The sequence below is a fragment of the Pelophylax lessonae genome (genome assembly GCF_965119305.1).
Source record: "Pelophylax lessonae genome assembly, chromosome: 7".
In the NCBI taxonomy this organism is placed as follows: Eukaryota; Metazoa; Chordata; class Amphibia; order Anura; family Ranidae; genus Pelophylax; species Pelophylax lessonae.
In genome coordinates, this window is record NC_138774.1 from 785,588 (window position 1) to 857,676 (window position 72,089).

General features: G+C 50.7%; 1 protein-coding gene across 1 annotated transcript; it reads left to right on the top strand.

Moving 5' to 3' along the window:
• The first annotated feature begins 33,297 nt into the window (after nucleotides 1-33,297).
• SLC1A5 (solute carrier family 1 member 5) lies at nucleotides 33,298-54,820 on the top strand. Its single transcript, XM_082263799.1, has 8 exons — nucleotides 33,298-33,800; nucleotides 37,325-37,367; nucleotides 38,956-39,045; nucleotides 39,504-39,670; nucleotides 39,783-40,016; nucleotides 40,144-40,338; nucleotides 41,180-41,314; nucleotides 54,211-54,820. The coding sequence occupies exons 1-8, from the start codon at nucleotides 33,307-33,309 to the stop codon at nucleotides 54,431-54,433; spliced, it is 1,581 nt and encodes a 526-aa protein (XP_082119925.1). The 5' UTR covers nucleotides 33,298-33,306; the 3' UTR covers nucleotides 54,434-54,820.
• Nucleotides 54,821-72,089: the final 17,269 nt, after the last annotated feature.

Consider the following 72,089-nt stretch of genomic DNA (forward strand, 5'->3'; position numbering starts at 1 on the left):
GGCTGGTATCTTCAGGGCGACCCCAGGTTAGTGTCTGTGAAATAGAGAGTCCATCAGAGACATTCTTCCAGTGGCTGGAATCTTCAGGGTGACCCCAGGTTAGTGTCCGTGAAATAGAGAGTCCATCAGAGGCATTCTTCCAGTGGCTGGTATCTTCAGGGTGACCCCAGGTTAGTGTCCATGAAATAGAGAGTCCATCAGAGACATTCTTCCAGTGGCTGGTATCTTCAGGGCGACCCCAAGTTAGTGTCTGTGAAATAGAGAGTCCTTCAGAGACATTCTTCCAGTGGCTGGTATCTTCAGGGCGACCCCAGATTAGTGTCCGTGAAATAGAGAGTTCATCAGAGGCATTCTTCTAGTGGCTGGTATCTTCAGGGCGACCCCAGGTTAGTGTCCGTGAAATAGAGAGTCCATCAGAGACATTCTTCCAGTGGCTGGTATCTTCAGGGCGACCCCAGATTAGTGTCCGTGAAATAGAGAGTCCATCAGAGATATTCTTCCAGTGGCTGGTATCTTCAGGGCGACCCCAGATTAGTGTCCGTGAAATAGTGAGTCCTTCAGAGGCATTCTTCCAGTGGCTGGTATCTTCAGGGCGACCCCAGGTTAGTGTCCGTGAAATAGAGAGTCCATCAGAGACATTCTTCCAGTGGCTGGTATCTTCAGGGCGACCCCAGGTTAGTGTCCGTGAAATAGTGAGTCCTTCAGAGGCATTCTTCCAGTGGCTGGTATTTTCAGGGTGACCCCAGGTTAGTGTCTGTGAAATAGAGAGTCCATCAGAGACATTCTTCCAGTGGCTGGTATCTTCAGGGCGACCCCAGGTTAGTGTCCATATAATAGAGAGTCCATCAGAGACATTCTTCCAGTGGCTGGTATCTTCAGGGTGACCCCAGGTTAGTGTCCATGAAATAGAGAGTCCATCAGAGACATTCTTCCAGTGGCTGGTATCTTCAGGGCGACCCCAGGTTAGTGTCTGTGGAATAGAGAGTCCATCAGAGCAATTCTTCCAGTGGCTGGTATCTTCAGGGCGACCCCAGGTTAGTGTCCGTGAAATAGAGAGTCCATCAGAGACATTCTTCCAGTGGCTGGTATCTTCAGGGCGACCCCAGGTTAGTGTCTGTGAAATAGAGAGTCCATCAGAGACATTCTTCCAGTGGCTGGAATCTTCAGGGTGACCCCAGGTTAGTGTCCGTGAAATAGAGAGTCCATCAGAGGCATTCTTCCAGTGGCTGGTATCTTCAGGGTGACCCCAGGTTAGTGTCCATGAAATAGAGAGTCCATCAGAGACATTCTTCCAGTGGCTGGTATCTTCAGGGCGACCCCAAGTTAGTGTCTGTGAAATAGAGAGTCCTTCAGAGACATTCTTCCAGTGGCTGGTATCTTCAGGGCGACCCCAGATTAGTGTCCGTGAAATAGAGAGTTCATCAGAGGCATTCTTCTAGTGGCTGGTATCTTCAGGGCGACCCCAGGTTAGTGTCCGTGAAATAGAGAGTCCATCAGAGACATTCTTCCAGTGGCTGGTATCTTCAGGGCGACCCCAGATTAGTGTCCGTGAAATAGAGAGTCCATCAGAGATATTCTTCCAGTGGCTGGTATCTTCAGGGCGACCCCAGATTAGTGTCCGTGAAATAGTGAGTCCTTCAGAGGCATTCTTCCAGTGGCTGGTATCTTCAGGGCGACCCCAGGTTAGTGTCCGTGAAATAGAGAGTCCATCAGAGACATTCTTCCAGTGGCTGGTATCTTCAGGGCGACCCCAGAGAGTCTATCAGAGACATTCTTCCAGTGGCTGGCCTGGTATCTTCAGGGCGACCCCAGGTTAGTGTCCGTGATATAGAGAGTCCATCAGAGACATTCTTCCAGTGGCTGGAATCTTCAGGGTGACCCCAGGTTAGTGTCCGTGAAATAGAGAGTCCATCAGAGACATTCTTCCAGTGGCTGGTATCTTCGGGGCGACCCCAGGTTAGTGTCCGTGAAATAGAGAGTCCATCAGAGACATTCTTCCAGTGGCTGGAATCTTCAGCGTGATCCCAGGTTAGTGTCCATGAAAAAGAGAGTCCATCAGAGGCATTCTTCCAGTGGCTGGAATCTTCAGGGCGACCCCGAGTTAGTGTCCGTGAAATAGAGAGTCCATCAGAGACATTCTTCCAGTGGCTGGTATCTTCAGGGCGACCCCAGGTTAGTGTCCGTGAAATAGAGAGTCCATCAGAGGCATTCTTCCAGTGGCTGGTATCTTCAGGGCGACCCCAGAGAGTCTATCAGAGACATTCTTCCAGTGGCTGGAATCTTCAGCGTGACCCCAGGTTAGTGTCCATGAAAAAGAGAGTCCATCAGAGGCATTCTTCCAGTGGCTGGAATCTTCAGGGCGACCCCAAGTTAGTGTCCGTGAAATAGAGAGTCCATCAGAGACATTCTTCCAGTGGCTGGTATCTTCAGGGCGACCCCAGGTTAGTGTCTGTGAAATAGAGAGTCCATCAGAGGCATTCTTCCAGTGGCTGGTATCTTCAGGGCGACCCCAGAGAGTCTATCAGAGACATTCTTCCAGTGGCTGGTATCTTCGGGGCGACCCCAGGTTAGTGTCCGTGAAATAGAGAGTCCATCAGAGACATTCTTCCAGTGGCTGGTATCTTCAGGGCGACCCCAGAGAGTCTATCAGAGACATTCTTCCAGTGGCTGGCCTGGTATCTTCAGGGCGACCCCAGGTTAGTGTCCGTGATATAGAGAGTCCATCAGAGACATTCTTCCAGTGGCTGGAATCTTCAGGGTGACCCCAGGTTAGTGTCCGTGAAATAGAGAGTCCATCAGAGACATTCTTCCAGTGGCTGGTATTTTCGGGGCGACCCCAGGTTAGTGTCCGTGAAACAGAGAGTCCATCAGAGACATTCTTCCAGTGGCTGGTATCTTCAGGGCGACCCCAGGTTAGTGTCCGTGAAATAGAGAGTCCATCAGAGGCATTCTTCCAGTGGCTGGTATCTTCAGGGCGACCCCAGGTTAGTGTCCATGAAATAGAGAGTCCATCAGAGACATTCTTCCAGTGGCTGGTATCTTCAGGGCGACCCCAGGTTAGTGTCCGTGAAATAGAGAGTCCATCAGAGGCATTCTTCCAGTGGCTGGTATCTTCAGGGCGACCCCAGAGAGTCTATCAGAGACATTCTTCCAGTGGCTGGAATTTTCAGCGTGACCCCAGGTTAGTGTCCATGAAAAAGAGAGTCCATCAGAGGCATTCTTCCAGTGGCTGGAATCTTCAGGGCGACCCCAAGTTAGTGTCCGTGAAATAGAGAGTCCATCAGAGACATTCTTCCAGTGGCTGGTATCTTCAGGGCGACCCCAGGTTAGTGTCTGTGAAATAGAGAGTCCATCAGAGGCATTCTTCCAGTGGCTGGAATCTTCAGGGTGACCCCAGGTTAGTGTCTGTGAAATAGAGAGTCCATCAGAGGCATTCTTGCAGTGGCTGGTATCTTTGGGGAGACCCCAGGTTCTGATGACTTTACCCTCAGGTAGTGATGAGCGACATCCTTCTGTTCCTCACGGTGTTGTTCCCCATCTCATTCCCATATGGGCACCAGACCTGACGCGTGCCCTGGACCTCGAGGTTCTCTCAGCTTTCCAATCCGGGGCTCTACCAGGGACTTTCCTTAGCCTCTTTACTGGGCCTCTCTCGGGGGACTCCTCATACCGGACCACTGTCCCAAATTTTTATCACAGGATTAGTGGGCGGGACCCAAGGAAGAACCCACAAAAAAGACCAAAGAACAAGGAAAGGGATTAACTCCTATCCTCCCGGCGAGGCACCTCGCTACCTATTTTAACCTTCTTAGGTGTGGATGATTCCACTGCAATGGCCCACATGTGGATCCCCATTAGATGATTATCCCATCTGTATATACAAGGGTCTTCAGGTGGTGGTGGTGGTAAAATAGATATCTATCTATTTGTTTTTTGTTTTTTTGTTTTTTTTTCTGGCTTTGATGAGTTAAAATTCGAGTACATTCAGATGAAATAAAAAAGCATTTTTATATCTAATATATATATTTATTGTGTCCTAATCCTTATACTGTTTATTCTGTAGATTTTCTATATATATTAAGAATATTTTGAAACAGCTGGAGCCTGATGAAGCTTTCAGGGCGAAACGCGTAGTTCCAGCAACTCCCCGTTTTTCATGTAGTCCCACTTATTTTGGGCTCATCCATATCTAAGCATCCGTTGATCTTCTTTACAATATATGTATATGAATCTGCAATACTATGTATGTTTGTCTGTTTTGAATAAAAATTTTCTCTATCAATTTTTAAACAAGTCTCCAACTTGCTAAGATTTTTTGCGTGAGTGGCACATTTAAATCCCCTTTGGTTCTATCTCTGCCCAATTGGACAGTGCTAGAAAACCCCCCCCCCCCCTCCTTTTCTACACAATCTTACTTTGGGGAAGGTGCCAATTTTTTATTGACATACAAGTTAAAGCCAATTTCTCCCCCTCCGCAATCCACGAATATATCGGGAAGATTCCCGAAACCTTCGCCCCTGGTGCTCCTTCCTAGACATGGTATTTATTGGCCATTATTGGGGGGGGGGTATCTGGGCACATATCTCTTCCTTTGCCCTGGAATGTGGTCCCCCCCCCGCCATGTTTTCCCATAGATAATGATATGAGAGAAGAAGGAGTCATCTCTCTCCGGTGTCCTTGGTTCAGCGCCATGTCTGGACGGGTGTCATCCACGTCTGGTGTAAACTATCATCAATGTATGGATGTGAGATACGGATGCTGTTTCCATGGAGACGGTTACATCTCATACTTACTATGCGGTCACCATGGAAATGGCATATGATGTACAGAGGATTCCTGCTGGGGGGCACAGAACTCGGGGTCTCTGTATGGTAATGAGGAGATTTCACCGTTTGTAGGCCGGGACTCCGATAAAAGAGAGAATGTTCTGTCTGGGGTCAGAGGTGGGGGTGGGGGGGGGGTCAGAGGTGGGGGGGGGCATCAGTCTGATACCAACACAGGGGCATGGGGCAGATGTAAAGGAAGTTGGCAGAGAACCCCCCCCCAAGGAACAGAATTTCATCTCCGTTATCTTCATTTTTGAAATTTGCCTGGGAGTGATTAGACGTTGCAGTGCCGGCGCCCTGGAGCTCACACTACACACAGCAGCTGAGGAACCGGAATATCAGGACAGAGCTGTGTGTCCGAAATACACAGCCAGGAATCCGGAGACTCTACCTACAGGCGAGGTGTGATCTGTGCCCAACCTGAGGAGTACAACCCCCAACATCCATATCTGAGGAATACAACCCCCAATATCCGTGTCTGAGGAATACAACCCCCAACATCCATATCTGAGGAATACAACCCCCAATATCCGTATCTGAGGGATACAACCCCCAACATCCATATCTGAGGGATACAACCCCCAACATCCATGTCTGAGGAATACAACCCCCCACATCCATATCTGAGGAATACAACCCCCTCATCCATATCTGAGGAATACAACCCCCAACATTCATGTCTGAGGAATACAGCCCCCCACATCCATAGCTAAGGAATACAACCCCCCTCATCCATAACTGAGGAATACAACCCCCAACATTCATGTCTGAGGAATACAGCCCCCCACATCCATAGCTAAGGAATAAACCCCCCCCCCACATCCATATCTGAGGAATACAGCCCCCCACATCCATAGCTAAGGAATACAACCCCCCTCATCCATATCTGAGGAATACAACCCCCAACATTCATGTCTGAGGAATACAGCCCCCCACATCCATAGCTAATGAATAAACCCCCCCACATCCATATCTGAGGAATACAGCCCCCCACATTCATGTCTGAGGGATACAACCCCCCACATTCATGTCTGAGGGATACAACCCCCAACATTCATGTCTGAGGAATACAACCCCCACATCCATATCTGAGGAATACAACCCCCTCATCCATATCTGAGGAATACAACCCCCTCATCCATATCTGAGGAATACAACCCCCAACATTCATGTCTGAGGAATACAGCCCCCCACATCCATAGCTAAGGAATACAACCCCCCTCATCCATATCTGAGGAATACAACCCCCAACATTCATGTCTGAGGAATACAGCCCCCCACATTCATGTCTGAGGGATACAACCCCCAACATTCATGTCTGAGGAATACAACCCCCACATCCATATCTGAGGAATACAACTCCTAACATTCATGATGTCTGAGGAATACAGCCCCCCACATCCATAGCTAAGGAATAAACCCCCCCCCCCAACATCCATATCTGAGGAATACAACCCCCAACATCCATATCTGAGGGATACAACCCCCAACATCCATATCTGAGGGATACAACCCCCAACATCCATGTCTGAGGAATACAGCCCCCCACATCCATAGCTAAGGAATAAACCCCCCCCCCCCATATCTGAGGAATACAACCCCCAACATTTATGCCTGAGGAATACAGCCCCCCACATTCATGTCTGAGGGATACAACCCCCCACATTCATGTCTGAGGGATACAACCCCCAACATTCATGTCTGAGGAATACAACCCCCCAACATTCATGTTTGAGGAATGCAACCCTCAACATCCATAGCAAAGGAATACAACCTCCTCACATCCATATCTGAGGAATACAACCCCCCACATCCATATCTGAGGAATACAACCCCCAACATTTATGCCTGAGGAATATAAGTATATACACCTATTATTATATATCCCTATTATTATATACCCTTATATACCCCTATTATTATATACCCCCTATTATTATATACCCTTATATACCCCTATTATTATATACCCCCTATTATTATATACCCTTATATACCCCTATCATTATATACCCCTATTATTATATACACAGGAGGAGCTCTGACCACCAGAGACCAGACCATGACAAGTCTACAGGAGGAGCTCTGACCACCAGAGGCCAGACTATGACAAGTCTTCAGGAGGAGCTCTGACCACCAGAGACCAGACCATGACAAGTCTACAGGAGGAGCTCTGACCACCAGAGGCCAGACTATGACAAGTCTTCAGGAGGAGCTCTGACCACCAGAGACCAGACCATGACAAGTCTATAGGAAGAGCTCTGACCACCAGAGATCAAACCATGACAAGTCTACAGGAGGAGCTCTGACCACCAGAGACCAGACCATGACAAGTCTACAGGGGGAGCTCTGACCACCAGAGACCAAACCATGACAAGTCTGCAGGAGGAGCTCTGACCACCAGAGACCAAACCATGACAAGTCTACAGGAGTCTACAGGAGGAGCTCTGACCACCAGAGACCAGACCATGACAAGTCTACAGGAGGAGCTCTGACCACCAGAGACCAGACCATGACAAGTCTACAGGAGGAGCTCTGAGCACCAGAGACCAGACTATGACAAGTCTACAGGAGGAGCTCTGACCACCAGAGGCCAAACCATGACAAGTCTACAGGAGGGGCTCTGACCACCAGAGATCAAACCATGACAAGTCTACAGGAGGAGCTCTGACCCCTAGAGACCAGACCATGACAAGTCTACAGGGGGAGCTCTGACCACCAGAGACCAAACCATGACAAGTCTGCAGGAGGAGCTCTGACCACCAGAGACCAAACCATGACAAGTCTACAGGAGTCTACAGGAGGAGCTCTGACCACCAGAGACCAGACCATGACAAGTCTACAGGAGGAGCTCTGACCACCAGAGACCAGACCATGACAAGTCTACAGGAGGAGCTCTGAGCACCAGAGACCAGACTATGACAAGTCTACAGGAGGAGCTCTGACCACCAGAGGCCAGACCATGACAAGTCTACAGGAGGAGCTCTGACCACCAGAGACCAGACTATGACAAGTCTACAGGAGGAGCTCTGACCACCAGAGACCAGACCATGACAAGTCTACAGGAGGAGCTGTGACCACCAGAATCCAGACCATGACAAGTCTACAGGAGGAGCTCTGACCACCAGAGACCAGACCATGACAAGTCTACAGGAGGAGCTCTGACCACCAGAGAGCAGACAATGACAGGTCTACAGGAGGAGCTCTGACCACCAGAGATCAAACCATGACAAGTCTACAGGAGGAGCTCTGACCACCAGAGACCAGACCATGACAAGTCCACAGGAGGAGCTTTGACCACCAGAGACCAGTCTATGACAAGTCTTCAGGAGGAGCTCTGACCACCAGAATCAGGACCATGACAAGTCTACAGGTGGAGCTCTGACCACCAGAGACCAGACCATGACAAGTCTACAGGAGGAGCTCTGACCACCAGAAACCAGACCATGACATGTCTACAGGAGGAGCTCTGACCACCAGAGACCAGACCATGACAAGTCTACAGGAGGAGCTCTGACCACCAGAGACCAGACCATGACATGTCTACAGGAGGAGCTCTGACCACCAGAGACCAGACCATGACAAGTCTACAGGAGGAGCTCTGACCACCAGAGACCAGACCATGACAAGTCTACAGGAGGAGCTCTGACCACCAGAGACCAAACCATGACAAGTCTACAGGAGTCTACAGGAGGAGCTCTGACCACCAGAGACTAGACCATGACAAGTCTACAGGAGGAGCTCTGACCACCAGAGACCAGACCATGACAAGTCTACAGGAGGAGCTCTGACCACCAGAGACCAGACCATGACAAGTCTACAGGAGGAGCTCTGAGCACCAGAATCCAGACCATGACAAGTCTACAGGAGGATCTCTGACCACCAGAGACCAGACTATGACACGTCTACAGGAGGAGCTCTGACCACCAGAGACCAGACTATGACAAGTCTACAGGAGGAGCTCTGACCACCAGAGACCAGACTATGACAAGTCTACAGGAGGAGCTCTGACCACCAGAGACCAGACTATGACAAGTCTACAGGAGGAGCTCTGACCACCAGAGACCAGACTATGACAAGTCTACAGGAGGAGCTCTGACCACCAGAGACCAGACTATGACAAGTCTACAGGAGGAGCTCTGACCACCAGAGACCAGACTATGACAAGTCTACAGGAGGAGCTCTGACCACCAGAGACCAGACTATGACAAGTCTACAGGAGGAGCTCTGACCACCAGAGGCCAGACCATGACAAGTCTACAGGAGGAGCTCTGAGCACCAGAATCCAGACCATGACAAGTCTACAGGAGGAGCTCTGACCACCAGAGGCCAGACTATGACAAGTCTATAGGAGGAGCTCTGACCACCAGAGATCAAACCATGACAAGTCTACAGGAGGAGCTGTGACCACCAGAATCCAGACCATGACAAGTCTACAGGAGGAGCTCTGACCACCAGAGAGCAAACCATGACAAGTCTACAGGAGGAGCTCTGACCACCAGAGACCAGACCATGACAGGTCTACAGGAGGAGCTCTGACCACCAGAGGCCAGACTATGACAAGTCTATAGGAGGAGCTCTGACCACCAGAGATCAAACCATGACAAGTCTACAGGAGGAGCTCTGACCACCAGAGACCAGACCATGACAAGTCCACAGGAGGAGCTTTGACCACCAGAGACCAGACCATGACAAGTCTACAGGAGGAGCTCTGACCACCAGAGACCAGACCATGACATGTCTACAGGAGGAGCTCTGACCACCAGAGACCAGACCATGACAAGTCTACAGGAGGAGCTCTGACCACCAGATACCAGACCATGACATGTCTACAGGAGGAGCTCTGACCACCAGAGACCAGACCATGACAAGTCTACAGGAGGAGCTCTGACCACCAGAGACCAGACCATGACAAGTCTACAGGAGGAGCTCTGACCACCAGAGACCAGACCATGACAAGTCTGCAGGAGGAGCTCTGACCACCAGAGACCAAACCATGACAAGTCTACAGGAGTCTACAGGAGGAGCTCTGACCACCAGAGACCAGACCATGACAAGTCTACAGGAGGAGCTCTGACCACCAGAGACCAGACCATGACAAGTCTACAGGAGGAGCTCTGAGCACCAGAGACCAGACTATGACAAGTCTACAGGAGGAGCTCTGACCACCAGAGGCCAAACCATGACAAGTCTACAGGAGGGGCTCTGACCACCAGAGATCAAACCATGACAAGTCTACAGGAGGAGCTCTGACCCCTAGAGACCAGACCATGACAAGTCTACAGGGGGAGCTCTGACCACCAGAGACCAAACCATGACAAGTCTGCAGGAGGAGCTCTGACCACCAGAGACCAAACCATGACAAGTCTACAGGAGTCTACAGGAGGAGCTCTGACCACCAGAGACCAGACCATGACAAGTCTACAGGAGGAGCTCTGACCACCAGAGACCAGACCATGACAAGTCTACAGGAGGAGCTCTGAGCACCAGAGACCAGACTATGACAAGTCTACAGGAGGAGCTCTGACCACCAGAGGCCAGACCATGACAAGTCTACAGGAGGAGCTCTGACCACCAGAGACCAGACTATGACAAGTCTACAGGAGGAGCTCTGACCACCAGAGACCAGACCATGACAAGTCTACAGGAGGAGCTGTGACCACCAGAATCCAGACCATGACAAGTCTACAGGAGGAGCTCTGACCACCAGAGACCAGACCATGACAAGTCTACAGGAGGAGCTCTGACCACCAGAGAGCAGACAATGACAGGTCTACAGGAGGAGCTCTGACCACCAGAGATCAAACCATGACAAGTCTACAGGAGGAGCTCTGACCACCAGAGACCAGACCATGACAAGTCCACAGGAGGAGCTTTGACCACCAGAGACCAGTCTATGACAAGTCTTCAGGAGGAGCTCTGACCACCAGAATCAGGACCATGACAAGTCTACAGGTGGAGCTCTGACCACCAGAGACCAGACCATGACAAGTCTACAGGAGGAGCTCTGACCACCAGAAACCAGACCATGACATGTCTACAGGAGGAGCTCTGACCACCAGAGACCAGACCATGACAAGTCTACAGGAGGAGCTCTGACCACCAGAGACCAGACCATGACATGTCTACAGGAGGAGCTCTGACCACCAGAGACCAGACCATGACAAGTCTACAGGAGGAGCTCTGACCACCAGAGACCAGACCATGACAAGTCTACAGGAGGAGCTCTGACCACCAGAGACCAAACCATGACAAGTCTACAGGAGTCTACAGGAGGAGCTCTGACCACCAGAGACTAGACCATGACAAGTCTACAGGAGGAGCTCTGACCACCAGAGACCAGACCATGACAAGTCTACAGGAGGAGCTCTGACCACCAGAGACCAGACCATGACAAGTCTACAGGAGGAGCTCTGAGCACCAGAATCCAGACCATGACAAGTCTACAGGAGGATCTCTGACCACCAGAGACCAGACTATGACACGTCTACAGGAGGAGCTCTGACCACCAGAGACCAGACTATGACAAGTCTACAGGAGGAGCTCTGACCACCAGAGACCAGACTATGACAAGTCTACAGGAGGAGCTCTGACCACCAGAGACCAGACTATGACAAGTCTACAGGAGGAGCTCTGACCACCAGAGACCAGACTATGACAAGTCTACAGGAGGAGCTCTGACCACCAGAGACCAGACTATGACAAGTCTACAGGAGGAGCTCTGACCACCAGAGACCAGACTATGACAAGTCTACAGGAGGAGCTCTGACCACCAGAGACCAGACTATGACAAGTCTACAGGAGGAGCTCTGACCACCAGAGGCCAGACCATGACAAGTCTACAGGAGGAGCTCTGAGCACCAGAATCCAGACCATGACAAGTCTACAGGAGGAGCTCTGACCACCAGAGGCCAGACTATGACAAGTCTATAGGAGGAGCTCTGACCACCAGAGATCAAACCATGACAAGTCTACAGGAGGAGCTGTGACCACCAGAATCCAGACCATGACAAGTCTACAGGAGGAGCTCTGACCACCAGAGAGCAAACCATGACAAGTCTACAGGAGGAGCTCTGACCACCAGAGACCAGACCATGACAGGTCTACAGGAGGAGCTCTGACCACCAGAGGCCAGACTATGACAAGTCTATAGGAGGAGCTCTGACCACCAGAGATCAAACCATGACAAGTCTACAGGAGGAGCTCTGACCACCAGAGACCAGACCATGACAAGTCCACAGGAGGAGCTTTGACCACCAGAGACCAGACCATGACAAGTCTACAGGAGGAGCTCTGACCACCAGAGACCAGACCATGACATGTCTACAGGAGGAGCTCTGACCACCAGAGACCAGACCATGACAAGTCTACAGGAGGAGCTCTGACCACCAGATACCAGACCATGACATGTCTACAGGAGGAGCTCTGACCACCAGAGACCAGACCATGACAAGTCTACAGGAGGAGCTCTGACCACCAGAGACCAGACCATGACAAGTCTACAGGAGGAGCTCTGACCACCAGAGACCAGACCATGACAAGTCTACAGGAGGAGCTTTGACCACCAGAATCCAGACCATGACAAGTCTACAGGAAGAGCTCTAACCACCAGAGGCCAGTTGTAGCGGAGTGTGGTTTGTGTTGAGAGAGTGAGAACTCTTTCACTTGGGACCATCATATTTCTGAGCAGTGTCCCTCAGGAGATGTGTGGGGATGTATTGCAGATGGCTACAAAATGGTAGAAGTGTTTCATAGACCCATGCTAGTGGGGTGGGGTTTGTTATTGTGAATACCTGCATTCCATTGTACTATTGTTCCTGTCTGCCTTGTAAGCTTATTATGGGATGTGTGTTTGTGTGGGGGATGGCTCAAAGAGGGAGGGGTTTTCGCAGAGTGTAGATCTCTGGTGTTTTCAATAAACGATCTATTCTAGTTGACTCCCAGCTTATGTGTCGTCTAGTTCTTGGGATTGAAGGATGGTATAACGCTACCTGGATTGTTGCATGCTGTACCTGCCTATTTGGATTATTACCTGTTTTCCTGTCTACCAGCGGAGACCCTGTAGATTAAACTACTTCTCCGCTACACCAGACTATGACAAGTTTACAGGAGGAGCTCTGACCACCAGAGACCAGACCATGATGAGTCTACAGGAGGAGATGTGACTACCAGAGACCAGAATATAACAAGTGTACAGGAGGAGCTCTGACCACCAGAATCCAGACCATAACAAGTCTACAGGAGGAGCTCTGACCACCAGAATCCAGACCATGACAAGTCTACATAGGGAGCTCTGAGATTGGGAGTCTCCTGTTGGCCTCACTATAGGAGGGACTCCCCTGATGCTTGATGGGCAGCTATGACCTTTGTCAGATCGGCCCCCCCGCAGATTCTATGTATTGTAGGACATATTTTACCTGCAAAATATAATTTATATTCTCCAATCATGGAAAATGGGACTCCAAAATGTCTCTATAACTGGGAAGGCGACCAATCACAGAGCAGCCTGGGCGTCTTATGTAATATTTCATAGATCTGAGTGTCTTCTGTGTTTGTCACATTATATATCTTCCGAACAAGATCCGTCAGGGTGAGACGAGGACACAATCTAGGAAATCAGAGATCACATCTTGTACTTGGCAGGGTGAAGACGGAGGGCGTGAGCGGGCAATGTGATCGGAGATAGGGACACACAGGGGGCACATGCCAAGGCTGGGAGGACACACACTGCTAATGTCTGTACATGTATAGATATACACACAGTATACAGCGTATATACTGTATGCTCGTCTGTGTCCATGTGTGCCCACATACAAAGTATACAGAAAATGGCAGCCCCTCCCAGTAAGTTCATCGCTGTCTGTGGAGGGGTACATGGGTGGAGTAGTTCAGACGTACAACAAATCCCAGCAGTCTGAGGCGGGCCGGATTCAATTCTGTTTGTACCTTGGTAATAAATCTGGTCTCTGTTACACACATTGTCAGCTATATCCTGGACATTGCTGCCCTTCTATACAAAACCTAAATAACCAGGAGCGGTGTATCTGGAGATAACCAGGAGCGGTGTATCTGGAGATAACCAGGAGCGCTATACCTGGAGATAACCAGGAGCGGTGTATCTGGAGATAACCAGGAGCGCTATACCTGGAGATAACCAGGAGCGGTGTATCTGGAGATAACCAGGAGCGGTGTATCTGGAGATAACCAGGAGCGGTGTATCTGGAGATGACCAGGAGCGGGGTATCTGGAGATGACCAGGAGCGGTGTATCTGGAGATAACCAGGAGCAGTGTACCTAGAGATAACCAGGAGTGGTGTATCTGGAGATAACCAGGAGCGGTGTACCTGGAGATAACCAGGAGCAGTGTACCTGGATATGAGCAGGAGCAATGTATCTGGAGATAACCAGGAGCGGTGTACCTGGAGATAACCAGGAGCAATGTATCTGGAGATAACCAGGAGCGGTGTACCTAGAGATGACCAGGAGCGGTGTACCTGGAGATGACCAGGAGCGGTGTATCTGGAGATAACCAGGAGCGGTGTACCTGGAGATAACCAGGAGCAGTGTATCTGGAGATAACCAGGAGCGGTGTACCTGGAGATGACCAGGAGCGCTATACCTGGAGTTGACCAGGAGCGGTGTATCTGGAGATAACCAGGAGTGGTGTATCTGGAGATAACCAGGAGCGGTGTATCCGGAGACAACCAGGAGCGGTGTATCCGGAGACAACAAGGAGCGGTGTACCTGGAGATAACCAGGAGCGGTGTATCTGGAGACAACCAGGAGCGGTGTATCCGGAGACAACAAGGAGCGGTGTACCTGGAGATAACCAGGAGCGGGGTATCTGGAGATAACCAGGAGCGGTGTATCCGGAGATAACCAGGAGCTGTGTATCTGGAGATTACCAGGAGCGGGGTACCTGGATATGACCAGGAGCGGTGTACCTGGAGATAACCAGGAGCGGTGTATCTGGAGATGACCAGGAGCGGTGTACCTGGAGATGACCAGGAGCGGTGTATCTGGAGATAACCAGGAGCGGTGTATCTGGAGATAACCAGGAGCTGTGTATCTGGAGATTACCAGGAGCGGGGTACCTGGATATGACCAGGAGCGGTGTACCTGGAGATGACCAGGAGCGGTGTACCTGGAGATGACCAGGAGCGCTATACCTGTAGATGACCAGGAGCGGTGTACCTGGATATGACCAGGAGCGGTTTATCTGGAGATAACCAGAAGCAGTGTATCCGGAGACAACCAGGAGCGGTGTATCCGGAGATAACCAGGAGCGGTGTACCTGGAGATAACCAGGAGTGGTGTATCTGGAGATAACCAGGAGCGGTGTATCTGCATATAACCAGGAGCGGTGTATCTGGATATAACCAGGAGCGATGTATCCGGAGATAACCAGGAGCGGTGTATCTGGAGATGACCAGGAGCGATGTACCTGGAGATGACCAGGAGCGGTGTATCTGGAGATAACCAGGAGCGGTGTATCTGGAGATGACCAGGAGCGATGTACCTGGAGATGACCAGGAGCGGTGTATCTGGAGATAACCAGGAGCGATGTACCTGGAGATGACCAGGAGCGGTGTATCTGGAGATAACCAGGAGCTTTGTATCCGGAGATAACCAGGAGCGGTGTATCTGGAGATGACCAGGAGCGATGTACCTGGAGATGACCAGGAGCGGGGTATCCAGAGATAACCAGGAGCGGTGTATCTGGAGATAACCAGGAGCGGTGTATCTGGAGATAACCAGGAGCGGTGTATCTGGAGATTACCAGGAGCGGTGTATCTGGAGATAACTAGAAGTGGGGTATCTGGAGATAACCAGGAGCGGTGTATCTGGAGATAACCAGGAGCGGTGTACCTGGAGATAACCAGGAGCGGTGTATCCGGAGATAACCAGGAGCGGTGTATCTGGAGATAACCAGGAGCGGTGTACCTGGAGATAACCAGGAGTGGTGTATCTGGAGATAACCAGGAGCGGTGTATCTGGAGATAACTAGAAGTGGGGTATCTGGAGATAACCAGAAGCGGTGTATCTGGAGATAACCAGGAGCGGTGTACCTGGAGATAACCAGGAGTGGTGTATCTGGAGATAACCAGGAGCGGTGTATCTGGAGATAACTAGAAGTGGGGTATCTGGAGATAACCAGGAGCGGTGTACCTGGAGATAACCAGCAGCGGTGTACCTGGAGATAACCAGGAGCGGTGTACCTGGAGATAACCAGGAGCGGTGTATCCGGAGATAACCAGGAGCGGTGTATCTGGAGATAACTAGAAGTGGGGTATCTGGAGATAACCAGGAGCGGTGTACCTGGAGATAACCAGCAGCGGTGTATCTGGAGATAACTAGAAGTGGGGTATCCGGAGATAACCAGGAGCGGTGTATCTGGAGATAACTAGAAGTGGGGTATCTGGAGATAACCAGGAGCGATGTACCTGGAGATAACCAGGAGCGGTGTATCTGGAGATAACCAGGAGCGGTGTATCTGGAGATAACCAGGAGCGGTGTATCTGGAGATAACCAGGAGCGGTGTATCTGGAGATAACCAGGAGCGGTGTATCTGGAGATAACCAGGAGCGATGTACCTGGAGATGACCAGGAGCGGTGTATCCGGAGATAACCAGGAGCGGTGTATGCGGAGATAACCAGGAGCGGTGTACCTGGAGATAACCAGGAGCGGTGTACCTGGAGATAACCAGGAGCTGTGTATCTGGAGATAACTAGAAGTGGGGTATCCGGAGATAACCAGGAGCGGTGTATCTGGAGATAACCAGGAGCGGTGTATCTGGAGATAACCAGGAGCGGTGTATGCGGAGATAACCAGGAGCGGTGTATGCGGAGATAACCAGGAGCGGTGTACCTGGAGATAACCAGGAGCGGTGTACCTGGAGATAACCAGGAGCGGTGTATCTGGAGATAACCAGGAGCGGTGTATCTGGAGATAACTAGAAGTGGGGTATCTGGAGATAACCAGGAGCGGTGTATCTGGAGATAACAAGGAGCGGTGTATCTGGAGATAACTAGAAGTGGGGTATCCGGAGATAACCAGGAGCGGTGTATCTGGAGATAACCAGGAGCGGTGTATCTGGAGATAACCAGGAGCGGTGTACCTGGAGATAACCAGGAGCGGGGTATCTGGAGATAACCAGGAGCGGTGTATCTGGAGATAACCAGGAGCTGTGTATCTGGAGATAACCAGGAGCGGTGTATGCGGAGATAACCAGGAGCGGTGTACCTGGAGATAACCAGGAGCGGTGTATCTGGAGATAACCAGGAGCGGTGTATCTGGAGATAACTAGAAGTGGGGTATCTGGAGATAACCAGGAGCGGTGTATCTGGAGATAACCAGGAGCGGTGTATCTGGAGATAACCAGGAGCTGTGTATCTGGAGATAACCAGGAGCGGTGTATGCGGAGATAACCAGGAGCGGTGTACCTGGAGATAACCAGGAGCGGTGTATCTGGAGATAACCAGGAGCGGTGTATCTGGAGATAACTAGAAGTGGGGTATCTGGAGATAACCAGGAGCGGTGTATCTGGAGATAACCAGGAGCGGTGTATCTGGAGATAACTAGAAGTGGGGTACCTGGAGATAACCAGGAGCGGTGTATCTGGAGATAACCAGGAGCGGTGTATCTGGAGATAACTAGAAGTGGGGTATCTGGAGATAACCAGGAGCGGTGTACCTGGAGATAACCAGGAGCGGTGTATCTGGAGATAACTAGAAGTGGGGTATCTGGAGATAACCAGGAGCGGGGTATCTGGAGATAACCAGGAGCGGGGTATCTGGAGCTAACTAGAAGCGGGGTATCTGGAGATAACAGGGGACCTCAGGGTCTCATTGATTGCTGTGATCACAGAGTTGGTACTCTCATAGACTGGAGTACGGCTGTATTGTACAGAGGCCCCTCAGCCGGTTTATATAAGTTCACATGAAGGGAACGGAGCCCTTTTATTATAATATTATATTCTGCATGCAGACACGCCCTCTTTTTCAGTAGGGAATATTTCAAATCCAGAATCTATAGGATGCACAAACTCCCGTAAGAGCAGCGACTAGAAGTCCCTGGACTAAGGAAAATGAAAAGTGTATGTGCTAGTGCGCTCCCTTTTATGTGTAAAGAAGGTATAATATATGGCATTATATCTGATCTCCTGCTTCCTCATAAAGCAGAATATAGTGACAAAGTGCTAAAGGGTACTTAATACCCAAAAATAATGACAAATAAGTGCCCCTGCTCTCTTACCAAAAAATGTTACCAGGTTTATAATAACTGATACCGGATATACTGTATGAGGTGCATATGATAGACAAAACATATTGATTTATGATAATGAACCCCTTGACGATGCCAGTTTATGACGAAACGCGTCGGATGGAGCTTACGGCGACGCACGCCAACACGCAGAGGAGACACGGCGGCCATCTTCTTGGTGGTTTAGCGGCAGTTACAGACTGCATGGAGAGGAAAACACACAACGCTATCCACTACCTGGTACTATGTAAGTTTTTATGACCGTGTTCGCTGAATAAACACATTTTAAGCGGTATACACTATGAGGGGTGTTTTGCTTTGTGTTTTATGAGCCCACATACGGTTGGAGAGTGTACCCTGTGACATTTCAAGAGAGAGGAGGACCGTACCTGCATTTTGGATCATCTTGCTGTTTATGGCCTTTGTAATGAGGGTCTGGTAAGAGGCGGTGTGACCTGCATGTTAGGTGGGGGTTCTCCGGGCCTGTGGTTCTATACACCCCTGTCTGGAGTGGACACATATGGACTGTTGATTTCCTCTGTGATTCATGGACTTTTTATGAAATCTATGTTCAGATTAGCGCCACATTACCATTATCATTTTTCTGATCTGTTTTTTAATTCAAGATTTGTGTTGGCTGCTTTTCGCTTTTTATCAATAAATGGTTTATGATTTTTTAGTGCAGCAATATTGTTATATATGATAAAGAATATATAGAGTGCACGGTGCTAAGTGCCTGAACAGTGATAGCAGTGAATCAAAAATGAATAAAAATGAATCAATCTTAGAACACAGTCCTAAAGCGCATATGATGAACAAAACGTGACAAATAATGACAATGGTTACAGGAAATGATGTAAACTGTGTAGACTGGCAGTGACAACAATGGATCACAGGCAGCCAAGCCAGACCAAGGAGCAGTGGGGTGTTTGGGTTTTGTGCTGCCCTAGGCAAGACTAAAATTGGGCACCCCTCCTATGTAAATTTGCCCCACTCCTTTTTTAACGGATGTGACTCATTCCAAAATTGAAGGACTACAAGTCCCAGCATTAACCCCTGAGATCTCACGAGAGGAGGGGGTGAGAGGGGGGTGGGAGAGAGAGAGGGGGTGGGTGAGGGAGAGAGAGAGGGGGTGAGAGGGGGGATAAGAGAGAGAGGGGGGGTGAGGGAGAGAGAGAGGGGGGATGAAAGAGAGGGGGATGAGAGAGAGAGGGGGATCAAAGAGAGAGAGAGAGGGGGTGGGTGAGGGAGAGAGAGAGGGGGGGGGGTAAGAGGGGGGATAAGAGAGAGAGGGGGTGGGTGAGGGAGGGAGAGAGAGGGGGGTGAGGGAGGGAGAGAGAGAGGGGGTGAAAGAGAGGGGGATGAGAGAGAGAGAGAGTGAGAGAGAGGGGGAAAAGAGAGGGGGATGAGAGAGGGGGGGATGAGAGAGAGGGGGGATGAGATAGATGGATGAGAGAGCGAGAGAGAGAGAGAGGGGGGATGAAAGAGAGAGCGAGAGAGAGGGGGAATGAGAGAGAGGGGGGATGAGAGAGAGAGAGCAAGAGAGAGAGGGGGGATGCGAGAGGGGGATGATATAGAAAGAGAGAGGGGATGAGAGAGAGAAGAGGTGAGAGAGAGAGGGGGTGAGTGAGAGAGAGAGAGGGGGTGAGAGAGGCAGGTCTAACAACCAGTGGCCAATAGAGTCTCAGGTGGGGGGGGCAACATTTTTGCTGTCCCCCTGCAAAGTGCCACCCTAGGCCTGGGCCTTGTTGGCCTAGGCCAAAATACAGCACTGCCAAGGAGGGGGATGCCAGACCTTGATGTGTGCCCAGCAAAATAAAGTGCATATAATATAATATTTAAAATGTTTTTTTACCATGAAGAGTTTTAAGTCCGTGTGTCATCTGACTGGACTGTCATCTGGAATCTCCGAGGCTGAACAGGCAAGGGCAGGGGACATACACACCATCTCCTGTAGGAGGCCTCTATAACGTCCTATACAAAGAGACGATCAGGCCCTCCAAAGAATTTACTAGAATAACTTCACCCAAAATAGAGGCCAGCAATGACACACAATGCACTTCCTGCAGACCCGTCTAGCCCTGTAACAATGGTAGCTCAGCTCAAACCAAGCCGGAGAGAGTTCCCTGTCCGTGTCCCACGGAGTGTTCCTCAGACTCTGTCCCACTTCACCCAAAACCAAAGTGCTTTGGAACCACTCTAATATGAACCACACCTCAACCATTAGAGTCTTCATACGCTGTGGCTATTGTCTCTCAGTGTCAATGGCCGCTGTCTCTTAATGTCAATGACTGTTGCCTTTCAATGTTGATGGCCGCCATCTTTCAATGTAAACGGCCGTTGTCTCTCAATGTCAATGTCCGTTGTCTTCCAATGTCGGTGGCCGCTGTCTCACAACGTTGATGGCCGCTCTCTCTCTCTCAATGCCAATGGCTGTTGTCTCTCAGTGTTGATGGTCGCCATCTTTCAATGTCAATGTCCGTTGTCTTCCAATGTCGGTGGCCGCTGTCTCACAATGTTGATGGCCGCTCTCTCTCTCAATGCCAATGGCTGTTGTCTCTCAGTGTTGATGGCCGCCATCTCTAAATGTCAGTGACCGTTATCTCAATGTTAAAGGCCGCTGTCTTTCAATGTCAATAGCCACTGTCATTTAATGTCGATGGCCACTGTCTTTTACAGTCAATGGCTGCCATCTTTTAATGTCGATGGCCGCCATCTCTGAATATAAATGGCCATTGTCTCTCCATGTTGATGGCCGCCATCTCTCAATGTCAATGGCAGTTGTCTTTCAATGTCGATGGCTGTTGCCTCTCAATGTTGATGGCTGCCATTTCTCAGTGTCAATGGCCATTGTCTCTCAATGTCAATGGCAGCTGTCTTTCAATGTCAATGGGGGCCGTCTCTCGGTGTCAATAGCCACTGTCTTTCAATGTCGATGGCCGCCATCTCTCAATGTCATTGGCTGTTGTCTCTTAATGTCAATGACTGTTGTCTCTCAATGTCGGTGGCTGCTGTCTCACAAAGTTGATGGTCGCTGTCTCTCAATGTCAATGGCTGTTGCATCTCATTGTTGATGGCTGTCATTTCTCAATGTCAAAGGCCACTGTCTCTCAATGTAAATGACCGCTGTCTTTCAATGTCGATAACTGCTGTCTTTCAATGCCAAAGGCCGTTGTCTCTCAATGTCAAAGGCTGCTGTCTTTCAATGTTGATGGCCGTTGTCTCCTAATGTCAATAGCTGTTGCCTCTCAAAGTTGATGGCCGTTGTGTCTCAATGTCAATGGCTGTTGTGTCTCAATGTCAATGGCTGTTGCCTCTCAAAGTTGATGGCCACCATCTCTCAATGTCAATGGCTGTTGTGTCTCAATGTCAATGGCTGTTGCCTCTCAATGTTGATGGCCGCCATCTCTCATTGTCAAGGGCTGGTGTCTCTCATTGGTAATGGCTGCTGTCTTTCAATGTCAATGGCCCTTGTCTCTCATTGTCGGTGGCTGCTGTCTCACAATGTTGATGACCGATGTCTCTCAATGTCAATGGTTGTTGCTGATCACTGGGGGAGGGGAGACTGAGGGAATGCTTCCTCTTGCCTGCAGCAGACTGATGACATCATCTCAGCCTAGACAGAGTGATAGGACGGCATTTTAATGATAAAAGGAGGATCTTTTCTGAACAATGACCTATTAGGATAGTGACAGGTCCTCTTTCTAATGTCTGTGTTGTGCAGAGAGGAGTTCCATCCCCCGGGGGTTGGGAGCGGAGTTCTCACATTAGTTGCTGTAAACTTTGTACCTGATGATTGACATTAGTGAGCTGATAAGTTGTAATTGGTGTCATTAATCCTGGCAGGGGGACAGTCATCCTGACATATTTCAGGTGATGGGGAATTTCTAGAGGTTTCCTTTATTGCAAATTCGCAGGAAGCCTCAGTCAGGAGAAAATCAACAAGCACTGAGCCATGATCATCCCACCCAGAGCACTCCTCGCCACATTATTATATAGTCAGTAAATCTACAATACAAAATACTTCTCTTCAAAGAACTCTTCTATCTTTTAGGTACAGGACACTTCTCTCCATTGGGTACAGGGAACTCCTCTCCATTGGGTACAGAACACTCCTCTCCATTGGGTACAGAACACTCCTCTCCATTGGGTACAGGGAACTCCTCTCCATTGGGTACAGAACACTCCTCTCCATTGGGTACAGGGAACTCCTCTCCATTGGGTACAGAACACTCCTCTCCATTGGGTACAGAAAACTCCTCTCCATTGGGTACAGAACACTCCTCTCCATTGGGTACAGAACACTCCTCTCCATTTGGTACAGAACACTCCTCTCCATTGGGTACAGGGAACTCCTCTCCATTGGGTACAGAACACTCCTCTCCATTGGGTACAGGGTCTCCATTGGGTACAGAACACTCCTCTCCATTGGGTACAGGGAACTCCTCTCCATTGGGTACAGAACACTCCTCTCCATTGGGTACAGAACACTCCTCTCCATTGGGTACAGGGAACTCCTCTCCATTGGGTACAGAACACTCCTCTCCAATGGGTAGAGAAGACTCCTCTCCATTGGGTACAGAGAACTCCTCTCAATTTGGTACAGAGAACTCCTCTCCATTGGGTACAGGGAACTCCTCTCCATTGGGTACAGGGTCTCCATTGGGTACAGAACACTCCTCTCCATTGGGTACAGGGAACTCCTCTCCATTGGGTACAGAACACTCCTCTCCAATGGGTAGAGAAGACTCCTCTCCATTGGGTACAGGGAACTCCTCTCCATTGGGTACAGAACACTCCTCTCCATTGGGTACAGATGACCTTTTCAAAGTTGTTGGGTCTTTAACCGTTTGCCGCCTGCACTTTAGCCGAAATACAGCTACAGAGTGGGCGTCCAATGCCGGGAGTGCGTCCTTCCCTGATCGCAGACTCAGCTGATCACAGATCGGGGTAAAGGGACAATCACAGTGGCCCTTTACCATGTGATCAGCTATCAGACAATGAGGAGAGGAGAAGAGAACTGATAACTGGCTTGTGTTAAAGGGACGCGTGTCCTGATTATTAATGCAGTCCAATCAGTGCCCATTAGAGCTGACTTTCAGTGTCACCTCTCAGTGCACTTCATTGCCACCCATCAGTGCTCATCAGTACAGCCTTATCAGTGCCCATCAGTGCCACCTCATCAGTGCCCATCACTGCCGCCTCAGTAGTGTCCATTAGTGCAGCCTCATCAGTCCCCATCAGTGCCACCTCATCAGTGCCCATCACTGCCGCCTCAGTAGTGTCCATCAGTGCAGCCTCATCAGTCCCCATCAGTGCCACCTCATCAGTGCCCATCACTGCCGCCTCAGTAGTGTCCATCAGTGCAGCCTCATCAGTGCCCATCAGTGCCGTCTCATTAGTGCCCATCAGTGCAGCCTCATCAGTGCCCATCAGTGCCGCCTCATCAGTGCCCCATCAGTGCAGCCTCATCAGTGCAGCCTCATCAGTGCCCATCCAATCTGCCCAGACAGAAGGGGACGCACCCTTTTAATTGGATTGGATTGGAGGATAGACGGGTGTAAACGGAAACAAGTGCGTTTACATCTGCCACACTATACAGGTCCGATTGGTTCCACAAAAAACAGACAGTTTGACCGATCGTGTAAAAGAGGCCTAAGGCTGCTTTCACATGGATGCACTGTGGTTTACCTGCACCTCAACTGACCTCAATCTTCACTTCATCAGGATTCCTGCAGGTATCACTGGCTGCTGCTGTCCCCCAGGCAGGTATGGCTAGTGATTGCTGCTGGCTGTCCTCCAGGGCTGGTACTGCTGGTGGGTACTGTTGGCTGGTACTGCTGGCAGGTACTGCTGGTGAGTACTGCTGGCTGGTACTGCTGGTGGGTACTGCTGGTGGATACTGCTGGCTGGTACTGCTGGTGGGTACTGCTGGCTGGTAATGCTGGTGGGTACTGCTGGCTGGTAATGCTGGCTGGTACTGCTGGTGGGTACTGCTGGCGGGTACTGTTGGCTTGTACTGCTGGTGGGTACTGTTGGTGGGTACTGCTGGCTGGTACTGTTGCTGGGTACTGCTGACTGGTACTACTGGTGGGTACTGCTGGCTGGTACTGTTGGTGGCTAATGCTGGCTGGTACTGATGGCTGATACTGTTGGTGGGTATTGCTGGCTGGCACTGTTAGTGGGTAATGCTGGCTGGTACTGCTGGCGGGTACTGCTGGTGGGTACTGATGGCTGGTACTGCTGACGGGAACTGCTGGCTGGCACTGCTGGTGGGTACTGCTGGCTGGTACTGTTGGTGGGTAATGCTGGCTGGTACTACTGGCCGATACTGCTGGTGGGTACTGCTGGCTGGTACTGTTGGTAGGTAATGCTGGCTGGTACTGTTGGTGGGTACTGCTGATTGGTACTACTGGCGTGTACTGCTGGCTGGTACTGCTGGCAGGTCCTGCCGGCTGGTACTGTTGGTAGGTAATGCTGGCTGGTACTGATGGCTGGTACTGTTGGTGGGTACTTCTGGCTGGTACTACTGGTGGGTACTGCTGGTGGGCACTGCTGGCTGGTACTGCTGGTGGGAACTGCTGGTGGGTACTGCTGGCTGATACTGCTGGTGGGTACTGCTGGCTGGTACTGTTGATGGGTAATGCTGGCTAGTACTACTGGTGGTTACTGCTGGCTGGTTCTGTTGGTGGGTAATGCTGGCTGGTACTGTTGGTGGGTACTGCTGTTGGGTACTGCTGGTGGGTACTACTGGCTGGTACTTGTGGTGGGTACTGCTGGCTGGTAATGTTGGTGGGTAATGCTGGCTGGAATTACTGGCTGGTACTGTTGGTGGGTAATGCTGGCTTGTAGTGTTGGTGGGCCAAACATCACTGAGCTCTGCCCAACACCAACAGCAGCTTCAGCCTTCTGAGAGAAAAGGCAGTTGGCCTTACTGCTACACCACTGACAGGGACATGGGATTTCCTGCCAGCAGCATCTGTGGAGTTACAAGAAACTTCTCCAGCTGGAGCGCTGAAAACTGGACAGAGGATCCAAGACCTCTGCCCCACACCTGTGGCAATTCTGGACGCCCAGGGTGAGAAGGTGGCGGTCACTCCCCAGCAGCAGATTAGAATCCAGGGGGAGAAGGGAGAGGAGGTTGTTGTCCTCCCTCCCCAACAGTCAGTCAGAGCGGAGGAAATGGTCTTCCCTCCCCAGCCAGGATCTGTGCACCTGGGAAACGGTACCAGAGAAAGGTTGTCCCAACCGCCAGATGAGGGTAAGGATGATGGAGCAGCCGACTCTCCTTCCCAGCAGCAGACGGTGCCCCAGAATGATGACACCAACCCAGCAGAAGAGCTGGCAATAGAGCAGAGTGCTGCTGGCCTCTGCCCTCAACGTACAAAGGATGGATTTCCTGAGAAAGCGGATGGGACTGCAGTGTTCACCTGTACACCCCAGGGATGCTGGCCAGTTGGCCCAGATCCCCAACAGCATGTCGAACAGAGCCCAGCCACCCTGTCTTCTCTCCAGCGGCTGAAAGAACTCCAGGGAGGTGGGTATGTTCTACGAGAGAGAGGCAGAGGTTGGCTGGGTGAGTAATGCTCTGTTCGGGAAAATTTGTTTGGGGTACTTTGTGGGTACGGGCATTGGGGGACTGGAACTACAGACTAATCTCCTCCTGTGTTAGTCTCCTTCCCAAGGGGGAGAAATGTGACAAACTCACTCAGGACAGGGACTTTTGGAGAGGACTTCAGGCTAGCCTCTCGCCTACTGACTATGGGCCCTGGCTTGTGAGGGAACACTGCTCTTTGTGGGGTGTATGCTGGGGTGGACCTTGGAGTAATGTTACTTTGGATTAAAGTCCACATCTCCCCAAGACACACAGACTCTGGGACTCTAGGCCTAGGATCCATGTTAAAGGCCTAGCTGCCTATTGCCAATAAGGGACTGCTCCGCAAAGTCAGACTCATGGCAGATGCTAATGTCTTCAGCCCAACCACCTGTCTTCCACACATTGTTGATTGTGCTGTTTAACTCACCTATTGTCTACTGTGGGGATGTGTTCACACTTATAATGTGTATTGTACTTCATGAGCTCGATGACGACAAGTCTGCTAGTTAATTAACTCAAGTTAATTAAATCACTGTCCTCTATTAGTTGCTAGTTGGAAAGTAGATTACTGTTTGTGTTGGTTGTTCCTTAGATATGTTAATTATATTTCTGTACACAATTTCATCTGCATATGATAATGTAATCAGGCACCTGACCTGTTGTGGTATATATCGGTGTGATTTTGTTCAATAAATGTTCCAGATCTTATACAAGCTATTCTCAACTAGTTTTGCATGGGGGCGGCTAGAATATCTGATATCTATGTTCAAAACTGGAGGAAGCGGTATTCTGACGGAAGCAAACACGCACATTGTGGGGTTGCGGTTCCGTTACAGTATTGTTGGTGGGTAATGCTGGCTTGTACTGGCTGGTACTGTTAGTGGGTAATGCTGGCTGGTACTGTTGGTGGGTATTGCTGGCTGGTACTATTGGTGGGTACTGCTAGCTGGTACTGGCTGGTACTACTGGTGGGTACTGATGGCTAGTACTGTTGGTGGGTACTGCTGGCTGGTACTGTTGGTGGGTACTGCTGGCTGGTACTGTTGGCGGGTAATGCTGGCTGGTACTGCTGGTGGGTACTGCTGGCTAGTACTGTTGGTGGGTACTGCTGGCTGGTACTGTTGGTGGGTAATCCTGGCTGGTACTGTTGGTGGGTAATGCTGGCTGGTACTGCTGGTGGGTACTGCTGGCTAGTACTGTTGGTGCGTACTGCTGGCTGGTACTGTTGGTGGGTAATCCTGGCTGGTACTACTGGCTGGTACTGTTGGTGGGTAATGCTGGCTGGTCCTATTTGTGGGTAATGCTGGCTGGTACTGTTGGTGGGTAATGCTGGCTGGCACTGTTGGTGGGTAGTGATGGGCTTTATGTTTGAGTCGAACATCGGGTGTTTGTGTGTTAGCTGAACATACAAACACCCAGGGCGCTCGGTGGGAAGTTCGCCCGCCGACGAGCACCCCACAATGCACTGCATGATTCCAGTGCATTAAGGGCTTGTGATTGGCCAAAGCATGCACCTGACCTGTATACTTTGGCCAATCACAGCACAATGTCCTGTTAGAGCCGTGATTGGCCAAAGGCAGGGTGTCTTTAGCCAATCATGGCTCAGGGGCTAAGTCCACGCCCCACACTATATAAGGCTGCTTACATGGCAGCCATGTGTAGAGTGTTAGGAGTTGAGATTAGATAGGTAGTTAGTGGATTGTGCTTTCATGTTTAGTGCAGTTACGGTAGTGCTGTGCTGATTCTTGTGTAACACAGTGTAGTGCAGTCACTGTACTGCTGTGCTGTGATTCTTGTGTTACACAGTGTTGTGGGGCCACTGAAGTTTTGTTGTATACAACACGTCTGTGTCACCCCACTGATCCCATTTTTTTTTTTCATTGATATTTTTTTTTTCTTATCAATTTTTTTGCAGCATCAGGCTCTGTTGCTGCAATATTAGTACTCCCCCTTCTGTGTCGCAGGTGCCATTCCTTCTGCTTCAGCAGTTATTTATTTATTTTTTATTTGTTTTCTTTTTTTTGTGGCGCAGCAGCACTTATAATATTTAGGGCATAATTGCTGTCATCCCCTTCTGTGTCGCAGGTGTTATTCCTTCTACATCGGCTGGGGTTTTTTTATTTTTCGTGGCACAGCAGCACTAATAATATTTAGGGCATTATTGTTGTCCCCCCTTCTGCATAGCAGGTGTTATTCCTTCTGCATCCGCAGGGGTTTTTTTTTTTTTGTTTTTGTAGCGCATCAGCACTACATTTGTTTAGGGCATAATTGCTGTCCCTTCTTTTGCGTCGTAGGTGCTATTCCTTTTACATTGGCAGGGGTTTTCTTTTTTTTTGCTTTATTAAGTTTTTCTTTATTAAAAAAAAAACTATAACAAAATGGTTTATAGTGCACCAAGCACAAAAGTATTGCACCCAAGCACCATATTTCCATCCCACATTCTATAATAAAAAGTTATAAAAAACCACCAAAAAGTCCCCATCTTGTCCAAAAGGCTAACAAGGAGAGGCTGATGCTCACAGGCCACTAAAAGAGGGCAGGCAGCCTCTGTGTCCACATTGAAAAGTGGTGGTCACGGACATTGTGCATCCTCTGCAGGCAGGGCACGCCCGTCCTTTTTTTCCTGGTGCTGGCCGTGTTATTGAGCCACAACAAGCAGAAAAGTTGGTGGAGTGGATAACTAAGCTGTCCTCATCCTCCTCATCCTCTGTCACCCAGGATCATACTAGTTTGCCTTCCACCACAGCTGCCAAAGCAGCCCGTTCCACAGGTCAGGCTCCTTATGAAAGTGAGAAGGAGGAGGAGGAGACACAACCACAATGAGGTAGGATGTTACACCACAGAGCTCCACAGGTGCAGGGCGCTGCTAACTCCCCGCCGACTTCCAAAAGTTCATTGTCGTGGGCTTTTTTCAACACATGTGAAGCAGACCGCAGCGTTACTGTTTGCAATCTCTGTCTGAAGCCGATCAAGCGTGGCCAGATTACCAGCTGCTTGGGCACCACATGCTTGATAAGACATATGACGACCTGCCATACAGTCCGTTGGCAACAGCACCTAAAAGACCCACATCATAATAAAATGCAGACTCCTCATCTGGGATGTCTACCCCTAATATACCTCAAGTCTTCTCAAAAACCTGCAGGGAGAGGGATGATGGTATACCAATGGGTGCTTTAGGTACTTGCACCCAATCTGCTAGCAGTGCACCACCTGTTGATTTTACCACCAGGCAGATTTTGCTACCCCAGTTGCTGAACCATAATAAAAAAATACTGTCCCAGCCATCACATGCTCAAGTGTCTAAATGCTAGCTTGGCCAAATTGCTAGCACTACAATTGCTGTCTTTTCATCTGGTAGACTCTGCCCCCTTTCGTGATTTTGTGGAATGTGCTGTACCCCGGTGGCAAGTTCCAAAAATAAATTTATTTTCACGTAAGGCCATTCCAGGTCTAAACCATGTTCTGTCCTCGTTGGACAGAGCAGTCAGCAGGAAGGTGCACATTACTGCTGACTCATGGTCCAGCAGGCATGGTCAGTGACGTTGCATTTCCTTCACAGTGCATTGGGTAACTCTACTGGCAGCTGGAAAGGATGCAGGACAGGGTTCATTGCTGGAGCTTGTTCTGCTACCACACCTCCAAAAATCTGGTGGTGATTCTGCCACATCTATCTGCTCCACCCCTTCTCTTCTTCTTGCTCTATGGCCTCTTCTGCTGAATGGTCCTCCGGACCAGCTGTGCTCCTTAAGCGTTCAAGGGGCTACGCAAGCAGTCAGGCTAAAAGCTGCCATGCAGTGCTTCAGGTGGTTTGTCTAGGAAAGAGGAGCCACACCGGGGCAAAGATTCTGTCAGCTCTGCAGGGGCAGGCTCAGAGATGGTTGACGCCATGGCAGCTTGAGCCAGGAATGGTTGTATGCGACAATGACACCACCCTTCTCTCTGCCCTCCGACAGGGACACTTAACACTTGTTCCATGCTTGGCACATGTCCTGAATTTGGTGGTGCAGCATTTCTTGAACAGGTACTCTGGCTTTTTCCAGCGTTCATACAATGCCAGTGCTCAACTGGCTGACATTGAACGGGAATTCAACCTGCCCACCAACCACCTCATTTGTGACATGCCCAGCAGGTGGAACTCAACATTGGCAATGCTGCAGCGGCTGCACATGCAGCAGAGGGCCATCAATGAGTACCTGTGTGAGAATGGCACAAGGACAGGCTCAGGGGAGCTTGGTTTCTTTTCGCCACGCCATAAAGGATGAATGTATCGTCCTTTCACCATTTGAGGAGGCCACAAGGATGGTGAGCCGGGACGATGCATGCATCAGTGACACTGTCCCTCTAGTCTACCTGCTGGAGCACACACTTTGTGGAATCATGGACAGGGCACTTGAGGCAGAACAGCAGGAGGAAGAGGAGGACTTCCTTTCCTCACAAGGCCCCCTTTATGCAGACATCATTCCTGCGGGGCCACAAAACACACAGGAGGAAGAGGAGGATGAGGAGGATTGTGGCAGCATGGATGTAGAGGATGGCATACAGCAGTCTTCAAGGGATGGTTTTCATTCCCCAGAAACCCCAGGAGTTGTACATGGCTGGGGAGAGGTTTCTCCTGACAATGTCATCCTTAGTGACCCAGAGGATTCAGAATCTCATGTGTCCTAAAACCTACGCTGCATGGGCTCCCTGATTCTGCAAAGCTGTGAAAGGACCCGAGGATTTGTGGTATCAAGGAGAGGGATTATTACTGGTTGGCAACCCTTCTTGATCCACGTTACAAGGGTAAAGTTGCAGAGCTCATCCTGCCTTTGCAGAGGGAGCAGAGGATGAAACATCTTAAGGGTGCCTTGAAGAAAAGTTTGTGTAACACCTTTCCAGACACTGGGAGGTTACCATTTTCTGTACAATATGTTTCTGAGGCTTCATTCAATGAAAGGAGGAGTGGTGGAGAAGGTGGCCGACTGACCGATGCCTTTAAACAATTCTTCAGTCCTCACCACCCAGGGCTGTTAGCTTTAAGCAACCATCGGCAACGCCTGCTTCATATGGTGCATGATTATCTAGGAGCAAGAGCAGACTTGGAGACCTTTCTGACTGAGCATCCACTGGTTACTGGGTCTTGAAGATGGACCACTGGCCAGAACTTGCTCAATATTCAATCAAGCTACTGGCCTGTCCTGCTTCCAGCCTGCTTTCTGAACGGACATTCAGTGCTGCTGCAGGTTTTGTGACATATAAAAGAGTGCGTCTGTCCACAGACTCTATTGACCGGCTGACATTTATCAAAATGAATCAGTCCTGGATCAACAGCAGCTATCAAGCCCCTGATGCTGATGTAACTGATTGAATTTGCTAGGGATCTAGGATCCCTTGAAGATTGCCTATGCTGCCTATCCTATTTCCTGAATCTTGATTATGCTAGCTTCCAACAATGTTTTTGGTTTAGGGCACCACCAACTCCTAAGGCCCAATTTTTCTGCACCTTTATAAACGGTCAGTTCAACCCATGTGAGCTAATTTTTGGAGCCTATACAGGCCGACACTTACTTCTGTATACTGTGAATGCCTAATGTACCTCTAGCCATCATATACTAAGTTCTTTGCTGTCAGTTCAACTCATGTGAGCTAATTTTTGGGGCCTATACAGGCCGACACTTACTTCTGTATCCTGTGAATGCCTAATGTACCTTCAGCCACAGAATACAACGTTCTCAGCTGTCAGGTAAACGCATGTGGGCTAATTTTTGGGCTAATTTTTCAGACTGGAAATGAAAATCAATGGGTCTGTAAAGGTTCTGCCAAATTGTGGAATGGATGCGGACCCATTTTACAGATGTGTGAATGGACCCTATATGTATTAGACATGTATTTACCGGCTGCTGTCAGTTCTGGCTGATTTATTATTTTTGAAAAATTATTTTTTGCTGTAAAAAAAAATAAAATTTAGGGCAACTTTTCCAATTGCAATACTTCTGTTATGACATTGTCCATGTGCTGGGACTATTTGTGCACAGCTAATACGTCTTTTGTGGCTGCAAATATGACCTAAAGGTTTTTAAAGTTCACCTCCCATTAAAGTCAATGGGGCCCGCCGTGAACTCGCGGTTCGCAGACTTTTGAGAAAATTTGCGGCTGGCGTTCGCGAACCGCCCGGCCGATGTTCGTCCATCTCTACTGGCTGATAGTGTTGGTGGGTACTGCTGACTTTTACTGCTTATGGGTACTGCTGGACTGTGGATGGGTACTGCTGACTGGTACAGTATTGATAAGGATATTAGTAATAATAGTATTGATAAGGATGGTGGTAATATTAGTAATATTAGTATTGATAAGGATATTAGTAATAATAGTATTGATGAGGATATTAGTAATAATAGTATTGATGAGGATGGTGGTGATATTAGTAATAACAGAATTGATAAGGATATTAGTAATAATAGTATTGATAAGGATATTAGTAATAATAGTATTGATAAGGATATTAGTAATAATGGTATTGACGAGGATGGTGGTAATATTAGTATTGATAAGGATATTAGTAATAATAGTATTGATGAGGATATTAGTAATATTAGTATTGATAAGGATATTAGTAATAATAGTATTGATGAGGATGGCGGTGATATTAGTAATAATAGAATTGATAAGGATATTAGTAATAATAGTATTGATGAGGATGATGGTGATATTAGTAATATTAGTATTTATAAGGATACTAGTAATAATAGTATTGATGAGGATATTAGTAATAATAGTATTGATGAGGATATTAATAATAATAGTATTGATAAGGATATTAGTAATAATAGTATTGATGAGGATATTAGTAATAATGGTATTGATGAGGATGGCAGTGATATTAGTAATAATAGTATTGATGAGGATATTAGTAATAATAGTATTGATAAGGATATTAGTAATATTAGTATTGATGAGGATATTAGTAATAATAGTGTTGATGATAATATTAGTAATAACAGTATTGATAAGGATATTAGTAATAATAGTATTGATGAGGATATTGGTAATAATAGTATTGATAAGGATATTAGTAATAATAGTATTGATAAGGATATTAGTAATAATAGTATTGATGAGGATATTGGTAATAATAGTATTGATAAGGATATTAGTAATAATAGTATTGATAAGGATATTAGTAATATTAGTATTGATGAGGATATTAGTAATATTAGTATTGATGGTGATATTAGTAATAATAGAGAAGTAGCCATGGCTCTGTATAAGGGAGGTGAAGGGTTAATCCTCCTATCAGAGTGTGTGTTGGCCATGTGCTCCCAGGCCCCGCCCCTTATTGCATCATCGCTGTAACTGTTCCATGTTAGGAGGAATTATGATGAGTCATCCCTCGGAGGGGCGGGGACTTTCCGCTCCCTCCCTCCTTCTTTCCTGTGAGTGGATACGCTATGAATGGAGGTGGGCGGGGCTGAGGGGGGGCTCGTACTTCCTCCGCTCCGCCCCAGATGTAGAGTGGCAGTGATCAGTCCCCGCCCTCCTCCCCAGCCCCGCCCTCAGGTATATAAGGAGTGACGCGGAGCCGGTTCCGCTCATTCTCCCGCCGCTCTCTCGGTGTTCGGTGTGTGACGTCATAGAAGATGAAGGAGTGTAACGGATCGGGTGACCCCCCTGTCCCCCCCGGTGTAGTCCGCCCCTCTCCGGGGGTCCGCCAGCCATGCTGCTCCCGGGGCCGCTCCTTCCTCCGGCAGAACTCTCTGGTATTGCTGACCGTAGCAGGCGTCCTCCTAGGGGCGGCGGTTGGAATGGGGCTCCGTCCTCTGCAGATGTCTCCGGTACAGATCGCACATTTCTCTTTCCCCGGAGAGCTCCTGATTCGTCTCCTGAAGATGATAATTCTCCCCCTGGTGGTTTGTTCTCTCATCTCCGGAGCCGCATCCCTACAGCCCTCCGCCTTGGGGCGCCTCGGAGGATGGGCGCTCCTCTTCTTCCTCATTACCACCCTCCTCGCCTCCGCCCTGGGGGTCTGCCTGGCCCTCCTCATCCGCCCGGGAGAGGGCGCTGGAGACGGATTCAGCAAGGGGGAGGAGGTGGAGGCCAAAGAGGTGGTGGATTCCTTCCTGGACCTCCTCAGGTAGGTGCCCGGGGGGGGGGTAATACTGGGGGGGGGGGGACTCCTTCCTGGACCTCCTCAGGTAGGTGCCCCGGGGGGGGGGGGGTAATACTGGGGGGGGTATTCCTTCCTGGACCTCCTCAGGTAGGTGCCCCGGGGGGAGGGGTAATACTGGGGGGGACTCCTTCCTGGACCTCTTTAGGTAGGTGCCCCGGGGGGAGGGGTAATACTGGGGGGTCTCCTTCCTGGACCTCCTCAGGTAGGTGCCCGGGGGGGGGTAATACTGGAGGGGGGGTCTCCTTCCTGGACCTCCTTAGGTAGGTGCCCGGGGGGGTAATACTGGGGGGGGGTCTCCTTCCTGGACCTCCTCAGGTAGGTGCCCCGGGGGGAGGGGTAATACTGGGGGGGGACTCCTTCCTGGACCTCCTCAGGTAGGTGCCCCGGGGGGAGGGGTAATACTGGGGGGGGGACTCCTTCCTGGACCTCCTCAGGTAGGTGCCCCGGGGGGAGGGGTAATACTGGGGGGGGGTCTCCTTCCTGGACCTCCTCAGGTAGGTGCCCCTGGGGGGAGGGGTAATACTGGGGGGGACTCCTTCCTGGACCTCCTCAGCTGGTGCCCGGGGGGGGGGGTAATACTGGGGGGGACTCCTTCCTGGACCTCTTTAGGTAGGTGCCCCTGGGGGGAGGGGTAATACTGGGGGGGACTCCTTCCTGGACCTCTTTAGGTAGGTGCCCGGGGGGGGGTAATACTGGGGGGGGACTCCTTCCTGGACCTCCTCAGGTAGGTGCCCCTGGGGGGAGGGGTAATACTGGGGGGGACTCCTTCCTGGACCTCTTTAGGTAGGTGCCCGGGGGGGGGGGGGTAATACTGGAGGGGGGGTCTCCTTCCTGGACCTCCTTAGGTAGGTGCCCGGGGGGGGGTAATACTGGGGGGGGTCTCCTTCCTGGACCACAATTTTGGCGGTTTGGTGGTAGGTAGTTGGTATCCTTGGTTTAGGGGGTGATATAGATGGGGGGGGGGGTAGGTGGACAGTGTGAGGGGTATAGGTGGTTGGTATGGGGAGGGTAGATAGGTGGGTAGTCGATAGGTAGTTGGGTGGGGGTAGGTAAGTGATTGGTATGGGGGGGAGGGGGTATTTATGTGAATTGTATGGGGGTAGGTAAGTAGTCAGTATGGGGGAGGGGTAGGTAAGTAGTCGGTATGGAGGGGGTAGGTATTGGAGGGGGTAGTTAGGTGATCGGTATGGGGGGGGGTAAGTAGTCGGGGGGGAGGTAGTTAGGTGATCAGTATGGGGGGGTAAGTAGTCGGGGGAGGGGGTAGTTAGGTGATCGGTATGGGGGGTAAGTAGTCGGGGGAGGGGGTAGTTAGGTGATCGGTATGGGGGGGTAAGTAGTCGGGGGAGGGGGTAGTTAGGTGATCGGTATGGGGGGTAAGTAGTCGGGGGAGGGGGTAGTTAGGTGATCGGTATGGGGGGTAAGTAGTCGGGGGGGAGGTAGTTAGGTGATCAGTATGGGGGGGTAAGTAGTCGGGGGAGGGGGTAGTTAGGTGATCGGTATGGGGGGTAAGTAGTCGGGGGAGGGGGTAGTTAGGTGATCGGTATGGGGGGGTAAGTAGTCGGGGGAGGGGGTAGTTAGGTGATCGGTATGGGGGGTAAGTAGTCGGGGGAGGGGGTAGTTAGGTGATCGGTATGGGGGGTAAGTAGTCGGGGGAGGGGGTAGTTAGGTGATCAGTATGGGGGGTAAGTAGTCGGGGGAGGGGGTAGTTAGGTGATCAGTATGGGGGGGTAAGTAGTCGGGGGGGAGGTAGTTAGGTGATCAGTATGGGGGGGGTAAGTAGTCGGGGGAGGGGGTAGTTAGGTGATCAGTATGGGGGGGTAAGTAGTCGGGGGAGGGGGTAGTTAGGTGATCGGTATGGGGGGTAAGTAGTCGGGGGAGGGGGTAGTTAGGTGATCGGTATGGGGGGGTAAGTAGTCGGGGGAGGGGGTAGTTAGGTGATCGGTATGGGGGGGGTAAGTAGTCGGGGGGGAGGTAGTTAGGTGATCAGTATGGGGGGGTAAGTAGTCGGGGGAGGGGGTAGTTAGGTGATCGGTATGGGGGGGGGTAAGTAGTCGGGGGAGGGGGTAGTTAGGTGATCGGTATGGGGGGGTAAGTAGTCGGGGGAGGGGGTAGTTAGGTGATCGGTATGGGGGGTAAGTAGTCGGGGGAGGGGGTAGTTAGGTGATCGGTATGGGGGGGGGTAAGTAGTCGGGGGAGGGGGTAGTTAGGTGATCAGTATGGGGGGGGGTAAGTAGTCGGGGGAGGGGGTAGTTAGGTGATCGGTATGGGGGGTAAGTAGTCGGGGGAGGGGGTAGTTAGGTGATCGGTATGGGGGGTAAGTAGTCGGGGGAGGGGGTAGTTAGGTGATCAGTATGGGGGGTAAGTAGTCGGGGGAGGGGGTAGTTAGGTGATCAGTATGGGGGGGTAAGTAGTCGGGGGGGAGGTAGTTAGGTGATCAGTATGGGGGGGGTAAGTAGTCGGGGGAGGGGGTAGTTAGGTGATCAGTATGGGGGGGTAAGTAGTCGGGGGAGGGGGTAGTTAGGTGATCGGTATGGGGGGTAAGTAGTCGGGGGAGGGGGTAGTTAGGTGATCGGTATGGGGGGTAAGTAGTCGGGGGAGGGGGTAGTTAGGTGATCGGTATGGGGGGGTAAGTAGTCGGGGGGGAGGTAGTTAGGTGATCAGTATGGGGGGGTAAGTAGTCGGGGGAGGGGGTAGTTAGGTGATCGGTATGGGGGGGTAAGTAGTCGGGGGAGGGGGTAGTTAGGTGATCGGTATGGGGGGGTAAGTAGTCGGGGGAGGGGGTAGTTAGGTGATCGGTATGGGGGGGGTAAGTAGTCGGGGGAGGGGGTAGTTAGGTGATCGGTATGGGGGGGTAAGTAGTCGGGGGAGGGGGGGTCACTATCCCGGCTCTCTGTGTTCCGGCTGATGCAATGCGATGCTCAGGTTGTGTGATGAGAAGACAACGTGGGAACTCCCCCCTCCCCCCCCCCCCCCATGTGCGTCAGTGAGGGGCGGGATCTCCTGGATTGTACACAGCCCCTCCCCCTCCATGTCAGAGAATAGACGTGTTACAATGTATAGTGATGTCTATGGGGGAGGGGTATAGAATCTGATGGTCGTAGTCCCCCCCCCCCCTCCCCCCCCCCATAGAAGGATTTCTCCTGGAATGGTAACAATGTAACGATTTGGTTTCCTGTCTCTGGTGATGTCACAGCTAATTAACCCCTTCATACACCCAGTACTATAGATGGGGGAGGGGGGGGGTGTCGGTGTCACAGATTGGGATCTGACACTTCCTGTGTATCCGGTGTCACCGTAGACTGAGAGTTAGAATAGGGGAGGGGGGGGGGAGCTGAACCTTTGTTTGTGGGGGGGAGGGGGGGACTCGGTGTCACACCCAGCACAGGAATGACATCACACAGCGGCAGGCGTGGGTCCGGATGATGTCATTGTGTTTATATTGATGATTATTGGTGATCATGTGACTGATCTTCCCCCTCCCCCCACAGGAATATCTTCCCCTCCAATCTGGTGTCGGCGTGTTTCCAGTCGGTGAGTCACAAAATATCTTTATTTACTTTCTGGGCGAGCGAAGTTCTATATCGGGGGAGGGGGGGACGTTGTATGATACCTGCCTATTACCGGATGTTCAGATCTGGCAGTGGGTGGTGCAGATACGGGGGGGGGGGGGGTATGGTGCAGATACAGCGGTGGGTGGTGCAGATAGGGGGGGGGGGTATGGGCGGTGCAGTGCGGCGGTGGGCGGTGTGGTGGGCGGTGCAGTGCGGCGGTGGGCGGTGCAGTGCGGCGGTGGGCAGTGTGGTGGGCGGTGCAGTGCGGCGGCGGGTGGTGCAGTGCGGCGGGTGGTGCAGTGCGGCGGCGGGTGGTGCAGTGCGGCGGTGGGTGGTGCAGTGCGGCGGTGGGTGGTGCAGTGCGGCGGTGGGTGGTGCAGTACGGCAGTGGGTGGTGCAGTACGGCGGCGGGCGGTGCAGGTGCGGCGGTGGGCGGTGCAGTACGGCGGTGCAGGTATGGAGGGGGGCGGTGCAGTGCGGCGGCGGGCGGTGCAGTACGGCGGCGGGCGGTGCAGTACGGCGGCGGGCGGTGCAGTGCGGCGGCGGGCGGTGCAGTGCGGCGGTGGGCGGTGCAGTACGGCGGTGGGCGGTGCAGTACGGCGGTGGCCGGTGCAGTACTGCGGCGGTGGGCGGTGCAGTACGGCGGCGGGCGGTGCAGTGCGGCGGTGGGCGGTGCAGTACGGCGGTGGGCGGTGCAGTACGGCGGTGGGCGGTGGAGTGCGGCGGTGGGCGGTGCAGGTATGGAGGGGGGCGGTGCAGTACGGCGGTGGGCGGTGCAGGTATGGAGGGGGGCGGTGGAGTGCGGCGGTGGGCGGTGCAGTACGGCGGTGGGCGGTGCAGTACGGCGGTGGGCGGTGCAGTACGGCGGTGGGCGGTGCAGTACTGCGGCGGTGGGCGGTGCAGTACGGCGGCGGGCGGTGGAGTGCGGCGGTGGGCGGTGCAGTACGGCGGTGGGCGGTGCAGTACGGCGGTGGGCGGTGGAGTGCGGCGGTGGGCGGTGCAGGTATGGAGGGGGGCGGTGCAGTACGGCGGTGGGCGGTGCAGGTATGGAGGGGGGCGGTGGAGTGCGGAGGTGGGCGGTGCAGTACGGCGGTGGGCGGTGCAGTACGGCGGTGGGCGGTGCAGTATGGCGGTGGGCGGTGCAGTGCGGCGGTGGGCGGTGCAGTGCGGCGGTGGGCGGTGCAGTACGGCGGTGGGCGGTGCGGTGGGCGGTGCAGTGCGGCGGTGGGCGGTGCAGTGCGGCGGTGGGCGGTGCAGTGCGGCGGTGGGCGGTGGAGTACGGCGGTGGGCGGTGCAGGTATGGAGGGGGGCGGTGCAGTGCGGCGGCGGGCGGTGCAGTACGGCGGCGGGCGGTGCAGTACGGCGGCGGGCGGTGCAGTGCGGCGGCGGGCGGTGCGGTGGGCGGTGCGGTGGGCGGTGCAGTGCGGCGGCGGGCGGTGCGGTGGGCGGTGCAGTGCGGCGGTGGGCGGTGCAGTGCGGCGGTGGGCGGTGCAGTGCGGCGGTGGGCGGTGGAGTGCGGCGGTGGGCGGTGCAGTACGGCGGTGGTAATGAATGTGTTTCTCTTGCAGTACGCCACATTCTATAAATTGCAACCTGAGAATAAAAACGCTACAAATGAATCGGATGTGTCCAGTCTGACCGACCTGAAGCTCATCAAGGTGAGTTCTGCCCCTTCCCAGCCCCGCCCCTTCCCAGCCCCGCCCCCATGTCCTGTACTCTGTACTATATCAGGGATGGGCAGCCTTGGCACACCACCTGCGGTAAAACTACAAATCCCATCATACCTCTGTGACTCCTCCCTGGGGCTGTCAGGATTGCAGTGCCTCATGGGACTCGTAGTTTTGGGGCTGCCTTCCCCTGCACTGTATCCCCTCCCCCCTTCCTCATCCCCAGCGTCCCACCCACTGTCCCTGTAAATGTCACCCAGTGGCTCTTCTGTGCCCCGCCTATGTCTCTATTTCCCCCGGTACCCCAATTCTGACCCCTCTGAGGTCCTTTCTGTCCTGTGTGCTATCTTGGACCTGTGTTGTCCTCCTGGGAAGGGATGACCATGTGTTGGGTTTGGGCTCTGTTCGGCATGCTGTGTTGTCCTCACGCCCCTGTGTCGTCCTCTCAGGTTCCGTATGGGAAGGAGGTGGAAGGGATGAACATTCTGGGATTGGTGGTCTTCGCCATCGTCTTTGGAGTGGCTCTGAGGAAGTTGGGGGCGGAGGGAGAAATCCTCATCAAGTTCTTCAACTCCTTCAATGAGGCGACCATGGTGCTGGTGGCGTGGATCATGTGGTGAGTATCCTGGAAGGGGGCGGCGGCTTACGTCTCCTATGTAACCATTGAACTCCTTCAGAGATCTGATGCTCCTCCTCCTCAGAGATCTGATGCTCCTCCTCCTCCTCAGGTACGCCCCCGTGGGTATCATGTTCCTGGTGGCCGGGAAGATCGTGGAGATGGAAAACGTCTTCATTCTCTTCACCAGTCTGGGGAAATACATCTGCTGCTGCATTGTGGGTCACGCCATCCACGGGCTCATCGTCCTGCCGCTCATATACTTCGCTGTCACCAGGAAGAACCCCTACCGCTTCCTGTGGGGCATCGTGGGGGCTCTGGCTACGGCATTTGGCACCTCCTCCAGGTAAGAGGACCTTGGGCATAACGAGCCAACCTTTCCTGTCTTCTGATTGGCCTATGAACCCTTCCCTGTCTTCTGATTGGTCTGTGAACCCTTCCCTGTCTTCTGATTGGTCTACATTCTCTCCCAGCTCTGCCACACTGCCCCTGATGATGAAATGCGTCGAGGAGAAGAACGGAGTGTCCAAGCAGATCAGCAGGTTCATCCTACCGATTGGTGCCACAGTGAACATGGACGGAGCCGCCTTATTCCAGTGTGTGGCGGCCGTGTTCATCGCTCAGCTCAATAACCGTCCGCTGGACTTCATCTCCATCATCACCATCCTGTAAGTGGCGCTCCGTCTCCGTATTCCCATCCTTGGTGTTCCCGGGACTCCCCCCCCCCCCCCCCCCAATAATTTCTGTATTCCCACCCTCGGTGTTCCCAGGACTCCCCCCAATAATTTCTGTATTCCCATCCTCGGTGTTCCCGGGACTCCCCCAATAATTTCTGTATTCCCATCCTCGGTGTTCCCGGGACTCCTCCCCCTAATAATTTCTGTATTCCCACCCTCAGGGTTCCCGGGACTCCTCCCCCTAATAATTTCTGTATTCCCACACTCGGTGTTCCCGGGACTCCCCCAATAATTTCTGTATTCCCACCCTCGGTGTTCCCAGGACTCCCCCAATAATTTCTGTATTCCCACCCTCAGTGTGCCCGGGACTCCTCCCCCTAATAATTTCTGTATTCCCATCCTCGGTGTTCCCGGGACTCCTCCCCCTAATAATTTCTGTATTCCCACACTCGGTGTTCCCGGGACTCCTCCCCCTAATAATTTCTGTATTCCCACACTCGGTGTTCCCAGGACTCCTCCCCCTAATAATTTCTGTATTCCCATCCTCGGTGTTCCCGGGACTCCTCCCCCTAATAATTTCTGTATTCCCACACTCGGTGTTCCCAGGACTCCTCCCCCTAATAATTTCTGTATTCCCACACTCGGTGTTCCCGGGACTCCTCCCCCTAATAATTTCTGTATTCCCATCCTCGGTGTTCCCGGGACTCCCCCAATAATTTCTGTATTCCCATCCTCGGTGTTCCCGGGACTCCTCCCCCTAATAATTTCTGTATTCCCATCCTCGGTGTTCCCGGGACTCCCCCAATAATTTCTGTTTCTTCCCCCTATGTAGAGTTACAGCCACGGCATCCAGTGTGGGGGCTGCTGGGATCCCAGCTGGAGGAGTGCTGACCCTGGCCATTATCCTGGAGGCGGTGGGACTTCCGACCAATGACATTTCCCTCATCCTGGCTGTGGATTGGTTGGTGTGAGTATCAGTCGCTCTCCTCCCATTTAGGGCGTCAGCCGCCATTTGTATTTCTCTATCGTTCAGTGACAGACGCAGCTCCATATTCTGCTTGGCCATTGGGTTATGCTGCCCCCTACAGGAGTAGGACACTAGGCGGCAAAAAGCTTTACCACGCCTATGGGCGGTCCCTGCAGGAATAACCCCACCCACTCTGCTATAAGCCTCAGTTTTTCTGCCTAGTTTAGGAGTAGACCCCTGGGGAGATGGGGCCAGTTATAGCGCTTGCTGGGGTAACCCAGGGGTGGATAGTGACCTGTCAATGTCCCAGGTTATGGAAGAGTCGGCTTATTAATAAGTGCTAATAAATAAATTGATTAGTGTGAGTATTTATCATAATTAATCTAACATGGATGGATGGCAGTCAAATAGCATAAAACACGATCAAATAAATATTGTCATTAAAACCATCTAAGTGCAAAGGTGTAAAAATAGGACATCAATTATTAAAAACAATATTGGTGCTTGGGTGCAAATAAATAAAGTTCATGTGGTGACTAAGGTGAGATTGATAAATCTTGGGTGCCAAATAAGGAAAGTGCAGGTGCTCTGTGCTGAATCCTCCAATAATCCAATGCTGGTACTTGTGGTGTCACCGTGAGGAAATAATAGGGGATTGCACTCACCAGATGTATTGGGTCTTACCTACCATACGGTAATAGGACCTGTATGCGCTTGGTGGCCACCAGGGCCAGGAAGGATACTGCTGGGCTGTGTAGTACCACGGCGATCCGGGGTCCCTCTCCTGGTTAAAATAGGTCCTCAGGGTCCGTCGGGGGGGGGGGGGGAAAGAATAAAAGCTCCAGATAGTGTAGTACCGTTAAAAGGTTTCTTTAATGTAATAAACGATGTGCAATACATATAAAATCACAAGCTCGTCAGCCAAAAAGTGTCCGTGAGTGGAGATCGGTGAACAAAACCGCTTGGGCTCCCGTGACGTGTGCAGCGTGCGTTCCACCTGACGCGCGTTTCGTCAGTCCATATGATGTCTTCAGAGCTCTTTGACAACATTGTCAGTGAACGGGGGGGGGGGGGGTGCATCAAACACAAATGTTAGTGGTGCCTACGCGCTTTAGAAGGCGCTACCCCTTCCCGGACGCGGTATCCGCTAGATGGACCGTACCCCCAAAGGTGGATCATCCGGCTGCCAGAATAAACAAGTCTACTGTGGTTCCAGTGGAGGAGTCCCCGGTATTTACAGACCCCGTGGATGGACGGATTGAGTCTCTGTCCCGCCGTTTGCATGTGATCGCGGGCTCAATACTGAAAGCGGTCTTTGTGGTCACTCTGGTGTCACTGACCATCACAGAATGGGCGAAGTTGCTGAAAGGTGACTTGGAAACGGAACCGCTCTCACCGGCCTGCTAGAGTGAACGGCCCAAATGGTCCAAGCCCTTCTGTATATATGTAATGCGTCGCTGGATGCGGCTCCCCTGCTGGCCAGAGTGTCCGCGGTGGGTGTGGCTATTAGACGTACGGTGTGGCTAAAAAGTTGGTCTGCAGACCAGGCTTCCAAAAAGGCTCTTTCTGACTTTCCCTTTACGGGGGGACAGATTGTTTGGATCCTCCCTGGAGGAGTTGATTACAGGCCTTATGGGTGGGAAAAGGGCTCTTCTTCCCCATTCCACCAAGGGAAAGACACCGCTTAATAGACCCGGGCCTTCATTTACTGTTCATAGGCGGCCCTTTTGTACCTCTGGGTCGCAGGAGAAAGGAGCTAAGCTATTCAGGTCTTCTGGGGGTCCCAAGAAGATATGGACGGGTAAGCCAAGAACAGGATCTGTGGACAAATCCTCGTCTGCATGAAGGGAAGCCCTCACCCGTTCCTGGGGTGGGGGGGGCACATCTTCGCTTCTTTCCGGAACCATGGACTTCCTTGATTCAGGACAAATGGGTCCACAAACTGACCTGATTGGGTTACAAGATCGAATTCCGGTCTTGACCGTCTGACAGGTTCTTCCCGTCCAGGTTCTTCCCGTCCAATCTATGCCTATTTCCAGACCGGTTAAGGGATCTACGAGAGGCGGTACAAGATCTTCTGTTGCCAGGGGTGATTGTGCTGTTTCCTTTTCGGGAGCTCTTTCAGGGGTTCTTTTCAAACCTGTTCTGTGCCCGGGAAAAGAAGGCAAAGTGCATCCAATTCTGGACCTCAAGGCTCTGAACCGCTTTGTGTGAGTACAGAAGTTTTGAATGGAGTCCATTCGCAGGGTAGTGGCGTCTCTACACCAAGGAGACTCTTTGGCCTCCATAGATATTAAGCACGCATATCTACACATCCAGATCTACGCTGGACACCAGCGTTTTCTTCACCGTGGGAGAGGAGCATTTGTGGTGTTACCCTTTGGTCTCTCCTCTGGCCCCAGGGTCTTCACTAAATGTTTACTCCGGTGTTGGCATTGCTGTGACAACGGGGGATTAAGGTACTAGGGCTGCGACAACGGGGGATTACGGTACTAGGGCTGCGACAACGGGGGATTACGGTACTAGGGCTGCGACAATGGGGGATTACCGTACTAGGGTACCTGGACGATCTCCTCTTAGAGCAGACTCACATTCAGCCCTGTTGGGTGACTTGACAATTACTGTACGGACTCTGCAGGAGTTTGGTTGGAACATCAATTTCAAAAAATCTGCCCTGGTACCATTCTTAAATCTGGCCTGACTCTGGACTCTAAAATATATAAAACTGTGTTGTGCAGAATAAAAATCTATTATATAAGATAAATATCTTCAATAAATAAACTGGTGCATATATAGGTTCAATTGGATGAATCACTAATAATCTTCATCGATTAAAAAATATCTGATATATATATATATATATATAAATGATGACCAATATAAAATGTGCAAAGTGACCGGTGAATAATTTTAGTATAATAAATAAAATAATAAAACCTAATTTACTCTCAATAAATCGATTAAAATCCTAATATAAGTGCCAGAGGCGTAACTAGAACCTTCAGGGCCCCGATGCAAGAAACCATGAAGGGCCCCCCAGACCCCTGGCCGGGGCCCTTCCCTTCAAGCCCGGGGCTCTTCCCACTAATCCTGGGGCTCTTTACTCTCGTTGCATGGCCTTTTATTATGGTCCCGCAGCAGCATCCTTTCACAAGTTCTGCAGTGGGCCCCCTTCCTGCAATCTTGGGGCCTCCCCACAGTGGTGCAATGCCAGGGCCCGGTCGCAAGTATGACCTTTGAGATCCTGGAAGTTCACCCACTGGTTTGCTACCGGGCCCCCTGGAGCATGGGGCCCGGTAGCAATTGCAACCCCTGCAACCCCTGTAGTTACGCCCATGATAAGTGCGTAGTGCCAATACTGTGCAGTGTATATCTGCAAACCACAGTCCTAATATAGTCCAACATAAATGAATCCAATAATGAAGTACAAAATATATAGGTGAAAAATATTGATCTATAATTAGTGTCCAAAAATAGAAAATTCAAATCCTTGTGAATCGGTGCAAATGACAATTCTCTGCAGTGCTCAGAACCGCCTAGAAGGTGACAAGTGCTCCCCAAGGTAGTGAGTGACCGGAGTGTAACGGATCCTAAAATCACTGTGCACCCCCTTGTGAGTGGGCGCTCCCCTTATACACGATTATAACAGACTCATCTATAGGGGCTCCTTCTCAGGGTTGACCCTTCTAGGTCTTATTTATCCAGTGGTCCGTGGCTCAAAACACGATTTAAATAAACGCTTATACCGGGAATCAGGAAAATCAATCCATCCAAACCATGACACTCCAGCAGCAAGCAGCCAGTATCACCTCTTCCACATTCTGCTCCTCCTCTAGCTGATTAGTACGCTCGCTCCGCTTGCCAAGGGATGCAACTTTAAACCTTAGAAATCCTCCTTAGCAGTCCTCTTCCAAGATGACTTCTAAGGTTTAAAGTTGCATCCCTTGGCAAGCGGAGCGAGCGTACTAATCAGCTAGAGGAGGAGCAGAATGTGGAAGAGGTGATACTGGCTGCTTGCTGCTGGAGTGTCATGGTTTGGATGGATTGATTTTCCAGATTCCTGGTAGAAGAGCTTATTTAACCACTTAAGCCCCGGAAGATTTTACCCCCTTCCTGACCAGGGGGTTTTTTGCGATTATTTTTTTTTTTTCCCCGCCCCCCCCCCCCCCCCCCCCCCGTGACTTTAACGGACAATTGCGCGGTCGTGCGACGCTGTACCTAAACTAATTTGACGTCCTTTTTTTCCCACAAACGGAGCTTTCTTGTGGTGGCATTTGATCACCTGTGCGATTTTTTACTTTTTGCGCTATAAACAAAAAAAAAAGCGACAATTTTGAAAAAATAACCATATTTTTCACATTTTTTTTATATGAAATTTCCCCCAAAAAAATGTAAAAATCAAAATGTTTTAACATTTTTGGCCAATTTGTTTTCTGCTACCTATGTTTGGTAAAAAAAAAATCACAATAAGCGTATTTTGATTGTGGTTTGTGCAAAAGTTATTGCGTTTACTAACTACAGGAAAGATTTTTGCCATTTTTGGTGTTTTTTTAACGCGTAATGGCGGCGATCTGCAACTTTTTTTTTTTTTTTCGGGACTGCGACATTGTGGCGGACAGATCGGACCCTTTACTGACATTTTTGACACTTTTGGGGGACCAGTGACATTACTACAGTGATCAGTGCTATACATATGCACTGTCACTGCAAAATGACACTGGCAGGGAAGGGGTTAACTTTATTGGGGAGGGAGGGGTTAAGCGTGTCCCTAGGGGCGTGCTTTCTACTGTGATTGGCTGTGGCTACTAGTGTAGGAACAGTGATCAACGGTCCTACATAGCAGAACCATGTGATCACTGTTTCTACACAGGGGAGAATGACAGGCGGCTGTGTTTACATCACTTTCTCCCTCTGCACCGACGATCGGCGGACTTCGGGTCCGCCGGTCACACGCACTGACTTCCCTGTGAACGAGCTATGGTGGGCGGGCGCGCGCTTGCCCGCTATTGGCTCACAAGGAAGTGACAGGCAAGCGACATAGATCTACGTCACTTTGCCTGGCCGGGGCTGACCGCCGCAGTAAATAGTCGTGCAGCGGTCGGCAACCGGTTAAATCGTGTTTTGAGCCACGGACCACTGGATAAATAAGACCTAGAAGGGTCAACCCTGAGAAGGAGCCCCTATAGATGAGCCTGTTATAATCGTTTATAAGGGGAGCGCCCACTCACAAGGGGGTGCACAGTGATTTTAGGATCCGTTACACTCCGGTCACTCACTACCTTGGGGAGCACTTGTCACCTTCTAGGCGGTTCTGAGCACTGCAGAGAATTGTCATTTGCACTGATTCACAAGGATTTGAATTTTCTATTTTTGGACACTAATTATAGATCAATATTTTTAACCTATATATTTTGTACTTAAGTATTGGATTCATTTATGTTGGACTATATTAGGACTGTGGTTTGCAGATTGATATACACTGCACAGTATTGGCACTACGCACTTATATTAGGATTTTAATTGATTTATTGAGAGTAAATTAGGTTTTATTATATTATATTATTATACTGAATTATTCTCCGGTCACTTTGCACATTTTATATTGGTCATCATTTATATATACCAGATATTTTGTATCAATGAAGATTATTAGGGATTCATCCAATTGAACCTATATATGCACCAGTTTATTTATTGAAGATATTTATCTTGTATAAGAGATTTTTATTCTGCGCAACACAGTTTTATAGATTTTAGATTGTTGACATTGGTACTGAGAGGTCGCTCGCAGGAACTTTTTTTTATCTTTTTTGACTCTGGACTCCGCTTCGGTGAGGGTTTTTCTTCCCACAGACAAGCTGCAGAAGTTGCAGGGGGGGATCCATTTGCTGTTGGCAAGTAATGGACTTGCATGCGGGCCTTGGGTCTCATGGCGTCAACCTTCGAGGCGGTTCCGTTTGCTCAGTTCCACACGAGACCCTTACAAAGGGAGATTCATGTCAAATGGAACAAAGATCCAAAGTCCTTGGACACTATGATTCGGTTGAGTCCCAACATAAGGACAGTTCTATTATGGTGGCTTCACTTGTTAACGTTATGCCAGGGCAAGTCTTTCCTCCCATTTTATTGGACTGTGGTAACCACAGACACCAGCCTGTCCGGCTGGGAAGGAGTGCTGGGGAAGCTCCGGCTGGGGGAGGAGTGCTGGGGAAGCTCTGTGGCCAAGGGTCCTGGACAGTACAAGAGCCCAGACTTCCTATCAATATTCTGGAACTCGGAGTGATAAAGCTTTGCCTGAGTCATTGGACAAATTGTTTAGAGGGTTGTCCAGTCCGGATTCAGTCGGACAATGCCACGGCCGTGGCTTACATCAATCAAGGGGGCACCAAGAGTGTCTTGGCGGCCCGGGAGGTGGCCGAGATCCTGAAATGGGTGGAAAGCTTTGTCCCAGCCCTTTCTGCAGTGCACATCCCAGGTGCGGAAAACTGGCAGGCGGATTACCTGAGTTGTCAGGTGTTGGATCAGGGGGAGTGGTCCCTGCCCCCCGGAGGGGTTTCACCCTCTGTGTGTACGGTGGGGGACATCTGATGTCGAACTTTACTTCTTGACTCAACAAGAAGGTTCAGAGGTTTGTAGCCAGGTTGCGGGATCCTCTGGCTGATACCACAGATGAACTGATGGCACCTTGGAGTCAGTATTGGCTGATTTATGCGTTCCCTCCGCTGAAACTCCTGCTTAGGCTTCTGCGTGGAATGGAGGAGGAAGGCATTCCAGTCATTCTAGTGGCCCCAGACCAGCCTCGCCAGTCTTGGTATGCAGATCTGGTAAGGTTGGTTGCTGACCCAAAGAAATTCTTTAAATATATCAACAGCAAAAAAACTAGGGCAGAGCATATTGCACACATAATTAACAATGATGGGAGGATGTTCCTGATCTTTGCTGACAGTATTAGGACAGGAGATGTACCAGGGGATTGGAGGAAGGCTAACGATTCCGATATTCAAAAAGGGGCAGAGGCATATCCCGGGAAATTATAGGCCGGTCAGTCTGACATCAGTAGTATGTAAACTTCTGGAGGGGATGATAAGGGACTATATCATAGAGTATGCTAAAGACAACATCATCATCAGCAGTAACCAGCATGGGCCATGCAAATGGGCATTCTTGTCAAAACAATCTCTTAACATTCTACGAGGAGGTGAGCTGTGAGCTAGATAGGGGCAGGCCAGTGGATGTGGTGTACCTAGATAGGGGGAGACCAGTGGATGTGGTGTACCTAGATAAGGGGAGACCAGTGGATGTGGTGTACCTGGATAGGGGGAGACCAGTGGATGTGGTGTACCTGGATAGGGGGAGACCAGTGGATGTGGTGTACCTGGATAGGGGAGATCAGTCAATGTGGTGTACCTAGATAGGGGTAGACCAGTGGATGTGGTGTACCTGGATAAGGGCAGACCAGTGGATGTGGTGTACCTGGATAGGGGCAGACCAGTGGATGTGGTGTAGGGGGAAACCAGTGGATGTGGTGTACCTGGATAGGGGGAGACCAGTGGATGTGGTGTACCTGGATAGGGGGAGACCAGTGGATGTGGTGTACCTAGATAGGGGGAGACCAGTGGATGTGGTGTAGGGGGAAACCAGTGGATGTGGTGTACCTAGATAGGGGCAGACCAGTGGATGTGGTGTACCTGGATAGGGGAGACCAGTGGATGTGGTGTAGGGGGAAACCAGTGGATGTGGTGTACCTAGATAGGGGGAGACCAGTGGATGTGGTGTACCTGGATAGGAGGAGACCAGTGGATGTGGGGTACCTAGATAGGGGAGACCAGTGGATGTGGTGTACCTAGATTTCGCTAAGGCGTTTGATACAGTTCCACACAAGCGCTTAATTTATAAAATAAGGTCTGCAGGCATCGACAGCAGGGTTTGCTCTTGGATACGGAACTGGCTAAAAGGGCGTGTCCAAAGGGTGGTAATAAACATCGCATACTCAGACTCTGCTCCGACTGCATCTGGAGTATTCTGTCCAGTTCTGGTCGTCAGTCCTCAGGAGGGATGTGTAGGAGCTGGAGAGAGTCCAGAGAAGGGCAACTAAACTAATTAGGGGATTGGAGGACCTTAATTATGAAGAGCGTCTGCAATCTCTTGATTTATTCTCCCTGGAGAAGAGACGTCTGAGAGGGGACATGATAGCAATTTATAAATATCTTAATGGGGATCTCAGCTTAGAAAAAAAACTGTTCATTCAAAGGAATTGCACGAGGACTCAAGGGCATACGATGCGATTAGAGGAGAAGCGTTTTAACCTCAGGCAACGTGGGGGGTTCTTTACTGTTAGGGCTACAAGATTGTGGAATTCTCTACCACAAGAGGTGGTTTCTGCGGGAAGTATGGTGGCTTTCAAAAGACTCTTAGACTTACATCTCAAGGATCAGAACATTCAGGGGTATGTGAGATGATTACAGCCACACACACCTACACAGGGGGAACTGGATGGACTATTGTCTTTATTCAACCTCACCTATTATATGTAACTATATGATCTGCTGTCTCAAGGGTGTGGCTGTTGAAAGCCATGTGTTGAAGGATAGAGGTCTTTCTGACTTGGTGATTTCGACACTGTTGAAGGCCAGAAACTCTACTTCTAGGAAGATCTATCATCGTACGTGGAAATCGTACATCTCATGGTGCGTATCGCTGAAGGTGCGTCCTCGCCTGTTTTCGGTGCTAGGATTTTGACCTTTCTTCAAAGGGGTTGAACAGCGGTTGGCTTTGGGCACTATCAAAGGCCAAGTGTCGGCTTTGGCTGTGTTTTTCCAACGTCCTTTTAGCTATGCATGCCTTGATTCGCACTTTTATTCAGGGGGTGCGTCATATTGCGCCTCCGAGGCGATTCCCCCGTTATCTCCGTGGGATCTTAATTTGGTATTATCTGTTCTTCAAAAACCTCCTTTTGAGAACATTCGGGAGATTCCTCTGCTTACACTGCCTCCGAAGGTTGCCTTTTTGGTGGCTACTACTTCTGCTTGCAGAGTATCTGAATTGGCGGCGCTATCCTGAAGTTCACCTTATCTGGTGGTCCACAGAGATAAAGTGATACTCCGAGCAAATAATTTGTTTCTTCCTAAGGTGGTTTCTGATTTTCATCTGAATACCTGGCGGCTACTGAATCTTTCAGGAAATCCGACTTTGTCCTCACTGAAGGACCTCAAAAGGGATTGGCTGCGTCTGCCGCGACCATATCCAGATGGATCGGGCAGACGGTGGTTCAGGCTTATTCACTGAGGGGTCAGGTTCCTCCTTTCCCGGTGAAGGCGCATTTTACTAGGGTGCTGAGTGCTTTTTGCCATCAAGCGTCAGTAATACAAGTTTGCAAGGCGGCAGCTCGGTCGTCTGTGCACACGTTCACAAAATTCTACAAAGTGGATGTGCTGGCATCCTTGGATGCTTCTTTTGTCTGCAAGGTTTTGCAGGCTGCTGTTTAAATGGGAAAATGTTCTCTTTGAGGGTGTATGTTGTTCCTTGGTGAGCTCCATGTTTGTTTCTTGGTGAGCTCCATGTTTGTTTCTTGGTGAGCTCCATGTTTGTTTCCTGGTTGAGCTCCATGTTTGTTTCCTGGTTGAGCTCCATGTTTGTTTCCTGGTTGAGCTCCATGTTTGTTTCTTGGTTGAGCTCCATGTTTGTTTCTTGGTTGAGCTCCATGTTTGTTTCTTGGTGAGCGCCAGTTGTTCATGGTTGAGCTCCATGATACCAGGTTGGCTAAGTTCTTAGCCTTTGGGGAATTACGTTCTTTCTCTGCGTTTTTGTTTTTTCCCATCCCTCATGATGCAAATACTGCTTTGGTCAGGAAGAATAGGGAGCTGTGTCAGTAAAAAAATCCAGTTTTCTCTATTGTTTATTGACAGACTCAGCTCCATATTCTTCTTGACCATTGGGTTATGTTGCCCCCTACAGGAGTAGGACACTAGGCAGGAAGAAAAAAAAACCTTTACCACGCCTATGGGGCAGTCCCTGCATGCATACACCCGAAAGGCATCACACTCTGCTATAGCCTTCAGTTTTGTTGCAAGCAGTGTTCAGAAGGAAAAAAACCCAAACCAACTCGTGGGTGCTGCGTCTGTCAATGAACTTCAGAGAAAAGGATTTTATGGTAAATCAAAAATCCAGTTTTTCTGCGCCTGTGGTCGTTTACCTAGCCTTTCCTGTGTTCTGATTGGTTTACATTTTCTTCCAGCTCTGCCACAATCCCTCTGATGATGAAATGTGTTTTTATCATTGGGGGCAGTGATAGAAGCGGAATGGGGTGAAGGTTGTGGGTGTCATGGTGGGCGGAATGGGGTGAAGGTTGTGGGTGTCATGGTGGGCGGAATGGGGTGAAGGTTGGGGGGTGTCATGGTGGGTGGAATGGGTCAAGGTTGTGGGTGTCATGGTGGGTGGAATGGGTGAAGGTTGGGGGGGGGTCTCACGGTGGGTGGAATGGGTGAAGGTTGGGGGATGTCATGGTGGGTGGAATGGGTGAAGGTTGGGGGGATGTCATGGTGGGTGGAATGGGTGAAGGTTGGGGGGGGGGTCTCACGGTGGGTGGAATGGGTGAGGGTTGGGGGTGGAATGGGTGAAGGTTGGGGGGGGTCTCACGGTGGGTGGAATGGGTGAGGGTTGGGGGTGTCATGGTGGGTGGAATGGGGTGAAGGTTGGGGGGTGTCATGGTAGGTGGTAGACAACATTCAATGCCAACCTGTAGAACGTATGAGACATTAGAAGGTGATCTAATTACCCCTTCACCAAGTGATTAACAGGGTTGTCACCTGTCAGTAAACTGAATTTACTGACAGTTGCCAACCCTGGTGATGGGTGCAGCGTCATCACATGACCTTCACTGAACTGCCCTGGAACGGAGAAGGTAGCGTATTATAGTGAAGAGTGATAAATGAGGAGGGAAATCTGATTTACCCTGAAAAAGAGGAGTTTGGAGAGAACCTGTTCTATAAGTGGGCTCAGCGGTAGCCTGGACCCTTCAGTCTCATCCATTCCCAGGTTTCCTTGTAGCTAACTGCAGTGTCACCCAGTCAGTGTGATGTCTGCTCACCAAGGGGGACCAATCAACATTCAGCCTTCTTTATGGGTGACCAATACAATGCAGGATATTCCATCCCTGGACTCCACTTCATTGGGTGGAGAACCTCCCGGGGGGATAGACCAACTCTTCATTATCTCATCAAATGTCCTCATGGGAATGTTTGGGTTTCAAAAATACCTTTTTGTTAATCACCCCCATGAAATGCAAATCATCTGCCCCAGCTTCTTCCCAGAAGCATCACAAGGTAAGGGGGGTGCACTGTGATGTAAGAGAGGGTGGGGCGACTCTTGACTTCTGAGGTTGGGGGGGGGGGGGGATGTTCTGGACATTTAGTCTTATAGATAAAACCACCCCTTTCAGGGCAAACAATGAAATGGAGTTTGACCCCCGTGATCTTAGGAAGGAGAAGCTCAGAGTGGGAGGAGGAAGGACTCGGTTATCACATTCATCTACATAGACTCTGAGACTCGTCATCTGAGATCAGATAATCTGGGAAAGTACAGAGCAGATAATTTGCTTAAAGGAAATTCCTCCACCCGCCTGCACCCTTCTACTTCCTCCACCATAATAATCCATCAATTATTTATTAATATTAACTGGGTCAAAAAAGACACCCGTCCATCCAGTTCAACCAATAGAAAACCTCCATCTCCACAATCCTATCCCCGAAGCTGGGTGCAGAGATTGTTATCCCAGATCCATAAACTATCATCGTGGCTCAATTTGTCTACAGTGTCCAAGAAAATCTGGCGGGACTCGGCTCTCGTCTCTTTTGGTGAGCACAAGTCCCGTACATGGTGGATATGGGTCTAGTCTATAATGGATGGGGATCCTTGTCCCCCCCAGGTCTAGTCTACAGTGGATGGGGTACCATATTTCTTCTCTCCCCCACCCCCCCGAGTCTAGTATAAGGTGAACGGGATCCTACGTCTCTCCCCCCTCCGGGTCTAGTATATGGTGAACGGGGTACCATATCCCCTCCCCCAGTCTAGTATATGGTGAACGGGATCCTCTGGGTCTAGTATATGGTGAACGGGGTACCATATCTGTCCCCCGCAGTTGGCTGGCCTGAAGAAGTATTTTCATTTATGCGAACTGATATCTGTTTTTAGGCACAATTTGCTGGAAATCTGGAAGAGTGGATAATGGGGTGCAGACAATTTATAATTTTCAGTGTTAATGTGGATGGGGGTCCTCTGCCCCTCCCCCTGGTCTCATCCATTGTAGTGGAGCATACTATGCATCACCATTGGATGGGCAGGGTCGTTTGGCATTCTTGTATGAAGGGAGGGCGGGCCCTTTTGGCTCTCTTGTATGACATTGGGTGGGTGGGGTCATTTTAGCGCTCTTGTATGAGGTTGGGTGGGGTCATTTTGGCGCTCATGTATGAGGTTGGGTAGGTGGGGGTCATTTTGGCGCTCTTGTATGAGGTTGGGTGGGCGGGGTCATTTTGGCGCTCTTGTATGACGGGTGGGTGGAGTTATTTTTGCACTCTTGTATGACGTTGGGTGGGTGTGGTCATTTTGGCGCTCTTGTATGACGTTTGGTGGGCTGGGTCATTTTGGCGCTCTTGTATAATGTTGGGTGGGGTCATTTTGGCGCTCTTGTATGACGTTGGGTGGGCGGGGTTATTTTGGCGCTCTTGTATGACGTTGGGGTGGGTGGGGTTATTTTGGCGCTCTTGTATATGACGTTGGGTGGGGTCATTTTGGCACTCTTGTATGATGTTGGGTGGGGTAATTTTGGCGCTCTTGTATGGCATTGGGTGGGCGGGGTAATTTTTGGAGCTCTTGTATGACGTTGAAATCTTCTCTTCCAGGGACCGCACATGCACCATTCTTAACGTAGAAGGTGACGCCTTTGGCGCCGGGATCCTCCAGGTGTACAGCGACCGGATGGAGGAAAAACACAAAGATACAGTGGACTTGACGGCGGTCAAAGTGCTGGACCCAGAAGAGCAGCCGGAAGAGGACCCGTTATTAAAACCCCCCCAAGTGCTGGTGTATGGGGCCACCCCCATGGAGAAGGAATCCAACATGTAGACTGTTGTTGTGTGGTGACGTTTTGTGCTCGGTCTGACGCGACCTGCAGGACACTGTTCAGGCTGGGGGGCGCTTTTAATTATTTTTTTTATATTAATATTATTTTTTTTACGTGGACTGTAACTTATGCTGTATGTTCAGGGCAATAAGGTACCTTCTCCTCCAATCAGGGCACTCGGATTACCTCCTACTCTCCAATTCCAGAACCTGTCTGTCTTACAGCGGGATTAGATCCCGCCTCCTCAATGCTGCAAGGAGTGGGCTACTTCCCTAGAGCCCGCCTCTGTGTGAGTGTGTCGGGTGTCAGGTGTGTGTCTGTAATTTTATTGTGGATGGACCGTATGATGTGTAATTCCATGCTGCACCAGCAGAGGACCAAATTCTGAGATGGGGCGTTCTACAGAGAGCCGCCGCCGGCGGCGGTGTGTGCGTGCGTCTGTACCTGGAGGCTGCGTCTGAGCACCTGTCTCCGAACCAGAGTGTAACTGAAACCTGGGTCTGAGCATCTGTGCCCAGGCCAAGTGTAACTGAAGGCTGCATATGTCTCCAGAGCGGTGTGTGCATATAAATTAATGCTGAACCAGAGGGTAACTGAAGGCTGCGTGTGCAGATAAAGGCTGCACGGGGGGGGTGGGGGAGGAGAAGAAAGGCTGCGCGTGCCTCTGGGCCGGTGTGTGGGTGAAGGCTGCGCGTGCCTCTGGGCCGGTGTGTGGGTGAAGGCTGTTGCGTGTGTCTCGGGGCCGGTGTGGGTGAAGGCTGCGCGGGTCTCTGGGCGGAGCGCACGCTGTGTAGGTGGCTGTGTTGCACGTCCCTGTCTCGGGGCCGCAGGCTGCGTGTGCCCCTCCCCCCTGTGATCTTGTGATATTTATTCGGTGTACATAGGACATTCTGTTACTCATTATGTGACCTTCACACTGCAGTCCGTACGGCCGGGGCGCTCCTCAGATCTGCGCTGTGCCGGGTGATGGGCGCTTCCATGCTATGAGCTTCATTTACAAATAAAGGTCAAGAAAAGATGTGTGGAGTCATTGTCACTGTGTGTGGAGGGCGGGTTAAATATGAATAAAATAACATCCCAGAGAGAAGAAACGTGATTGGTCGCAATCTAATCTTCCAGTCTGGCCCTGGAGTCTGAAAACTGAAAAGAAATGGATCGGTCTGCGAGATCCGAGACGCGTCACCGCCAAGAATGTCCCAGAGAAGATAGGAGCCGGGCCCCTGTGTGCCACACCTACAGCCCCTCCCCACTTCTATAACCCCTCCTCGACACCTAACCCCTCCCTGCTCCTATAACCCCTCCTCTACGCCTAACCCCTCCCCACTCCTATAATCCCTCCCTCACGCCTAACCCCTCCCTGCTCCTATAATCCCTCCCCATAACCCCTCCTCTACGCCTAACCCCTCCCCACTCCTATAATCCCTCCCTCACGCCTAACCCCTCCCTGCTCCTATAATGCCTCCCCATAACCCCTCCTCTACATCTAACTCCTCCCCACTCCTATAACCCCCCTCTGCACCTAACCCCTCCCTGCTCCTATAATTACACCCCATAACCCCTCCTCTATGTCTAATTTTTCTCCATAACCCCTCCTCCACACCTAACCCCTCCTCAACAGCTAATCCCTCCCCACTCCTAGAACCCTTCCTCTACGCCTAACCCCTCCCCACTTCTAGAACCCCTACCCACTCCCATAATCCCTCCCCATAACCCCTCCTCTATGCCTAACCCCTCCTCGCTCCTAGAACCCTTCCTCTAAACCTAACCCCTCCTCTATACCTAACCCCTCCCCACTCCTAGAACCCTTCCTCTACGCCTAACCCCTCCCCACTTCTAGAACCCCTACCCACTCCTATAATCCCTCCCCATAACCCCTCCTCTATACCTAACCCCTCCCCACTCCTAGAACCCTTCCTTTACACTTAACGCCTCCCCACTCCTAGAGCCCCTCCTCTACGCCTAACTCCTCCCCGCTCTTATAACCCTTCTCTACACCTAACCCCTCCCTGCTCCTAGAACCCCTCCTCTACTCCTAACCCCTCCCAGCTCCTGGAACCCCTCCTCTACCCCTAAACCCTCCCCACTCTTAGAACCCCTTATACACTCCTAACCCCTCCTAGAACCCTTCCTGTACGCCTGACCCATCCCCACTCCTAGAGCCCTTCCTCTCACCTAACCCCTTCCTGCTCCTATAACCCCTCCTCCACACCCAACCTACAATGTCTATAACCCCTCCTCCACACCCAACCTACAGCCCCTATAACCCCTCCTCCACACCCAACCTACAACTCCTATAACCCCTCCTCTACACCCAACCTACAGCTCCTATAACCCCTCCTCCACACCCAACCTACAACTCCTATAACCCCTCCTCCACACCCAACCTACAGTTCCTATAACCCCTCCTCCACACCCAACCTACAGTTCCTATAACCCCTCCTCCACACCCAACCTACAATGTCTATAACCCCTCCTCCACACCCAACCTACAATGTCTATAACCCCTCCTCCACACCCAACCTACAGCCCCTATAACCCCTCCTCCACACCCAACCTACAACTCCTATAACCCCTCCTCCACACCCAACCTACAGCTCCTATAACCCCTCCTCCACACCCAACCTACAGCTCCTATAACCCCTCCTCCACACCCAACCTACAGCTCCTATAACCCCTCCTCCACACCCAACCTACAGCTCCTATAACCCCTCCTCCACACCCAACCTACAGCCCCTATAACCCCTCCTCCACACCCAACCTACAACTCCTATAACCCCTCCTCCACACCCAACCTACAGCCCCTATAACCCCTCCTCCACACCCAACCTACAACTCCTATAACCCCTCCTCCACACCCAACCTACAACTCCTATAACCCCTCCTCCACACCCAACCTACAATGTCTATAACCCCTCCTCCACACCCAACCTACAGCTCCTATAACCCCTCCTCCACACCCAACCTACAGCTCCTATAACCCCTCCTCCACACCCAACCTACAGCTCCTATAACCCCTCCTCCACACCCAACCTACAGCCCCTATAACCCCTCCTCCACACCCAACCTACAACTCCTATAACCCCTCCTCCACACCCAACCTACAGCCCCTATAACCCCTCCTCCACACCCAACCTACAACTCCTATAACCCCTCCTCCACACCCAACCTACAGCCCCTATAACCCCTCCTCCACACCCAACCTACAACTCCTATAACCCCTCCTCCACACCCAACCTACAACTCCTATAACCCCTCCTCCACACCCAACCTACAATGTCTATAACCCCTCCTCCACACCCAACCTACAGCTCCTATAACCCCTCCTCCACACCCAACCTACAGCTCCTATAACCCCTCCTCCACACCCAACCTACAGCTCCTATAACCCCTCCTCCACACCCAACCTACAGCCCCTATAACCCCTCCTTCACACCCAACCTACAACTCCTATAACCCCTCCTCCACACCCAACCTACAGCCCCTATAACCCCTCCTCCACACCCAACCTACAACTCCTATAACCCCTCCTCCACACCCAACCTACAGCTCCTATAACCCCTCCTCCACACCCAACCTACAGCTCCTATAACCCCTCCTCCACATCCAACCTACAGCTCCTATAACCCCTCCTCCACACCCAACCTACAACTCCTATAACCCCTCCTCCACACCCAGCCTACAATGTCTATAACCCCTCCTCCACACCCAACCTACAGCTCCTATAACCCCTCCTCCACACCCAACCTACAGCTCCTATAACCCCTCCTCCACACCCAACCTACAGCTCCTATAACCCCTCCTCCACACCCAACCTACAGCCCCTATAACCCCTCCTCCACACCCAACCTACAACTCCTATAACCCCTCCTCCACACCCAACCTACAGCCCCTATAACCCCTCCTCCACACCCAACCTACAACTCCTATAACCCCTCCTCCACACCCAACCTACAGCTCCTATAACCCCTCCTCCACACCCAACCTACAGCTCCTATAACCCCTCCTCCACACCCAACCTACAGCCGCTATAACCCCTCCTCCACACCCAACCTACAGCTCCTATAACCCCTCCTCCACATCCAACCTACAGCTCCTATAACCCCTCCTCCACACCCAACCTACAACTCCTATAACCCCTCCTCCACACCCAACCTACAATGTCTATAACCCCTCCTCCACACCCAACCTACAGCCCCTATAACCCCTCCTCCACACCCAACCTACAATGTCTATAACCCCTCCTCCACACCCAACCTACAGCTCCTATAACCCCTCCTCCACACCCAACCTACAATGTCTATAACCCCTCCTCCACACCCAACCTACAGCGCCTATGACCCCTCCTCCACATCCAACCTACAACTATAACCCCTCCCCTACTCCCAACCTACAACTCCTTTTCCCCTCCCACACATCCAACCCCCTCAGCTCCTAAAACCCCTCCCCTACACCCAACCTACAGCTCCTATAACCCCTCCTCCACACCCAACCTGCAGCTCCTATAACCCCTCCTCCACACCCAACCTACAGCCCCTATAACCCCTCCTCCACACCCAACCTACAACTCCTATAACCCCTCCTCCACACCCAACCTACAGCCCCTATAACCCCTCCTCCACACCCAACCTACAACTCCTATAACCCCTCCTCCACACCCAACCTACAGCTCCTATAACCCCTCCTCCACACCCAACCTACAACTCCTATAACCCCTCCTCCACACCCAACCTACAGTTCCTATAACCCCTCCTCCACACCCAACCTACAGTTCCTATAACCCCTCCTCCACACCCAACCTACAATGTCTATAAGCCCTCCTCCACACCCAACCTACAGCCCCTATAACCCCTCCTCCACACCCAACCTACAACTCCTATAACCCCTCCTCCACACCCAACCTACAGCTCCTATAACCCCTCCTCCACACCCAACCTACAGCTCCTATAACCCCTCCTCCACACCCAACCTACAGCTCCTATAACCCCTCCTCCACACCCAACCTACAGCCCCTATAACCCCTCCTCCACACCCAACCTACAACTCCTATAACCCCTCCTCCACACCCAACCTACAGCCCCTATAACCCCTCCTCCACACCCAACCTACAACTCCTATAACCCCTCCTCCACACCCAACCTACAACTCCTATAACCCCTCCTCCACACCCAACCTACAATGTCTATAACCCCTCCTCCACACCCAACCTACAGCTCCTATAACCCCTCCTCCACACCCAACCTACAGCTCCTATAACCCCTCCTCCACACCCAACCTACAGCTCCTATAACCCCTCCTCCACACCCAACCTACAGCCCCTATAACCCCTCCTCCACACCCAACCTACAACTCCTATAACCCCTCCTCCACACCCAACCTACAGCCCCTATAACCCCTCCTCCACACCCAACCTACAACTCCTATAACCCCTCCTCCACAGCCAACCTACAGCCCCTATAACCCCTCCTCCACACCCAACCTACAACTACTATAACCCCTCCTCCACACCCAACCTACAACTCCTATAACCCCTCCTCCACACCCAACCTACAATGTCTATAACCCCTCCTCCACACCCAACCTACAGCTCCTATAACCCCTCCTCCACACCCAACCTACAGCTCCTATAACCCCTCCTCCACACCCAACCTACAGCTCCTATAACCCCTCCTCCACACCCAACCTACAGCCCCTATAACCCCTCCTCCACACCCAACCTACAACTCCTATAACCCCTCCTCCACACCCAACCTACAGCCCCTATAACCCCTCCTCCACACCCAACCTACAACTCCTATAACCCCTCCTCCACACCCAACCTACAGCTCCTATAACCCCTCCTCCACACCCAACCTACAGCTCCTATAACCCCTCCTCCACACCCAACCTACAGCCGCTATAACCCCTCCTCCACACCCAACCTACAGCTCCTATAACCCCTCCTCCACATCCAACCTACAGCTCCTATAACCCCTCCTCCACACCCAACCTACAACTCCTATAACCCCTCCTCCACACCCAACCTACAATGTCTATAACCCCTCCTCCACACCCAACCTACAGCTCCTATAACCCCTCCTCCACACCCAACCTACAGCTCCTATAACCCCTCCTCCACACCACCCAACCTACAGCTCCTATAACCCCTCCTCCACACCCAACCTACAGCCCCTATAACCCCTCCTCCACACCCAACCTACAACTCCTATAACCCCTCCTCCACACCCAACCTACAGCCCCTATAACCCCTCCTCCACACCCAACCTACAACTCCTATAACCCCTCCTCCACACCCAACCTACAGCTCCTATAACCCCTCCTCCACACCCAACCTACAGCTCCTATAACCCCTCCTCCACACCCAACCTACAGCCGCTATAACCCCTCCTCCACACCCAACCTACAGCTCCTATAACCCCTCCTCCACATCCAACCTACAGCTCCTATAACCCCTCCTCCACACCCAACCTACAACTCCTATAACCCCTCCTCCACACCCAACCTACAATGTCTATAACCCCTCCTCCACACCCAACCTACAGCCCCTATAACCCCTCCTCCACACCCAACCTACAATGTCTATAACCCCTCCTCCACACCCAACCTACAGCTCCTATAACCCCTCCTCCACACCCAACCTACAATGTCTATAACCCCTCCTCCACACCCAACCTACAGCGCCTATGACCCCTCCTCCACATCCAACCTACAACTATAACCCCTCCCCTACTCCCAACCTACAACTCCTTTTCCCCTCCCACACATCCAACCCCCTCAGCTCCTAAAACCCCTCCCCTACACCCAACCTACAGCTCCTATAACCCCTCCTCCACACCCAACCTGCAGCTCCTATAACCCCTCCTCCACACCCAACCTACAGCCCCTATAACCCCTCCTCCACACCCAACCTACAACTCCTATAACCCCTCCTCCACACCCAACCTACAGCCCCTATAACCCCTCCTCCACACCCAACCTACAACTCCTATAACCCCTCCTCCACACCCAACCTACAGCTCCTATAACCCCTCCTCCACACTCAACCTACAGCTCCTATAACCCCTCCTCCACACCCAACCTACAGCCCCTATAACCCCTCCTCCACACCCAACCTACAGCTCCTATAACCCCTCCTCCACACCCAACCTACAGCTCCTATAACCCCTCCTCCACACCCAACCTACAGCTCCTATAACCCCTCCTCCACACCCAACCTACAGCCCCTATAACCCCTCCTCCACACCCAACCTACAACTCCTATAACCCCTCCTCCACACCCAACCTACAGCCCCTATAACCCCTCCTCCACACCCAACCTACAACTCCTATAACCCCTCCTCCACACCCAACCTACAACTCCTATAACCCCTCCTCCACACTCAACCTACAGCTCCTATAACCCCTCCTCCACACCCAACCTACAGCCCCTATAACCCCTCCTCCACACCCAACCTACAACTCCTATAACCCCTCCTCCACACCCAACCTACAGCCGCTATAACCCCTCCTCCACACCCAACCTACAGCCCCTATAACCCCTCCTCCACACCCAACCTACAACTCCTATAACCCCTCCTCCACACCCAACCTACAGCTCCTATAACCCCTCCTCCACACCCAACCTACAGCTCCTATAACCCCTCCTCCACACCCAACCTACAGCCGCTATAACCCCTCCTCCACACCCAACCTACAGCTCCTATAACCCCTCCTCCACATCCAACCTACAGCTCCTATAACCCCTCCTCCACACCCAACCTACAACTCCTATAACCCCTCCTCCACACCCAACCTACAATGTCTATAACCCCTCCTCCACACCCAACCTACAGCCCCTATAACCCCTCCTCCACACCCAACCTACAATGTCTATAACCCCTCCTCCACACCCAACCTACAGCTCCTATAACCCCTCCTCCACACCCAACCTACAATGTCTATAACCCCTCCTCCACACCCAACCTACAGCGCCTATGACCCCTCCTCCACATCCAACCTACAACTATAACCCCTCTCCTACTCCCAACCTACAACTCCTTTTCCCCTCCCACATATCCAACCCCCTCAGCTCCTAAAACCCCTCCCCTACACCCAACCTACAGCTCCTATAACCCCTCCTCCACACCCAACCTGCAGCTCCTATAACCCCTCCTCCACACCCAACCTACAGCCCCTATAACCCCTCCTCCACACCCAACCTACAACTCCTATAACCCCTCCTCCACACCCAACCTACAGCCCCTATAACCCCTCCTCCACACCCAACCTACAACTCCTATAACCCCTCCTCCACACCCAACCTACAGCTCCTATAACCCCTCCTCCACACTCAACCTACAGCTCCTTTAACCCCTCCTCCACACCCAACCTACAGCCCCTATAACCCCTCCTCCACACCCAACCTACAACTCCTATAACCCCTCCTCCACACCCAACCTACAGCCGCTATAACCCCTCCTCCACACCCAACCTACAGCCCCTATAACCCCTCCTCCACACCCAACCTACAACTCCTATAACCCCTCCTCCACACCCAACCTACAGCTCCTATAACCCCTCCTCCACACCCAACCTACAGCTCCTATAACCCCTCCTCCACACCCAACCTACAACTCCTATAACCCCTCCTCCACACCCAACCTACAGCTCCTATAACCCCTCCTCCACACCCAACCTACAGCTCCTATAACCCCTCCTCCACACCCAACCTACAGCTCCTATAACCCCTCCTCCACACCCAACCTACAGCTCCTATAACCCCTCCTCCACACCCAACCTACAGCCCCTATAACCCCTCCTCCACACTCAACCTACAGCCCCTATAACCCCTCCTCCACACCCAACCTACAGCCGCTATAACCCCTCCTCCACACCCAACCTACAGCTCCTATAACCCCTCCTCCACATCCAACCTACAGCTCCTATAACCCCTCCTCCACACCCAACCTACAATGTCTATAACCCCTCCTCAACACCCAACCTACAGCTCCTATAACCCCTCCTCCACACCCAACCTACAATGTCTATAACCCCTCCTCCACACCCAACCTACAGCGCCTATGACCCCTCCTCCACATCCAACCTACAACTATAACCCCTCCCCTACTCCCAACCTACAACTCCTTTTCCCCTCCCACACATCCAACCCCCTCAGCTCCTAAAACCCCTCCCCTACACCCTAACCCCTCCTTTACACCAAAAACCTACAACTATTGACCCCTTTCCCCAATTTTTCTATAGCCCCCTCCCCAAATCCCGTAACCCTTTCTCCACACACGCTTAAGCCCCGTACACACGCACCGATTGTTGGCCGACCGATCGGCCGTCTTTTGTCCAGTGTTGTTGTGTTGGTTGAAATGTGCCTAGACTGCACACGAATTTTGTCGGCCAACAACAACCAACTTCAGAAGTGATGTCATGTTCTGGTTTACTTTCCGTGTTTTTTCTTCTCTGAGCATGCCCAGTCTTGCTCATCAGATTTTTGTCGGCCGAAATCTGTACTGACTGACGAACAATCGGCCGTTCTGTTGTTGGCCAACAAAAATTTTATAGCCTGCACAACAGATTTTGTTCGGCCGAAAAAAGTCGCAGTCGGTTGTCGGAAGCATCATACTAACAAGCCTACAATCGGACGTTGGCCGAAAATTTACGGCCTACAATCGGTGCGTGTGTACGGGCCTTTACTCCTTCCACCATAGACCCCCCTCCTTTTTAACCCATCACCCACAGCCCTCTCCCCCCCACCACCCATAGCGCTCTTCTGCATTCCCGTATAACATGCCGGCAGGTAGAGGCGATCTGGCTCACCCCCTTACCCAGAAGGTGTATGGCCGGCAGGAACCACCATCCCCCCCCTTGGTGATATTGGCTTTTATCAGATCTGGAAGAGTTGTCAGAACACGTGTCTCCACCATTAACTGACCCCCCCCCCACCTCTTGGATATTTAGAGGATGTCACATGGAGTATTGGAGAAACATTCTTTTCACGTTTACATTGCTATACATATATCCCCTCCCCCCCGTGGGATCATTTTATTTTTAACCCATCTAGACTTCTTTATATAACCTCCACAGAGGTGACCTGACAGCCTTCCGCCTCCTCACCTTCGCCTATATTTGGCCAGGAATGAGGGGCGTGACGGCTGATTCCTCAATTTACAAACTGGATCCATCCTGCCTCTCCTTTTCCAAGCAGCCATCCAAGGTCAACGCCGCGCTCTGCCGTATATATCGTCTGCAGTGCTGCCCCCCGGTGGTGTGTGATGGATCACCCACATTCTGTATACATTGTATTATCTCTATACAGGAGCATCTCATAAAATTAGAAGATCATCAAAAATGTAATTTATTTCAGTAATTCAATTCATAAAAGGTAAACTCCTATATTTTACATACAGTCAGGTCCATAAATATTGGGACATGAACACAATTCTAATCTTTTTGGCTCTAAACACCACCACAATGTATTTGAAATGAAACAAACAAGATGTGCTTTAACTGCAGACTTTCAGCTTTAATTTGAGGGAATTTACATCCAAATCAGGTGAACGGTGTAGGAATTACAACAGTTTGTATTTGTGCCTCACACTTTTTAAGGGACCAAAAGTAATGGGACAATTGACTGCTCAGCTGTTCCATGGCCAAGGAGCAGATAAAAGGTCCAGAGTTAATTTCAATTGTGCTATTTGCATTTGGAATCTGTTGCTGTCAACTCTCAATATGAGATCCAAAGAGCTGTCACTATCAGTGAAGCAAGCCATCATTAGGCTGAAAAAGCAAAACAAACCCATCAGAGAGATAGCAAAAACATTAGGTGTGGCCAAATCAACTGTTTGGAACATCCTTAAAAAGAAAGAACGCACCGGTGAGCTCAGCAACACCAAAAGACCCGGGAGACCATGGAAAACAACTGTGGTGGATGACCAAAGAATTCTTTCCCTGGAGAAGAAAACACCCTTCACAACAGTTGGCCAGATCAAGATCACTCTCCAGGAGGTAGGTGTATGTGTGTCAGATCAAGAACACTCTCCAGGAGGTAGGTGTATGTGTGTCAGATCAAGAACACTTTCCAGGAGGTAGGTGTATGTGTGTCAGATCAAGAACTCTCTCCAGGAGGTAGGTGTATGTGTGTCAGATCAGGAACACTCTCCAGGAGGTAGGTGTATGTGTGTCAGATCAAGAACGCTCTCCAGGAGGTAGGTGTATGTGTGTCAGATCAGGAACACTCTCCAGGAGGTAGGTGTATGTGTGTCAGATCAGAAACTCTCTCCAGGAGGTAGGTGTATGTGTGTCAGATCAAGAACACTCTCCAGGAAGTAGGTGTATGTGTGTCAGATAAAGAACACTCTCCAGGAGGTAGGTGTATGTGTGTCAGATCAGAAACTCTCTCCAGGAGGTAGGTGTATGTGTGCCAGATCAAGAACGCTCTCCAGGAGGTAGGTGTATGTGTGTCAGATCAGGAACACTCTCCAGGAGGTAGGTGTATGTGTGTCAGATCAGAAACTCTCTCCAGGAGGTAGGTGTATGTGTGTCAGATCAAGAACACTCTCCAGGAAGTAGGTGTATGTGTGTCAGATCAAGAACGCTCTCCAGGAGGTAGGTGTATGTGTGTCAGATCAGGAACACTCTCCAGGAAGTAGGTGTATGTGTGTCAGATCAGGAACACTCTCCAGGAGGTAGGTGTATGTGTATCAGATCAAGAACACTCTCCAGGAGGTAGGTGTATGTGTGTCAAAGTCAACAATCAAGAGAAGACTTCACCAGAGTGAATACAGAGGGTTCACCACAAGATGTAAACCATTGGTGAGCCTCAAAAACAGGAAGGCCAGATTGGAGTTTGCCAAACAATATCTAAAAAAGCCTTCACAGTTCTGGAACATCCTATGGACAGATGAGACCAAGATCAACTTGTAGCGGAGTGATGGGAAGAGAAGAGTATGGGGAAGGAAAGGAACTGCTCATGATCCAAAGCATACCACCTCATCAGTGAAGCATGGTGGTGGTAGTGTCATGGCGTGGGCATGTCTGGCTGCCAATGGAACTGGTTCTCTTGTATTTATTGATGATGTGACTGCTGACAGAAGCAGCATTATGAATTCTGAAGTGTTTCGGGAATATTATCTGCTCATATTCAGCCAAATGCTTCAGAACTCATTGGACGTCGCTTCGCAGTGCAGATGGACAATGACCCGAAGCATACTGCGAAAGCAACCAAAGAGTTTTTTACGGGAAAGAAGAGGAATGTTATGCAATGGCCAAGTCAATCACCTGACCTGAATCCGATTGAGCATGCATTTCACTTGCTGAAGACAAAACTGAAGGGAAAATGCCCCAAGAACAAGCAGGAACTGAAGACAGTTGCAGTAGAGGCCTGGCAGAGCATCACCAGGGATGAAGCCCAGCGTCTGGTGATTTCTAAGCGTTCCAGACTTCAGGCTGTAATTGACTGCAAAGGATTTGCAACCAAGTATTAAAAAGTGAAAGTTTGATTTATGATTGTTAATCTGTCCCATTACTTTTGGTCCCTTAAAAAGTGGGAGGCACATATACAAACTGTTGTATTTCCTACACCTTTCACCTGATTTCGATGCAAATACCCTCAAATTAAAGCTGAAAGTCTGCAGTTAAAGCACATCTTGTTTGTTTCATTTCAAATCCATTGTGGTGGTGTATAGAGCCAAAAAGATTAGAATTGTGTCCATGTCCCAATATTTATGGACCTGACTGTAGATGTGTTACATTAATTTTAATCCTAATTTTTGATGATTATGGCTTACAGCTAGTGACACCCCAAAATAAATGTTGTCTTAGTGAGAAGTCTGTCCATGTACAGTATAGGATGCACTCAGTTCTTGGTCGGGGCTCCTTTTGCATGAATTACTGCATCAATGCGGCGTGGCATGGAGGCGATCAGCCTGTGGCATTGCTGAGGTGTTATGGAAGTCCAGGTTGCTTTGATAGCGGCCTTCAGCTCCTCTGCATTGTTGGGTCTGGTGTCTCTCATCTTCCTCCTGACAATACCCCACAGATTCTCTATGGGGTTTAGGTCAGGCGAATTTGCTGGCCAATCAAGCACAGTGATCCCATGATCATGTGACCAGGTATTGGTAGTTTTGGCAGTGTGGGCGGTGCCAAGTCCTGCTGGAAAATGAAATCAGCATCTCCATAATGCTGGTCAGCAGAGGGAAGCATGAAGAGCTCTAGAATTTCCTGCTAGAGGGCTGCGCTGACTTTGGTGGACCAACACCAGCAGATGACACCAGGGATGCTGATTTAATTTTCCACCGCCCACACTGCCAAACCTACCAATACCTGGTCACATGATCATGGGATCACTGTGCTTGATTGGCCAGCAAACTGGCCTGACCTAAAGCCCATAGAGAATCTGTGGGGGATTGTCAAGAGGAAGATGAGAGACACCAGACCCAACAATGCAGAGGAGCTGAAGGCCGCTATCAAAGCAACCGGGACTTCCATAACACCTCAGCAGTGCCACAGGCTGATCGCCTCCATGTCACGCCTCCACACCACGCCGCATTGATGCAGTAATTCATGCAAAAAGGAGCCCTGACCAAGTATTGAGTGCATCCTATACTGTACATTGACAGATTTTTCACTAAGACAACATTTCTCTATTATAAATCCTTTTTTTATTGGGAATATTCTAATTTTCTGAGATACTGAATTTTGGGGCGTCACTCGCTGGAAGCCATAATCATCAAAATGAAAAGAAAGAAATGTGTGAAATCTCTCACTCTGTGTGTAACATCTATAGAAAATATAGGAGGTGAACTTTCTGAGTTGAATTACTGAAATATTGATGATATTCTAATTTTATGTGATGCACCTGTATACACATAAAGCTGCTCCATCCTATCCATCATGTGCGGTGCTGCCCCCCGGTGGTGTGTGATGGATCACCTCTATATACACATAATGCAGCGCTATCGGACCCGGCCTTTTGTGGCACTTTTTGTTTAGAAGTTTAAATCCTTTTTATTTATTTATTTTTTCTAGAAATTATTTTTTAAGCAGAGACCCCAGAGAATAAAATGGCAATTGTTGGAATTTTTATGTCACACTGTAATTGCGCAGCCGTTTTTCAAATGCAAATTCAAAATGAAAAAATACAATTTAATACATTTTTGATGAAAAAAAACAAAACAATATACAACCCGATGTTTTGGTAACATATAAAAGAAGATGTTACGCTGAGTAAATAGATTTTGAACATGTCAGGCTTTAAAATTGCGCACGCTCGTGGAATGGCGCCAAGCTACGATACTCAAAGATCTCCTCTAAAAATGTTCTACAGGTTACCAGTTTAGAGTTACAGAGGAGGTCTAGGGATAGAATTATTTCTCTCGCTCAGGGGTGTCCAAACTATAGCCCTCCAGGTATTCAGGAACTACTATTCCCATGAGGCACTGTAAATCTCTTGACATTCACAGATATAACTTGGCATGATGGGAATTGTAGTTCCCGAACAGCTGGAGGGCAATTGTTTGGACATAGCTGCCTCGCTCTAAAATTCGCATCGATACCGCACATGTGTGATGTGAACATCGTTTACATATGCGTGCTTAAAATTTTCTGTTTCCTAATTTATTTTTATACTGTCGCTTTTTTTTTTAACACTTTTATTCGTATTACAAGCAAGGTAAACATCCCATGTAATATAATTGAGGGATGACAGGTCCTCTTTATGGAGAGATCTGGGGTCCATAGGACTCCAAATCTCTCCTCTACCTTAAAATTATAAAAAAAAAAAAAAAATTGATCTTTTGCTTAAAAAAAAAAATAAAAAAAAATTGTTTACATTCCCCTAGACTGGAATTTACATCACCCAGGTCCTCCAAGATCATAGAAACAGAATCAATCTGGCTTCCGTTCACCTCTATGGCCGGCTGCATGAACCGTCTGATTGTTTTCCAGGCTCGCCGGTAAGAACGGTAAACCCGAGAAACGCCGGCGAGCTTCTGAACGGAATCCTGCAGCTAATTAGTCACTCAGACTGCTTTCATGAGAAAGCCAATCGCTAGGCTAAACAATACAATCCCGGGGTGATGGCCGATTGCTTCATCCATCACCCCCCTAATCCAATTCATAGCCGCAACGTTTATATATGTATTGTGGCCAACAAGTGGCTATAGATCATCTGCAATGCTGCCCCCCTGTGGTGTGTGATGGATGGACCACATTATGTATACATTGTATCACCTCTATATACACATAATACAGCTCCATCATATACATCATCTGCAGTGCTGCCCCCCGGTGGTGTGTGATGGATGGCTCACATTCTGTATACATTGTATCACCTCTATATACACATAATACAGCTCCATCATATACATCATCTGCAGTGCTGCCCCCCCGGTGGTGTGTGATGGATCGCTCACATTCTGTATACATTGTATCACCTCTATATACACATAATACAGCTCCATCATATACATCATCTGCACTGCTGCCCCCCGGTGGTGTGTGATGGATGGCTCACATTCTGTATACATTGTATATACATTGTATCACCTCTATATATACACATAAAGCGTTATATATTAGCAGCAGATCCTCAGCCAGACCATCTCCGGCTTTCCCTTTGGGGTTCTTCACGGATTAGCTGATAAAGCAATACAGAGAGAGAGAGCAAAAGCCAATCAGACATCGGCGGGGTGAAAGGTTAAACCTGATTGGCTGCTCATTTCTGGTGAAGAAGAACAATGTCTGACCACACGGTTGCTGGATGGACTGGAAGGAGGAGTGCAGCACCTTTCTCTGCCCCCAGCTGACTACGACCCTCGAGAACAGGAATCACTGAATGGCGGACAACAGTCTAGGTGCGGAATGAGCCACTGTTCCATCCACACTCACGGTCACGCCATTTAGGAGGCGCCAGACTCCGTCACTACCCCCCTTCACATAATCCACCCCCCCACACACAGCCAGAGTAGTGTCCTCTGCCCCCCTTCACATCATTCCCCCCCCCACACACAGCCAGAGTAGTGTCCTCTGCCCCCCTTCACATCATTCCCCCCCACACACACAGCCAGAGTAGTGTCCTCTGCCCCCCTTCACATCATTCCCCCCCCACCCAAAGCCAGAGTAGTGTCCTCTGCCCCCCTTCACATCATTCTCCCCCCACACAGCCAGAGTAGTGTCCTCTGCCCCCCTTCACATCATTCCCCCCCACACACACAGCCAGAGTAGTGTCCTCTGCCCCCCTTAACATCATTCCCCCCTCCCCCACACAGCCAGAGTAGTGTCCTCTGCCCCCCTTCACATCATCCCCCCCCCACCCAAAGCCAGAGTAGTGTCCTCTGCCCCCCTTCACATCATTCTCCCCCCACACACACAGCCAGAGTAGTGTCCTCTGCCCCCCTTAACATCATTCCCCCCCCCCACACAGCCAGTGTAGTGTCCTCTGCCCCCCTTCACATCATTCCCCCCCACACACAGCCAGAGTAGTGTCCTCTGCCCCCCTTGACATCATTCCCCCCCCCACCCACAGCCAGAGTAGTGTCCTCTGCCCCCCTTCACATCATTCCCCCCCACCCAAAGCCAGAGTAGTGTCCTCTGCCCCCCTTCACATCATCCCCCCCCCACCCAAAGCCAGAGTAGTGTCCTCTGCCCCCCTTCACATCATTCTCCCCCCACACACACAGCCAGAGTAGTGTCCTCTGCCCCCCTTAACATCATTCCCCCCCCCCACACAGCCAGAGTAGTGTCCTCTGCCCCCCTTCACATCATTCCCCCCCACCCAAAGCCAGAGTAGTGTCCTCTGCCCCCCTTCACATCATTCCCCCCCACCCAAAGCCAGAGTAGTGTCCTCTGCCCCCCTTCACATCATTCCCCCCCACCCAAAGCCAGAGTAGTGTCCTCTGCCCCCCTTCACATCACCCCCCCCACACACAGCCAGAGTAGTGTCCTCTGCCCCCCTTCACATCATCCCTAAAAAAAAAAGCCTAAAAACATCAAATGAGGATAAATGTAACCGATCTAAATTACGAGGCTTATATACCAATGCCAGAAGCCTGGCCAACAAGATGGGAGAGCTGGAGCTGCTGATGTTTGAGGAGGACTTAGATTTTGTGGGGATAACTGAGACTTGGTTTGACAGCTCTCATGACTGGATGGCGACCATTCAGGGGTATTCCCTTTATCGCAGAGATAGAGAAGGTAAAAAAGGGGGAGGGGTATGTTTGTATATTAAGAACAGTGTACAGGTATATATGAGGGATGATATTAATAATGGAGCTAAGGACGAGGCAGAATCCCTATGGGTAGAGCTTCAAAGGGAAGGCACGGTGGGGAAGGTAATATTGGGCATATGCTATAGGCCCCCCAACCAGAGGGAGGAGGGGGAGGCGGACCTCATGTTACAGATAGGATTGGCAGCAAGGATGGGAAATGTCATTATAATGGGGGACTTTAATTATCCAGATATAGACTGGGCAGAAGGAACCGCGCATTCAGCCAAGGCTCGACAGTTCCTAAATGTTTTGCAGGACAATTTCATGGGTCAGATGGTGAATGCACCGACAAGAAACAATGCGGTACTTGACCTACTGATTACCAACAATACAGACCTGCTCACGGATATAGAAATACGGGAAAACTTAGGGAACAGTGACCATAGGTCAATTGGTTTCAGTATTA

Bases quoted from the DNA above. Each gene is read 5' to 3' on its own strand.
- SLC1A5 (XM_082263799.1), top strand. From the start codon at position 33,307: ATGAAGGAGTGTAACGGATCGGGTGACCCCCCTGTCCCCCCCGGTGTA. The intron at 40,017-40,143 runs GTAAGAGGACCT...ATTCTCTCCCAG, and splicing joins GCATTTGGCACCTCCTCCAG to CTCTGCCACACTGCCCCTGA. The intron at 41,315-54,210 runs GTGAGTATCAGT...CTTCTCTTCCAG, and splicing joins CTGGCTGTGGATTGGTTGGT to GGACCGCACATGCACCATTC.